Source organism: Diadema setosum, chromosome 8 (assembly GCF_964275005.1).
Source record: "Diadema setosum chromosome 8, eeDiaSeto1, whole genome shotgun sequence".
Taxonomy (NCBI): domain Eukaryota; kingdom Metazoa; phylum Echinodermata; class Echinoidea; order Diadematoida; family Diadematidae; genus Diadema; species Diadema setosum.
This window is the reverse complement of record NC_092692.1, coordinates 31977973-32047388: the sequence shown is the minus strand read 5'-3', so window position 1 is coordinate 32047388 and position 69416 is coordinate 31977973. Positions and strand designations below refer to the sequence as shown.

The 69416-nt window shown below is 39.2% G+C and overlaps 1 protein-coding gene across 1 annotated transcript; it reads left to right on the top strand.

Moving 5' to 3' along the window:
• The first annotated feature begins 15824 nt into the window (after nucleotides 1-15824).
• On the top strand, nucleotides 15825-44611 carry LOC140232205 (uncharacterized). Its single transcript, XM_072312342.1, has 9 exons — nucleotides 15825-16241; nucleotides 20958-21071; nucleotides 23433-23552; nucleotides 24687-24814; nucleotides 25314-25536; nucleotides 36626-36769; nucleotides 38034-38326; nucleotides 39115-39275; nucleotides 44268-44611. The coding sequence occupies exons 1-8, from the start codon at nucleotides 15836-15838 to the stop codon at nucleotides 39241-39243; spliced, it is 1557 nt and encodes a 518-aa protein (XP_072168443.1). The 5' UTR covers nucleotides 15825-15835; the 3' UTR covers nucleotides 39244-39275; nucleotides 44268-44611.
• The last annotated feature ends 24805 nt before the right edge of the window (nucleotides 44612-69416 follow it).

The window sequence follows — 69416 nt, the reverse complement described above, 5'->3', positions numbered from 1 at the left end:
CGTGTGCGCTTGTTCATCAGGAATGGCGTAGGCCTCAACAAACTTAGTGTAGTAATCTGCTACCACCAAAATATACCCATTGCCATCATAGGTCAACGGAAGGGGCCCTAAAATATCTAATGCAATCCGCTCCATCGGACTGCCAGATTGTCTCTGTTGCAACGGTGCTCTTCGCTTCTTCCCATAAGTTTTCCGCCTACTACATGCGGCACATTGTCGAATGAAAGATCTAACATCTGCTTTCATCCCGACCCAATAATAACGAAGCTGAGTGTTCTTTAATGTTTTGGTAGACCCGAGATGTCCACCAAAAGTTCCGGAGTGAAGTTCCTGTAAAACTTCATGTACCATAGATTTCGGCAAAACTAGTCTATCTCTAGTAGTCCTACTATCTTCCGATTCCCATTTCCGGAAAAGAACTCCATTACACATATGTAACTGTCCCCAGTGACCTAACAACACTTTGGTCCTAAACGAGAGAGGAGACATTTCCTCCTTTGTCGGCTTAATTCCGCGTTCTAAAGCCTCTATGACTGGCCTTAGACTTGGATCATCTAGTTGAGCCTTCCTTATCTCAACTGCACTACCATCATCCGACAACTGAATAACACAAGTTCGACCGAAGTTTAGTTCGTTAGTTTCAAGTTCACATTCAGTTTCTCTACCACATTGTGTACAAGGTCGTCTCGAAAGTGCATCTGCATTGGCATGGCTGCGACCAGCCCTATGAACTGTCTCAATGTCATACTCCGATATAACCTCAAGCCATCGGGCTAGTTGGCCCTCAGGTTGTTTGAAGTTGGTGAGCCATCGCAAGGCTCCGTGGTCAGTTCTCACTTGGACATGTCTACCGTAAAGGTACAATTTGAAATGCTTCAAGTAAGTGACTACTGCTAGTAATTCCCTACGCGTGACGCAGTAGTTACGTTCGGCTTTACTCAGGACTTTGCTTCCGTAAGCGATAACCCGTTCTTGTCCATCCAAGACTACAGAAAGTACCCCACCGATACCATCTTTACTCGCATCAGTGTCAAGGATCAATTCTCCTTCTAAAGTAGGGTACGCAAGGATGGGAGTAGTGGTTAGTCTATTCTTCAGTTCATCGAATGCATTCTGACAAGCGGGACTCCATTCGAACCGCCCGGCACGTTTCTTTTCGGTTAACTGGTGAAGAGGTTTCGCAATAGAGGCGAAGTCCTTAACAAAGCGTCTGTAATACGAGGCTAGCCCAAGAAAGCTTCTGACTTCTTTGACTTTGTTTTTGATTGCCTCGGTTTTCTCTGTCTGAGTCGATATTCCTAAGTTCGATACTTCGTGGCCAAGATAAGACACCTTAGTTTTGAACAAGTGACATTTCTTTGGTTTCAGTTTCAGGTTTGCTTGTCTCAATCTGTGAAATACTTGTTTCAGTCTCGCGAGTTCCTCTGGTACTGAACTAACGAAAACGATTACATCATCTAAGTACACTAAGAGTGTTTCCCAGTGGAGTCCTCTCAAGACTTTCTCCATTAGTCGTTCAAAAGTGGCAGGGGCGTTACATAACCCGAAAGGCATGACGTTCCAAGCATAGAGCCCACCATCGGCTATGAAAGCTGATTTCTGTTTTGCATCATCATCGAGCCCTACCTGCCAATACCCACTGGCTAAGTCTAAGGTTGAAAACCGAGAAGCGCCCGATAAGGCATCAAGTGTTTCGTCAATGCGTGGTAACGGATAAGCATCTTTGATAGTGGCAGCATTGAGTTGCCGATAGTCCACGCAAAATCTCTGCGTTCCGTCTTTCTGACATACAAGAACTATGTTCGACGACCAGGGACTATCTGTTGTTTCAATTAGCCCTTTATCTAAAAGTTCTGATACTTGTCGTTTGATCTCAGTCCTTTGACCGAGTGGATGCTTTCTAGGTCTTTGTCTAATGGGATGCTGTCTTCCCGTGTCAATACTGTGTTTGACAAGATTGGTTCTGCCAATGTCATTGTCTCCTTGCGAGAAACCATCTTGAAATTCACTAAGCAGATTTGCTACATCATGGTGATCCTGGTGAGGAAGTTCCTCAGTGCTTCTGTCTAATAGATCTCGCAAGTGTTCTGGTACTTCATTAGAGTTTGCTACTTCAGAGTGTGGAGTGGTTTCAATGTCACTCTCATCAACCACTGTTATCGTACCTAAGTAAGTTCCTTTCTTGATTACTTTGTTTGAAGGTGACGTATTGAAGATTCTCATCGGGACATTTTCATTCCCTGTTCTGACCAAAGTGCGAGCTACGATCAATCCTGATTTTGTTAGATGGTTCTGCGCATCGCCTACTTCTACAATTCCAAACTTATTCGGCTTGACTTTGTCTTTGACAGTTCCCTTGATGTAAAGAACCTCATGTCCCGCTGGGACGGTAACAGTTTCTGTTGTACTAATACGACAGAAAAGTAATCCATCACACTCTCTTTCACATTCAATGCTTCCCCATTTAGTCGAGAGCTCAAAAGTGCTAAAGTCTAACTTAGCTCCCATTCTACACAAGTTGTCATCGAGGGGAAGAGGAGAGTTATCTGCTAACTTAGCATTTCTGTTTGGTTTCTGCAGCATTGGCCTGTCATTCAATTCGATATTCTCATACACCTGTCTGGATATGTAGGAGTCCGAGGCTCCAGTGTCTACAAGAAATTTGTATTCCCTGTCATGAATACATACTCTAACAAACAAACCGTCACAATTTGCCGTATTAGGGGGAGAGTCAGTTTTCGGGGTTTCATTGTCACTTTGTTTTGGTTGGCGGGCCGAATCTACTTTGTTATTGGCCGCGCCGTGGCCCTCGTGGGCGGCCCAAATTGGTTTGACTGACGAATTTGTTCAGAGTTTCCCATGTGATCGTGTCCAGGTCGGTAGTTAGTCTGCACTTGCTGTCTTAAATCAGACTGTTTCTTGAAACAATTCCTCTCAATGTGACCTGGTTTGTTACAGTAGTAGCACACAACGTTTCTAGCCTGTTGGTTCTGATTAAGTCTATCATTTCTGTCATCATTTTGTTGAGACATTGCGTGCCGAACCGCTTTTTCTACCGCTTGATCAATTGTTCTTTGCAAGTCCTTCTGACATGTTTGTTCTACATCTACGGTTCTGTTGTGCGTGGTCTTTTTCCACGAACGCTGAGACTCAGTCAAGAGAAATGTCTCAGTTGTTATGGCTGCCTCGATCATGTTGTCCAAAGTCTTAGGTTTTGCGTGGAAAATCCCTGTCTCGATAGCGTCAGTGAAGTGGATCTTAGCTAGACGGTCAATTCCGTCTGAGTCAAAGTCGGGATAAGCCTTTGTGGTAAGTTCCCTAATAGCTCGTCCAAGCTCTTGGAATGATTCGTTCTGTCTTCTCTTACGAGCACGAAGTTCAAGCAGGTAACTTTCAGCTTGTTTGGAGGACGAGAATCTCATTGACAGTTTGGATTTCAAGTCAAAGTATGTCCACTTAGTTTCTCTACGTTCGTTCAGCAACCTGAGAGCAGGTCCCCTAAGACTAGCAGACAAGTATTTGACAGCTTCGTCGTCAGTCCAATTGTTAATCGTTCGGCAAGATTCAAAGTGTGATTCATAGTCTGCCCAGTCCGCGCTACCATCATATTTATCAGGCATAATGTGTGGGCGAGTAGAGAGGCCATGTTCTGTTCGTGGTTCATAGTTGGTTACATTGTCTTGAATGCTGGTTGGTTGGACAGTGTGAGTGCTTGTAACTTGTTCTACAGTCTCAGCCATTGACTGATGTGTGGTAGCACTCAAGTTCTCAATTGGTTGTTGTGTGTGTTGGTCCTTGTCAAAGTTCAGCACTACTTCACTATCTAATGAAGATGCGTCAGTTAGTTCTTCAGTAGAAGAGTTTGAACCAGCACGTCTACTCCTACTTCGTTTGTTCGTACGTTTGGTCAGAGTCATCATTTGTTCCATCAGTTTCGTCAGTCTAGAGAGAATTCGAGTTTGCATGCCATGTCTCTTAGATTTAGATTTAGTCGATTTCCTAGACGCTTGTGTGGTTTCTGTGTCGGAAGAAGACTCAGCAGACTCATTCTCTATTTTTGGATATTCTGTCAATTGTTCTGTTATTTCATCTCCCTGTCCCTCCATGTTGGACTTATTTCAGAATCATCCCACTCCTGACACCAAAAATTTGTGTGGCGGACTAGATGGCTGGTTGTTGTTGTGTTGTAGCGCCCTTCTGAGTTGTTGTTCGTTGTTCGTCGAGGGCGCACTGTCGCCACCACAGAATAAAATAATATGACCGAGATGTATTAGCAGTGTAGATGTTGTGTTTTTCCAGAAAGATTGATCAACTCCGTGGGCGAGATGTTAAGCCCAAATGTCCGAGCGGTAAAAACATATACAGAGTGTAATCGACCTTTCGGATACTAATAGTCTCGGTGGGGATGAGTTCTTGGTCAAAGTATATGACCGTGATGGAGGGAAGATGGAATATACAAGGGGAGGAATATATGTGCAATGTGTATGTGTGTGTGTGTGTGTGTGTGTGTGTGTGTGTAGTAGTAGTAGTAGTAGTAGTAGATGTGTAGTTGTGTATGGGTTGTGTGGTGTGTGAAAATAGAAACTATGTCAAGTGAGTCGTACACAGAAATAAAGAAAGACACAAGGTTGTAATACTCGGATTTCAGGTTCAACAAAAACAAAAATCAAAGTTTATTCCTTTTACAAAGTTCCAAGATCGCCACTGTTACATACTCACATATATGGAACTAAACGCCTGAAGTACTTAAGCTATGTTCAAATATTCATATGCCTATTTTACCACTTAGTAAATTCTGATATAGAATCCTCTATACATTTCGTTTGATTTGTACACGTGCCTAAGTTCCTTTGTTCCGACTTAGTTAATGACTCGCCAGAATCCCTAAGATCTCCTGAAAGTAATACAAAGCATGTCTCTTATACTCTAGTAGAATTTGAATTTGCCAAAAAATCCCAAACATAAGTTGAAATTTTGCATGGGGACATTTTACATGGTGACATATATATATATATATATATATACATATATATATATATATATATATATATATATATATATATAATACGCTAAGTTGTTGTTGTTGTCGCGGCCTTTGTATTTCCGGTTTTATTCTGGTGTGGCTGGTTTGTCTATCTCCTCCGAAGCCGTCGGCTCCGGGCCGCTGCGACCGGTGCCGTCGGCCGCGGGAGAGTATCCTGCATCGAACGGCGCGGGTTTCGTCCGCGCTCTGCCTCCGTGTCGACGTCGAGGACGACAAAGAAAAATTAATTAGATAGATGCATAATGCATTTTTGTGCGTGACGAAAGAGTCGAGCGGCGCTGGACTCCTGCTTTCTCGATCGTCCATCTTTTAGCTTGCAGAGACAGTGGGATTCCAAACATGATGGGTGCAGCGAAATCTCTGACATCTCGCGGCGGGCGGGCAATATTTTTTTCCCAGGATGGGAAAGTCACTAGTGTGTGTAAAGTCTACGGCAGTCTACTGACAAAAAAGGTCTAAAACCTAAGACTATAGGGAGACAAATTGTGTTCGCATACTTCAAAATCTCAATGACCACCAACCTCGGCAGCTCCTCGCTGTGGCACGATGTGTTAGTGCTCTGATCATGGAGCTACCAGTGTTTAAAAGATGGACGGAGGTTCGAACCCCAAGCTGGATTTTGCTCAACATCTTGTTTTCATTTTTGCTGTTAATTTCTAAAGTATATTAAGTTTGTAACGGTTTATTCCGTCAGGCTTAGAGAGAGTTATAAAGTCAAAGACTTGATAGTTATTCTCTATCCAAGTCACCAAGACAAATAAATGCCTTTCCCATCCTGGGAAAAAAGATATCGCTTCCGGCGGACACGCACGCACACACACAATGTACTCTGGCCTCCGCCTGTGTATGTATTGACGATGGTTACACCGAGGAGGTTTTATACATTGGAGTTCCAACTGGCTGTGATTATTCAAACAGTTGTCAGATTTCTATTGATGTACAAAGGAATTCCACAGGTGCACTTGTGCCTTTGATGATCGATGTTCCTTGCCGCCGTCTTGCTCAGCATTCTGAAGATTAATTTTGAACGTTATCATAATTTTGGCCGTATTTTACTTATGTATCTATTTATTAAATGAAATGAAATTTCAATTAATGATAAAGCATGTAAAACAAAAGACATTTCCGTCCAGAAATTTGCGCAAAAGTGTAAATCTGAGCTGTATCATGTGAAAATGTTTAAAACTGTACCATCCTGGAAAGCTGGTTTTATCACTTTTCCGCTTAGTTTCCACAAATGAAACTAATATGGAATAATCTTCAAATATAATTCTTTATTGATAGATATATCAGATTAGTGCCCGCGTATGCCCAGTCGAGTAATTTTCATCTTCATTTCAGCATTTTTTGCTCAATTTCTATTCGCGCATCCTCATGTCTGTGCCACCTACCTTTTATAAGAAGGGATAGCGAAAGGTAATTACCATCACAAAGAGATATCTTCCTTTGAAAGTGGCTAGTGATTATGCAATGAGACACGAGTCAATTGTCTTCCTATCTGCGCGGCAGATCCTGTTTTGCACATGCTTCAAATATTTTTGAGCGGCGGCTTCGAACATCTAGCAAAGGAAATAAGACGGTTGTGACTCCATTCTCTATAGAACCTCCTTGGTTACACGAAGCACTATCTGCGTGCGCGTGATATGGACTGTCATATGGTAAATACACGGCGCGGTCATACAAGGGCAGTTACGTCCAGTTCGCCATTGGTGTGCCCAAGTGAAAAAAAAAAACAGCAACAACGAATGCTGTTATTTTATTGTATTTTGCACAACTACTTGGATACTATGCAGCTCAGGTACGTCATTTATTTTCTCTCAAGTTGGGTATCATTGTACTAAGACTGCTTAGGACGGCTAGATATCCACTCCAATTTTGTCCTTGCCCATCGTGCCCTTTCATTTCAGATTGCACGCGCCGCTGTCCATTTCGTTACTACATACCATAGCTGCTGTGAACATATTCATAAGACATAGGGGAAAACCTCGCTTTGCCGACCGCCAATTTTTGAAGTTACAAGTGGAAATAAAATGGGTGCTTCTATGGTCCATCAAACCAAGTTTTGGTGATTAAAATAAAAGAGGGAGCAAATGAAGACAAAAATATTCTTCTCTCTCCCATAAAATGTGGGAAAAGAGATGTTAAAAAATAATACAAAAACAAAAACCAAGGCCCTGAGACCCATGGATTCCCACGGGTGCCTACTTAACCTACTGACTATGATTTCCCCCTCCCCCAAATAATAATGATTATAATGATAATATGATAATAATAATAATTATTATTATTATAGTAATGGTTATGTACTGTACAATCTGAAGGAGATAAACGGGTGAGGATATGTAAACATACATAATTATTCATAAGACATGTGCGGACTTGGGGGGAAAAAGTGTGGGGGGGGGGGTTCTATGATCTATCAAACCAAGGTTTGGTGATAAAAACAAAAAGGAGAGAGCAAATGAAGACGAAAATATTTTATTTCTCTCAGCACAATAGCAACAAAAACACTAGGGGTCTATATATGAAGCAGTCCTGCTCTGCTCAGCTATACCGTTTGGCTTTTACCGTTTTTGGTTATTTTTCCCTGAATGTTTGTTTTTGTTTTTTGTTGGGGGGGGGGGGTGGAAATGTGCGTGTGTTGGGGTGGTGGTCAAGGGTAGAAGAGAGCACAAAAGGATGAGAAAACCTTTCTTTTTATTTCATCAATACAAATGCGCAAAATCGTATATATGAGAGAAAAAAAAATAAAACCCCTCAGACCGGTGGTTTTCCACGGGTGCTGCTAGTATATGATACGTGTTGGTACCAGTACAGAAAAGATGACGAAGTAGGGTGGTAATGCATATCAGTCCAACAGTGCTATTTATTCAGACCAAATTTTCGACGAATACATTCGTCTTCCTCAGGGTTGACAATGACAATTCTGAAAGTAAACAAGATTACTTTATTCTCTACATAATAATACATAAGTGGTAACCATAATATGGATGTTTATGGCAACACGCGTGTGGTATCAGAGGCATAGACAATGCGCGTCTATCAGCATGCGCACTTGCAGTCGAGGACAATTGTGTGATTATGACGTAATAATAATTACAATAAATAATGTGGCAACCACATGAATATGTATGTCTAACCAAGCAGACCATCAAAGCAAGTAAGTTATAAGTGTATCATACAAAATGTTTTTGACAACGCGCGAGTGGTATCTAAGTAGAGACCAAAGAGATTTTAATTTATAATTTATATGTTGGTCTCCCGATAGCAATATCGTATGTCGTTCCCTCTTCCAGCCCCTGTGCACTTTCAAGCACTTGCACGCACATTCACCACCACATCAGAGATTATTTTCCCCTGCTATCTTCGCAGCAGAATTTGTATTGTTACGAATTTGATACGTCCCTACCTTTTTCTCGGGCCGGCCATCTTTTCAAGCAATGCTTACAATGGCGGCCCTCTCCATTATCGCTTCTTAAAGCGATATTGTTATTGTAATCCCTGCTGCATAGACATGCATACTGTAATATTATATCATTAATTTCCTTTATATCGTTGTTTATGCAAGTCAAACGACTCTGTTTCAAATATACTTTGTATGTTTCCCATGTTCATGATTATGTAATTTATGTATATATTGATTTGCAGAAAATAAATTATCTATCAAACAAAGATTATACCACTGTGCGCGTGTTATTAAATAGCAAGCGCACTTGCAGTCGTGGTCATTATGACGAAATAATGATAACAATTAAAGTCGTAACCACATGAATATGTATGCATAACCAAGCACAGATCATCAAAACATGTAAGTGAAAGCAGGAGGCCAATACTTATGTAAGACTTAAAAATGCTAAAACGGGCGGTCTAACTACGGCATCTGTATATATAGACAGATTCTTGAGAAAAATAAAGGCCTTATCACCCTATAACGGCCATGTGACGGCATTGTTTAGGGTTGAATTGCTACCGCTTGTAAAAGTTGTATTTGTCAATTTTTCATTGATTGTGTAAAAAAAAAAAAAAAAAAAAAAAAAAAAAACCAAATTCAATGTTTCTGTCGATTAAGTGTAATACGGTATTCCTGGTTGAAAAACTTCTGAACAATGATCAGATAGATATCTATTTATCAGGATTTGAGACTGGGGCGTAATTGTGTTTGAATGAAAAACTGGACATTTCATTTTTTTTTTCTTCAAACTATATGGCAAGTTGTGAGGGGACGACATCATCTCACTTCACTATTTGTATATTCACATATAAGTGCTCCCTGAAAATTAGCGAAATTTCAAAATGCCATAACTTCCTAATTTTTCATCCGATTTTAAGCAAATCTTTATTGTTACGCAAAAGACATGAAACTCCTTCTTTCCAAACTGACTTCCAAGTGCATTGCAATTCCCCTTTAATCAAACATAGTATTCATAAATTCCTGAAACCGGTTCTGCTCTTAAAAAAAAAAAAAAAGTAGACTCTATGGATGTTAGGCCTCACCAAGTAACGGTACCTTGCCTTTCTCTTAAGTTTCGGGGAAAACCTTAACCACTGACAGACCACGGATGACTGGAGGAGAGAGTTAGAAAGAACATGGGAGAGAATTTTCAGAATTTTCATTTTCTGTTTCGAAATCATTTGATACAATCATATACGAAATATGGCAGAACTGGAAATTTGCACAGATAAACAACATTTTCAACAGTTTCAAAGGTCCTGTTTGAACCCATGTACAGTGCGTAACGCGTACGAGTGACCCACAAAAGACTCAAGTACTGCCTGGTACCTCTTGCCTTTTAAAGCAGTCAGACGGCGAATGCGTGGCATTCTGCGGAATTGTAGTCCATTCAGCTTGCACAACCAGCCGTTGCAGTTGTCTGAAGTTGGGATAGTCGCCGTTGAACACGTCTGTCCGGTTCTTCCTACAAACGCTCGATTGGGTTAAGGATCTTCAGAGGGCCATGGAAGACCATCAATGTTGTCTGCTAGGAGGCTGCGATGTGGTGATGCGCCCTGTATGAGAATGGGCATCGTCCTACGAGAAAGCAGCACTACTGTCGGCCATGCCGCGGACAACATACGAGCGCCAGATCTCGTCCACATAGGCTGCACTGTCGGGTTCCCCCTGATGTGCACGAAGCCTGTCTTGGCTTTGTGAGAGATCATCACACGTCCTCCACCAAATCTGTCCACTTCCTGTATGCAATTGGCTGCAAGACGTTCACCTCTTCTGTGGTAGACACGAGCCCCTCCATAATGTATGTGGTGCTACTGGGTGAAAATTACGTCTCCAACAGGACGTCTGGGTCGCAATCCTGCTTCTTGCTGACGATTCCGGACAGTCTGTATGGTTATATGTAGTCTCGGTATTCCGGATGCAAAGGAGGTAGCCGTGGTTGTCCTTTGGCGAAGATGGCACAACCGGATGTGGCCATCTGGGCAGGAATGAACGTGGAGGTGTGAAGGTCACGTGTTGATCCATTGCTGTTCCCGGATATAGCAAATACATAATCTTGAAATGGTGCTCGGGGCACAACTGAAAACCCTCACAACCTCTGATCTGAATACGCCTGCTTCCAATCGTCCGTTGGGGTTGTCCCTCTATGCTTCGTTCAGTCTTGGCATTTTGAAAGCCGCTATGGCAGTTTTCAACTGAGTACAGCAATATCTTGAATCCTGCATTTTATAAGGCTTCTTGTGCCAGCCCTCTTTCACGTGTGCACCGATGCTGACTGTTCAAATAGTTGAACAACAACAAATTCAGAACAAATTTTCAGTAAAAACGCATTTGGAACAAAGCCCAATAACACCATGTAGAGCCCACTAATGTCAAAATCGACCACTAATGTCATAACACGTCGACGACAAATGTCATAATTGGATAAACCACAAATGTCATAACACGTCGACGACAAATGTCGAAATCGGATTAACCACAAATGTCATAACACGTCGACCTCAAATGTCAAAATTTCCAAATTACTATACTGCAGATGTCATAACGCATCAAAGGGGTGGATCCAGGAATTCCGTAAAGGGTAGGCGCCTTTGCAAAATCAAAGGCTGGCGCGACCCCCCCCCCCCCCCCATTTTCTTCTTTTTATTTCTGTTGTTTCAATAAAATATAGAGAGGGGCACCAGAGGGGGATGCGCCCCTCTCGATCCGCGATTGCGTCAACCACAGGTGTCATAACACGTCGACCACAAATGTCAAAATTTCCAAATTTACTGCAAATATCATAACACGTCACAGAGGCGGATCCAGGAATTCCGTTAAGGGGAGGCGCCTTTACAAAATCAAAGGCTGGCGCAACCCCCTTCCCTTTTTTTTTTCATTTTAACAAAAAATAGAGACGGGGAGGAAGCACCCTCCCCCCTCTAGATCAGCGACTGCGTCAACCACAAGTTAATGTCAAAACCCATTGCTTGCATTGCAGGGGCGGATCCAGGAATTCCGTAAAAGGGAGGCGCCTACACATAATTAAAGGCTGCCACACCCCCACTTTTTTCTTTTGATTTCTGTTGTTTTAACAAAAAAAAAGGGGGGCACCAAAGAGGGATGCGCCCCCTCTCGATCCATGATTGCGTCAACCACAAATGTCAAAACTCATTGCTTGCATAACAGGGGCGGATTCAGGAATTCCGTAAAGGGGAAGCGCCTTTACAAAATTAAAGCTACCGCAGCCCCCCCCCCCCCCCCCGCGCCCTATTTTTAAAATTTCATTTATGTTGTTTAAAAAAAAAATAAGAGAGGGGGCAACAGAGGGGGTCCCCCCCCCTCTCGATCTGCGATTGCGTCAACCACAAATGTCAAAACTCATTGCTTGCCTTACAGGGGCGGATTCAGGAATTCCGTAAAGGGGAGTCGCCTTTACAAAAGTAAAGCTGCCGGAAACCTATACCCATTTTGTTGTTGTTGTTGTTGTTGTTGTTTTTTTTTTACAAAAAATAGAGAGGGTGCACTAGAGGGGGTGCACTCCCACCCCTCGATCCGCGATTGCGTCGACCACAAATGTCAAAACTCATTGCTTGCCTTACAGGAGCGGATCCAGGAATTCCGTAAAGAGGAGGCCCTTTTAAAAAATTAAAGGCTGGCGCATCCCCCCCCCCCCATTTTTTCCTTTATATTATTGTCTTAACAAAAAAAAAAAAAATAGAAGAGGAGGGGGCACCAGAGAGGGATGTGCCCCCTCTCGATCCGCAATTGCGTCAACCACAAAGTAATGTCAAAACTCATTGCTTTCATCATTACAGGGGCGGATCCAGGAATTCCGCAAAGGGGAGGCGCCTTTACAAAATTATATTTATTATTAAATTTACGTAAAGGCTGCCACACCCCCCCCCCATTTTTTCATTTCTATTTCTGTTGTTTTAACAAAACAAAAAATAGAATGGGGGCACCAGAGAGGGATGCGCCCACTCTCAATCCATGATTGCGTCAACCACAAAATTAATGTGAAAACTCATTGCTTGCACTACAGGGGCGGATCAAGGAATTCCTTAAAGGGAGGCCCTTTACAAAATTAAAGATGCCGCAACCCTACACCATTTTTTTCTTTTTATATCTGTTGTTTTAACAAAAAATAGAGTGGGGTCATTAGACGGGGTGCGCCCCCCCCCCACCTCGATCCGCGGTTGCGCCAGCCTTTGATTTTGTAAAGGCGCCTCCCCTTTAAGGAATTCCAGGATACGCCCCTGTGACGCGTTATGACATTTGCAGTAAATGTGGACATTTTGACATTTGTGGTCGACGTGTAATGGTATTTGTTGTTAATCCGATTTTGACATTTGTGGTTAACACAATCGCGGATCGAGAGGGGGCGCATCCCCTTCTGATGCCCCCTCTTTATATTTTTGTTAAAACAACAGAAATAAAAAGAAAAGAATGGGGGGGGGGGGGTCGCGCCAGCCCTTGATTTTGTAAAGGCGCCTCACCTTTACGGAACTCCTGGATCCGCCCTTGTGTCTCGCTATATCATTTGCAGTAACTTTGGAAATTCTGACATTTGTCGCCGACCTGTTATGACATTCGTGGTTAATTCGATTTTGACATTTGTCGTCGACGTGTTATGACATTTGCGGTAAAAATGGAAATTTTGACATTTGTCGTCGACGTGTTGTGACATTTGCAGTAAAAATGGAAATTTTGACACTTGCGCCGACGTGTTATGACATTAGTGGTCATTATTACATTTTTCGTCGACGTGTTATGACATTAGTGGTCGTTGTGACATTTGTTGTCGACGTGTTATGACATTAGTGGTTGTTATGACATTAGTGGACAGGTCAATTTTGACATTAGTGGGCTATACACACCACCATGACCATATACTTTACAGTGTTTGGAACACAATGTTTCTGTACATGCATGTTTATTAGGAAAATATCTGTTTCGCGTTTCTTTTTTTGGAGAGTATTATAGCTAAACAAACATTAATATTGTGTTCCATATAAATGGTTGAGGGGGGGGGGGGGCTGTGGCATAGTGGATAAGACTCCCGACTCCCGATCGGAGGACTCGAGATTGATTCCTGCTCAGCGCATACGTCCTTGGACAATTTTTTTTTTTTTTTACCTACAATGTCCCTCTCGGACTTGAACACGTTAACTAGGGGAGAGGATCTGAATAGGGGCCGAATTTTCACATTTTCAGATTCTTCTTGGAAACGTATAGAGAAGAAGACTAATCACTTTTCTAAGTTTTCCCCATTTTTTTTTTTTAAGTTGGGGGCTTTTAGTTGCCCTGCCACCCCCCTCCCCCTTCCACGATTGGCATGACGCCATTAAAAAAAAATGAGATCCTATTACAACAGAGATGCTATCTGCCAAGTTTGATGAAAATTTGTCATGGGGTTTTGAAGAAGGAGCTAGAAATACAAATTCGGCCCCATTCCCCCCCCCCCCTTTCGACCCCTAAGGGACATACACTGATCCGACATAAGTAAATGTTCTTTTGATTCAAGACTTCCATTTTCTTCTTCCACAGAACATGACGAAATATTAAAAAAATGACAAGTTATTTTGAGTACACAATAGTTGACTATTAGATTAAGTTAGACAACGTTAGAGGTAATTTACAAATCAAAAGCATGTATCCATAGCTTCAAACCAAACTTGTTATATTATCCATGCTTTGAGAAACTTGAAACAGTTATCAATGTACTTACTCAATGCATTACATTCGCTCTATCATTTCTGGTTCTAGATAAGAATTTCTTTTTCTATTGTTTTGAGACTTTGGGGCCCGGTGCCCCTTCCCGTGTCCCAGTTTGGGCTTGATGCCCATTTGTCTGAAATGAGATTTTATTCCTGATAGATGCAACCTGCCAGGTACATCAGTTTTGAAGAAGAAGCTTAAAAAGTGAAAACTCGGCCCCGTTCAGGGACACCCGGATTCACCATAGGCAAACTTGATATGCTTGAAGCTACAGTCATCAATGTCATTCTTCATAGCACTATCTATGCTGCGTTTACACCATGTTCCTGGCGGCCACGTTTCAGGCCACCGTGGACAAAATGGGATGGACCTGAGATAACGCGGGGGACGGGATTGGCAAACGTGACAGGCAGTGATTGCCGTGTATGCCGTGTCAGAGTTTTGAACTGTCAAAAAAATTGGCACGTCACTTCCGATGTTAATGACAAACCTTGTAGGCCGTAATAAAAAGGGTGAACGCAACAAACCGTTACGGCCGTGCAATAGGGAGTAACAAAACTTGGCGGCGGCTTCGAACATAGATCAAAGGGAATGAGTCTGTTGTTACTCCATCTCGTCAACCTCCTTGGTACGCCTAAACGTATAGCATTAACTACAGGGCGCCGAGATGACTCCGTCGGCCAATATATGGTACCAAATTTATCACGTGAACTAAACTCGCACGTCATGCGAAGCAAGGCAACCTTAACTGCACACAATTCAGGGTTTTTTTATCCCTTCATTATGGTTGTAATGGAGTTTTACTTCCTGATTTTTGTTCTATTCACTGCACAGAGCCCAGCGTTGTGCAAGATTAGGCATTTGAATAGACCCTAAACTTCAGAGCCTCTTTTCTCAGTAAACTCTTCTCCAGAGCGTGTACTTTTGTTCTATTATTTGGATAGGTTTAAAGGAAAACCCAGTTGTACTGAATTATACATAATTTAAGGCATAGACTCTGCTCTTTCAAAATCTACCCTTCATCTTAAAATCCATTTCTGGCGACCTTTTGTTGGTTCTTGTGATGCAGGGTCACATACAGTATATATAAAACTCTTCTGAAATACACTGGAAACATTCGACTTTTTCTTTATATTCATTACCCAGATAATGTTATCGTCACTATACCTATTGGATCATCCAACGTAACCGTGACAGCATCTTCGACAGTTGACCTGGGTGAGTCATTTAACACGTATTCCTTTTAATTTCGGAAGGATTAACGTAGATATACGAGCACCCGCATTCTGTTACATTGTTTTGACATTATTTTCTTTCAGGACATACGTTAACTTTCACTCTTTTGTCATTTTCCCACAGGACTTCAACACAATGGAAACTTTGTAACTGGACATAGGCTGCCCTTTGGGAGTCGGCCCATCCCGGGAATATACAATTTGGGTGGTACGGAGGTGGTCTACGAAAGAACGGAGACGACCTCCTTCATGAAAACACTAACCGAACCAACAAGCGATGAAATCGACATTCTCCTCTACAGTGAATTCGAAAATGTCAGTGTCGTTTATAACTACTGTACAGCCGTAAACGACAGTCATGGATCGAGCTCCACTATTAGTCCTAATGTATCACCTTCAACATCCATGGTGATGTCGTCTGCAGCATCTATTCCCTTGGCTCAATCTTCAAGCGTTGGTGTAAGTTTCTTTGTGGCCACCACGCGAGCTCTTTCAGATATCCAAATGACATCAGCCCACCAATTACCTGGCTCATCACTGACTCCAATACTGTCTCCGACATCGACAGCACAACCACCATCCACATTTCACTCTTCAAGTTCTCCTGTTGTAGTTTCATCTCACTCCTCCCAAACTGTCCTTGCCCCGTCAACCGATGAAATATCGATCCTCATCACTTCAACAACACCAACAACGCTGCTTAATTCAACTGCGCAAGTCATTTCAAGCGACGAAAATTCCCAAATCTCTTTCTCTACCACTGCTGCCCCTCAGCCACCAACACTCCCAGGAAGCACTGGAGCTGCAACAGGTGAGTCCCCTTAATGCCGCTTAAAGTTTAAATCAACAATGGTGTTCGAGTTCACCATGAAATTGCAATAACTTGAATGATTTCGGCTAGTCTTTACTATTGGAGACATGACGTTTAAAAGGACAAGTTGCATTACATGTTTACATCGGTACTAGCATTTACGAAATGATGAGTTTGATTGCAAAACGACTCAACTCCATTCTTGTTAAGTTGTGTTATTTGTGTTTAAAGCTGCTAAAACGCAAGAAAGTAATGAGAGAATGACGGATATTTTTTAATATAAATTCGAAAATATCCCTTTCATGTTACAGGTGAGGTATCACTGGAAAGGTTTTCTTTACTCTCTTATGAAGGGACTTATTTTAAATATAAAAAAAAAATGGCGATAAACCCATTTTGCAATCATACTCTTCCAAAAGTCTCTGTGTGGTATAGTAATCAGTGCTGTTACGATTTACACATCCACTTTAAAGGAGGAATTCCTTCCTGATTATAATGTTGCTTTCTTTTATCATATAAAAAAAGTATTGTGTTCCAAGTTCAACTTGTCAATGCCGACAACCAGGGATATCGTGGTGGTTGCGTAGCTGCCTGAAAAGCACTATAGATGACAGGTTCGAATACTGCTGGTTCATTTTTCATACATGTTTGGTGAAATGTAGATCAGCTAGCAGTTGCGATCGTACAAATACATTTGCACAGAGGATGACAATTGTTTTAAAGAAAATATAAAATCCGTCATAGAATAGTGATATTAATTGTTACAACTCTGCTAACTGAGCTGCCGATGTTTTACTACGCGGAAATGTGGTGTAGGAAAAATTGTGTGCGAAATTGGACGGCTGTATTACGAAGATGGCTACAGTGGTTGTCTGATTTGTCGGAATTGTAATTTGAATAGCATTTTCATTGATAAACAGTTATTTGAAATCGAAAATTAAGAAGAGGCCATAGTTCAACGTCTCTAGAGTTTAGACGTGATTCCTTCTTGGAATATCGTTTTTCAGCTATCTACGTACAATGCATCAATTTATTTTTTGCTCTACTTTGTAGTTGACTTTAAAAGAGATATTATTGCCGTATGCCGCCGATCCCTTTCAAAATGGGTGTACCAGGTGTTACACACTTTTGATCGTTAATAGTTCAAAAACTACACATATCAGATAACACTGACATTGATATGAGCAATAGCTGAATAGTGTACAATTTTTTGGACGTGATTTAGAAATGATAGCATAAATCAGTTTCATCAAATTCGAGATTTATTTTTAAGTTTTATTTCTAAATTTCAGATTCTGCTCTGTTTTCAACCCTCTGTACAAAATTTTAATTTTGCACAGTGGTCAGTTGGTGTGTATGGGAGTGTGTGGTTAACAGCCTGACAATGATCCTGAACAATGGCCATGACTGGAATGCTCTATTACATACTCATGAGAAATTCCACTATCACAGCTAGTATTTATTCATCCTGAAATGTAGTGTATGCAGGCACATGAAAACACGTGCTTATTGTTTTCATGTGCATGCATTTTACCCTTTAAGCCCCGTTTACACTTTCACGGTTCGCATCACAAATGACCACGGATCGTCGATCCGGAATCATCCGTACTGTCTCCGGCATGACCGTGTTGACTCCGTGAAGTCATTCGGCATTATCCTTGATCATCCGGCATGTCCGCGGAAAAAAAAAATAAGCTTGCTTAATTTTTCATCCCAGACATCACGGATGAATATCAATACGAACACTTCCTTGTTGGCACCGTCTTCTCCGTATTGCCTCAGTATTCCTTCCTTGTGGGCACCAGCTACTCCGTGTTGCCTCCGTACTCATTCCGGGACAATCCATGAAGACATCGGGACGTCCGTATTAGCCTCGGCTCCATCCGAGATGAAAAATGTATTTTGCCAATACAAGCTCATAAGGTCCATGAAATTTGCTCACCTCTTCCCCCATCAATACAGCCATCAACCCCTCATGTTAGTATAGTGGTCGCTTGAAAAGCTTTAAGGGGATGGCTAGTAACTGATCAGTGGGAATGCTGGGGGATGATTGTTCCAATCCTTGTGGGATTCATTTAAAAGTACATTATATAGCTGTTGTTGTGTGAAAATTATTTGCTTCAGAATGGTCTCATATTCAAGTAATGTGCAGTTTAATGTTTCCAGGTTAGCGTGCCTGTACAGTGACGGGGCGATCGTTAACGGCCCGTTATGTTATGAGGAAAATCGGGGATTATGAACCACTGTTGGACACAATGAAGAGAAGGAAGCTGAAATGGTTTGGACATGTCACTCGACGGCCAGGTACACTAGCGTATACAGTAATGCAAGGTCGGGTGGATGGGCGGCGAGCTCAAGGAAGTCCAAGGAGGAATTGGGTGGATGATGTGAGGAGATGGGTGGAGAAGCCGGTGGAAATCTGTATGAGAATGGCACAGGATAAGGAAACCTGGAGGAGTACATCTCAGTGCCCCAACGGCAGAAATGCTACGGGTGTGACCTGACCTGACCTGACCTGACCTGACCTATGTCATGATTTTCCAGAAAAAAAAAATGAGAGTTTGCACCAAAGAAATTTGCCTTTATGGTGTCGACAAGCAGAGAAGTATGTACGCTGCTGCAGATTTTCTGGTGTGCTTGTTCCCTACTTAGCTCTGGAGGCATGCCGCCAGAGAATGATTAAGTATCAAAAGCAAAAGCAAAAGTTATCTGTCAACATTTTGGGGATATCCGTGCAAGGGCCGTGAAGGGACCCATTTACATCCGTGACGTTCCTTGATATCCGTGTTAGCTCCGTAGCATTTCCGCTGTGGTCCGCGTTCATTCCTTGTCTGTCAGTTTAGGCACCGTACTTGTCCGTGTAGCCTCCGTATACTTGTCCGTGTAGACACCCAGTTAAGCCCCCTTCCCACATACAGTTATACTACGGCGTATCGACGGCGGATGCCTATCCCTGCTCATCCGGGAGACATCCCTGAGGATCCCCAGTACACCCCTGGGCATCCCTAGTAGCCGTGGCGGATACGGCGAAGCCGTGGCCACGCCTCGAAAATTTCAAACATGTTTGAAATATCCGGGAGTCTGCTCCCGGTAAGACACACCCGTAGCACAACCGGCGGACATCCGACGGACATACGCCTACACCCGGCGGCTAATCCGGCGCATACGTGAACAGTCGTGGCAGACACGTGGCGTGTGAAGTCGTCGGATCCACCACGGCTCCATGCCGGGTGTGCAGGGATGCGTCACGGATGGGTTCACGGCTGTGACGGGTGTACCAGGTATGAGGTACGTATGTGACGGATAGCGCCGGCTGATTGGCGGATACCACGTATGATCCAACGAGTGCACTACGGCTTGAGGACAGGTCCACCACGGTTTGGAGGTAGAACCACTACAAGGGCAGTCGTACAAAGGACCTGGGCACTGGCAAGGTAGACATCTTCATCTGTTGTATCCTGGGACATGTTGCCTCTCTGAAGTCTTGTGAACGAATGACCACAGAGGCTGTGCGGCAGGTCCTTTATATATGCGACTGGCCACAGTCGTGTTGTATCCTTCGGACCAGCCGTCATAGTCGGCGGACAGTCGGCGGACAGTCCCCGTATTAGCTGTCCTTGCCGACGAGTCCCTAGAGGCATCCCTACTGTACCCCTTGTATCCGCCAACTGATCCGTACAACCCGACGGATCGTCCGTCACCGCCGGGCCTAACCCCTGCTCGTCTGCACCGAATTCGGCGTATCACCTGCCTGACAGCCGCCGGGCAGTTGGCGGACATCCTGCACACCCGGCGACTCACCCATGCACTGCATTTCCCGTCGCATCCGCCAGCAATCCGCCAAATTACGTTCCACCCCGCATCCGCCGTATTATACCTGTATGTGGGAAGGCCGCATTAGGATCGTATTCACACCGGCATTGAGAGGAAAATCGATGTTTTGCATGCCGGAACATCACGGATGACGATCCTTGGTCATCCGTGTAGCAATCCGTGAAAGTGTAAAAGGGGCTTTACCATGAATTCAGACTAGCAGTGTCTAGGACAATCCATCATGAATTATTAATAAAGCATTCATGTGCCTTGAAGCAAGAATCCAGAAGCCTAGTCAGCTGAACTCTGAAAAGTGGTATTCGTGGCATTCATGCGTATAATTGAGGGTCATTTTAAGCACACACTCATATATACATCATTCTTGAGTAAAGTTCAATTTTGTACAGAGGGTTCTAATTTGACGAAAATCTGGAACTTAACGTTAAAATCAATCATGGATTTAACGAATGGATTTAACGGAACTGATTCATGCTTTAACATTCAGAACAACTCCAACTAAATTGTACATAGCAGCTATTGTTCATTATTCAATGACAGTGTTATCTGATGCATAGTTTTCGAACGATTGAGGATCAAAAGTGGGAAATGTTTTCTTGTAACACCTAGTACCTATTTGGTAGTTGGCATTAGTTGCGCTTGTGAATGTTCGGATTCCTATGTTGACACGAATTGTGATATTGGGGAGACAGTGTTTCTCTTTATTATCTTGTGCAACAACAAAAAGAAAAATCAACAAACGTTACTAAAGTCTGTCTTAGCAACCTGAATTATCTATTAACTTGGAAAGTTTATCGATTTGACATTCAAACATAAAAAGAAAGGGTGAAAGACTATAAATTATACCACGAGTTTAAACATAGCTCATCTGTAACTACTTTGCAGAAATTGATGCATGCCTCTCATCGCCTTGTCAAAATGGCGGCGCGTGTAGCTCAAGTCGGGGTGTTCACATCTGTGAATGTCCTGAGACATACGATGGACGTAACTGTGAGACAGGTGAGTGCAATCATGTGCAGACGTTCAGTTTTAACGGAAAATGTGCAAACGGATCCGGCAAATGTGTAGGTCATTTACTTACAATATCACGTATAGATGGTAGATAAACACTGTTTCAAAACTGAGCATGAACCTTTACCATTTTCATTTTCTTGAAAACCCCTTCGCAGATTTGTAGCATCCTTAAGGTAATAGAATCTAAACTTATCTTATTGAACACACCCTCTCCTTCACCCCCATCCCCGTGAAAAAGGGGCTCGACTCTAATGTCCCCAAAGTATGCATGTATTTTTTTTTCCAATCTTTTTCTCTAGCAGCAGAAGATATATGATATTATAGGAGCTAAGTTAGTGCTGTGAAGATATTAATGACTGTAGTTTCAAGTTCAAGGATGGGGCAGGATTTGTACATTTTCAGCTCCTCCTTGAAAACCTTATGATGGCATCCCTCGCATAATACGATCTCAATTCGTTCAGTGGGCGGTTTGGGGCCCAAAAACACCAAACGTAATTAGTTTGTAAAAAAAAAAAAGAAAAGAAAAAAAAATCCTCTGTACAACAAGCAGTGATGGGAGTAATACTGTGCTACGCCCTATTCAAATTAATTGGAAATTGATGACTGCAGTTTCAAGATTGCTTATGACGGACCCAGGCAAATGGCAAAGGTTCATAAGTAGTTTTGACATATATTGTTTATCTACCATCTGTACCTAATATTGTTGAAGTAAAATAATGATTAGCATATTTGCCAGATGCTTTTGCACATTTCCCCGTTCCCCGTTGACGCAGTTTTAGAGATTTGCACATTTCCCAATCGAGACGTTTGCACATTTCCCGTTGTTTGCGCATTTCACGGCTCCAAACCAAAGCCCCTACCCCCCCCCCATGCACCTACACATCTAGTATTAGTTTGCAAGTAAACTTTGTTTTTGTTTATAACTTCACAAGTAAATACAGTTCAAATATTTCTTTCAGGGATGTCACGCTTTCAAGCTCTGGTTTGTGTATGTGTTTGCGTGTATTCATTGTGTGCGTGTATGTCTCAACCCCTTCAACATAAGAAAAACATTAGAAAGCAGTACTTATATTGCTTACTGATTTTCACAAGCCTGCATGTGTTAAGTTATATCACGAAGGTCAAAATATGCCCTCATACTTTCACATGTATTTTTTTAAGGTAATGATGTGTTCATGATAAAAATGCAAACCAGTTAATGAAATCAACTGAAATGAAATGTGAAAAGTGACAATCATGAACTACTGCTGAAATACGCAACAGCACGTCACAAAGAAAAGCTTTGTTACATCAGATAAAGAGCCTACATTTCAGCTGCATTGGGTGAAGACGTTTCTTTTTGAGTTGACTACGGGAAAGTAGTGACAGGCAAACAGTTAAACTTTTGAAAAGTCGTGGTATTGCTCAGTGCCGACTTATCTTCACCATATCTGGTATCCTTTTTTTAATGATCAAATGTCGGAAAAACAATAATTTGCGTCTTTACATACGTACACACGAAATGATGTGTGTGTACTCATGTAAAAAAAAAAAAAAAGTTGATTGCCTAATTATGTGTGTGATTCTTTTCCCTTATATTGTCTTCCACTGTCTTCATTCACTACACTATAGTGCTCATACTTTGAACTCGTTATGAAACTGATCGTAGATAGGTCATGCTCGTATACTATTGTATTTTTTATGCTATCTTTTATCAATTAGTACTTATTCTCTTCCTTTTCTCTTTTTTTTCCTCTTCTTTCGCTTTTCTTTTACTTCTTCTGCTCTTTGTATATCTTGCTGTTTTAGCTTTCAAAATAATTCCGTCATTAGTACTTTGTGTCCTACCTCCATTGCATTTACATTCATACATTTTTCCTGGAACACGCGGTTACAAGGTTTGCTTATGCGGTCCCTTCCTATTTCACATGTTATAGAGAAATGCCTTTTATGTACATGTGCTGACACACTTTCTTGTAATGACCAATCTTATGTCACTGATATTTTGCATTTTGCTTATTGCTTGTTAGTAATTTTTTATTTTATTAAGTACATGTACAGATGTAATGTGAAATATGAAAACAAGCAGCTGGAACTGTTCACTGTGTCTCAAGTATATTAAGACCAATAGGCCCGAATTCACAAAGGTGGTTTCGTCGCTCGAAACCACCTTTGAGAATTCGGGCCGTAAAGTTTCAGTAATTCAATTCAATTCAATTCAATTCAATTTAATTTAATTTAATTTAATTTAATTTAATTCAATTCAATTCAATTCAGTTCAATTCATTCAATTCAATTCAATTCATTTCAATTCAATTCAATTCAATTCAATTCAATTCATTTCAATTCAATTCAATTCCTCCGCAGCTAGAGAGACATGCAGCACAGGCCTAACGCGCTGTCCAGTGCGGGAGACGTGTAACACAGATACCAACCGCTGTGAATGTATCGGCAACAGAGTCCGCAACGAGAACGGGATTTGCCAAAGTAGGTTACCGTCTGCATGTGGTTTCTATCTTGCATTACATTACATTACAACCATAACCACAAAAATGGCTTTGATATAATCATGGGGCTCCATGGTAGTACAACAAAATGAAGTTTGAGAATATCCTTGTATAATTAATTCTTTATGTGAGTGGTCGAAACTCACAGGGTTTTCAAATCGACTACGTAAATGAACATAACACGTAATATTCACGAGATGATTTCAAGAAGAAGTCCACCCCCCCAAAAAAAAAAAAAAAAAATCAGAATGAAAAAAATATTCCCTACAGAATGATACAAAAATTACAAATATCGGATGAGAATTAAGGAAGATATGACATTTTCAAATTTCCTATTTTTTCGGAAAACATTTCTTGACCAGTCCTTATGAATATTCAAATGAGCGAGTTGACGATGTCATACTCTCACAATTTTCATGTATGTGATAGATGAAATTCTGAAATTTGTTATTTTTAGCTAATGCAAGTAAAAGCATGTTCCTATACCAAGATATATCAGAGTTAACATTTGTTCTTTTTTATTTTGTGTGGTTTTAAGATAAGTTTTATATTCATACAGCTGAAATATGAGATTTCTGTCATTTCTGTATATGATATGAATAAAAAATTGTGAGAGCATGACATCGTCAACTTGCTGATTTGAATATTCATAAGGACTGCTTAAGAAATGTTTTCTGAAAAAAAAAATATAAAATTCAGCATTCGGCTTAAGTTATCATACCTTTGTAACTTCGGGCCAATGTGTTCTCCATCTTGACATGATGAGTAAACAGCATAGATTCGAAGTCAGATGTTTGTATTACTCTGTACGTGCATGCATCTGTGAGTGCGTATGTGAATGTGCGTGTGTGTTGTGCACATTTTGCTTACATAAATTCATTTGAACATACATGTATTATACAATTTTTTTTTCCAAGTTCAGCAGTACTTTTGATTAATATCGTCTCAACCAACAATTTGTGGTGACCGAATTATGGGATAAGGATAACGGCTCCATTATTGCATGTTTTTGTTCTATAGTGTGTGGATTAGGGGATGCCTTCTTGTCCCAATTTTCAACGCTGACACTGATTAACATGCCTGTCATTAGAATATGATGGCGTTCATTTTATAGGGTCGGGTGTGCTACAATTGAGAATCACGATACTTCTGATCGACGGCGATGATTCCTCTTTCTTCACCATCGTCAAAAATCCATCGTCATCGACGTCGGTGGACTTCAGGCGACGCATAATACTGGCGGTAAGGCGATCCCGATAGTCTGTGTAGGTTACACCCCAATTAGTGTCTAGTCCTCTTAATAGAACTTTATTACAGGCAATGCTCTTGCAATTCAGACCAGTAACTAACAGGGCAGTGATACTTTAGCGTAATGTTACACGTCTCCGAAGAATTTCCAGGTAGGTATATAATATTTCTTTCTCTTTACGTGCCAATACAACATTTTGATCCGAGAATATGGCCATTAACTATCATAGGTACTGAAGTGTAGGTATAGGAAGAGCTCTAAAGGCTATCTAGTTTGGGCATGTCCCCATTCTCCGTAGCCTATTTTCTCTCCTAATTCATCCTTCTCACTATTTTCAATAATCTCGTAAATCTTAACCGTATCTAATTGATTGAATCCATGTTGATTGTTTAAAGTGACTGAGTAGGTCCTATATGTACATTGCATCCAAATAATCATTGAAGTCTTTCGTGTGCGCTTTAAAGCTTTTCGATTATCCTCTGTCCTACGCAGCTTTCTTCAATTTTCACCAGACGTTTTGGAAATTCGTTCTTTAGGGTCAACCTAAAGAGTTACCGACTAGGGAGTCTAGAGGTTGATGCCGAACTACACTTCGTCAACGACACCTCGGAAGCCGTGCCCGATCTTGCGAACGTTATGGAGGCATTCACTTCCTCGCTTAACAATGGTGTTGTAGAAGGATTCACTATCGATCCATCAAGGACCACGGTTACTGGTAAATCGTCGGTTACACCGGAACCGAATCACCTACGAATCCACCCGAATACACGTATTCGTGTGGATTCGGGAGCATTCTGTTCTCCTTCCCCGAATGGGCGAGAATTCAGGAGGGATTCTGGAACATTCATTGAGGGATTCGGCCCTCCAAAATGCTCCTGAATGTGGCCCCGACAAATTTCATTCGTGCCTCATTTGGCATGTATTCGGATTGAATTCGGTTGGATTCGGGGAGGCATTCGGTGCATTCTGGGCAGATTCTGGCCTATTCATATAATCAGGGGAATAAAGGCCCGAATCATCTAGCCAAACAGGCGCGAATATCACGAATAGAGCCAAATCTGCCCAGAATGCCCCGAATACCTCCTCGAATCAATCCAAATCGTTACCCAAATACAGACAAAATGCAGGCGAGTGAGCCAAATAGGCCAGAATACGGTCGAAAAGCAGCCGAATAGGTCGATTGAGCGCCAGAATGACCCAAATAGCTTCACGAATATAGCCATATTGGCGATTTTGCTCTGATTCGGTACTTTTTCAGAACCTATTCGTCTCTGATACGGGGAGCTCCCCGAATCAGAGACGAATGGGTTCCGAATCCACCGAATCCATCCGATACAGGCCATATTCCTGCAAATTTATTCGGGAAAATGCGGCTTTGGTGTAACCCTGGCTTAAGATAAGTCAATTTAACGGGAAAAAATGCAATCAAGCAAAATGAATGAAACGACGTTAATCCAATGCTGTTGTTAAAACTAATGTATTTTCCTATCATACAATTTTTCCCCACCGTCCTTTATACGGGTTAGGTGTCACATTGTTATTCTACTTAGTTTCACCCCTGACTTTAGCATCAAATTGTGAGATTAAGACAAAGTAAAAGTTTATATGGGAGAATATTGGAGAATAAGCCAGTTAAAATTAGTAGGAAACGAGATATGAAACTCGTCACACTGAAGACGAGTTAGGTGATACGCTGGGGGTCATCAGATGTCGGTCATCCGTGATCGACAAAGAAAAGAATATAGAAAAGAATATAGCACCTTGAAGTTATAATGAGATACTTAGTTGAACTTTTTTTGGCCTACATTATTCAGATCACATTTGCCGCGGCCAAGGCCAACCTCAATTGCGAGGCCGAGCCCCGCAAGTTAGTCCGTTTACACTGCCGGGCTCGGCCGCGCTTTTGATTCAAACCTTTCAATATTTTGTCGTAGTGGCGCTCTACTTGTAAACAAACACAATTTGGTATTGTCTGGTTTTCAGATCCTTTGCCAACTGAATTCCGTGGCGACAAAGTCGCCGTTCGGGCAAAGGCCTTTGCCGAAGGAGAAAATCCTTTGCAGGACAAAACCACCTTAAACTATACTAGTTTTCGACGTTGAAGTGGTTAATATCCTGAATAGCGAAATAGTACAGGCTAGGGTTTGGAAACCAGACTAAAATTGGCCGCGCATTTAGCCCAGTTTCCGTTTACACTGAGAAAAAGGCCGGGCGCGACCGCGGCTCGGCCGCGGCCGAGACCACCTCCAGAGCGTGGCCTAATGCGAGGCCAATTTTGGCCCCGCATTGGGCCTTTTGCGCGTTTACACCGAAATGAAGGTGGGCTCGGCGCGGCCGAGCCGCGGCCGAGCCTCGCACTGTTAACGGGGTCCAAGTGATCCTCGACACGTACAAATAAAACATGACAATTTAGTGTTTATAACCATCTTGGCTTTAACAGTGGCCTTTTAAAACATGACCTTTGACCATTATTTACATAACCAATATGACTCCCTCTAATCTTGCTATCATAATGATCAGTTCAGAGAGCTCTTACAGCTACGTATTATTATATACAAGCCTGTGAAATTTATCAGCAGTAAAACCAATGAAGCCTCCGATACAAAACAAGGGATATCGAGCAAGTGAGTCTGTTTACATGAGAATGTAATTTATCCTGGACGAAAGTGATGCCTCAATTAAAGAGAAAAGGGCAAAAGAAAAACGGGCCAAACGTACGGCTCCAGCGAAAGAGACATCGCCTTTAACCATGTAACTATAGGTCTCCTCCAACTAAGAGTACACTTTGAACGTAAGCTTATACGTGAATGATAATTCATGACGATCTCACGTGATCGACACACATTCAAAGGGGACAGTTAGAAGTGGAAGGAGTGCTTAATCGTGTCATTAATTCCTAATCAATGACACCCCTACTATAGGCATATCATAATTTCTCATCTAAAATCAATGGCCTATAGGACTCATGCACCATTACTTGTATCGTGCATAAACTTTGTTTTTTAAGCTTTGAGTGAAACGTGTCATAACATAATTCTGTAATTCCATCAGCAGTGATTGACATAATAAAGAAGAGAGATATATCACCGTATTGAACGCTTAGAACCTAACGGGGGGGGGGGGGGGTATTATGGCATGATACTCGGTTCTTTTCTGCCCAGATGCCAACAACACCCATCACCCACGGCCACGCATAGAGAAACAGCCATGGCGAAAATAAAACTTTGCTTTCTCATAGGCAGAATGACACAGAACCCCGTCAAACACACTTCACTTTTATTGGCAGGGATGGACATGAAAAAATTCATTACTAATACTAAACAGCGTATGCATTCCATTCATGTGGCGCGAGATACCTCTATAGCAACATAAAACCTGTCTTCAACTCCGTTGATCGAACAATGACAACCTGAAATTTCAAAGAGATGAGCGAGACGCTATATACACCTGGCCTAGAGTTAATCTATTCAGTTCTCATTCCTACTTCAAGTTGGGTTATGTTATTGTAATCATTCCCATCTGCAGTATAACAAAACCAAAGTGAGGGAAAAGGGGAGAGAAAAACGAAAGGTGGCGGAAGTAAAACTGCATGCACAACTGCAATCCATATCATTGCGTGTGACAAGTGAAGCAAATATATTAGTTGTTATAGCAGTGTTTTATGAGCATAAACAGGCAAATAGACAGACAATGTCAAATATAAAAACCATCAATTTAATGTCAGAGAAGATGGTAAACAAGATGCATTGAAACTGTAACTAAATCGCTGCTCGGTCACGGAACGTCCAACTTTATATTCAACCAAAAAACATGTTGGGGAAAGAAACAAATTTAGATATAACATTCTTAAATTAAAAACAAGAAAAATAAAATGTCCACGTCAGGATTTAAAAAAAACGCCGCACGAACATGCATTATATTCTAGATGGGAATACGGTCTTGATGTAAAGGTCAAATGATTGTCTCATTACTTTAAAAGCAATCTATGGTTCCCTTACCATCACCAGTACCACACCACAATGACGTCTCTAAAATCAATGGTAGCACATTTATCATTGCATCGTGCATTAACTCCCTTTTCCTAAACTACCAATGGAACGTGTCATATTATATTGTGTATTTCGATCAGTAGTGATTGACTTTAAAGAAGAAAGATAATGCAAAAAATTGAACGCTTACCACATTGCTTATAGGGCTATTCCAGTTTGGTACTGATCTGTTCTATTCTCCCAGATGCCAACAACATCCCACCTATGGCTAAACTAGTGAAACAGCCATGACGAAAATAAACGACAGAGAACCCCGTCATAATCACTACACTTGGAAAGGTGTTGCCCGAAATTCCTCATTATGAAGCAATATCAAGTCACTTCCTTCCCTGCCTGTCTTTAACTCCGTTATTTGGTCAAACAATAACAACCTGGAATTCCAAAGAGATAAGCGAGACGCCATGCACCTGGACTAGAGTTAATTAATTCAGTTCCCATTCATGTTAGTTATATAAACGAACACGTTCCTAAATATCCTGCTACAGTATAACAAGAATAAATGAAGAGAAAAGGAAAGAGAAAACGAATGGTGGCAAGCGGGGTACTGTTTCAAGGGGCAATTTACGACATAACGTGTGACAAAATCAAAGAAGCAAACCCAACCTCCAAACTCCAATACAAAACAAGGGAAATAGAGTAGCTGTGTTCATGACATCAGAGTGAAGCTGAACTGCAGAAAAAAAGAAAAGAAAAAAGAAATAAAAGGAAAAAGTCCTGCGGGACTCGATTAACTTCTCTCCTTCCGGTCGGGCATTATAAACACGCAGCGTGATAAAGCGATTCTGCCTCACGGAAGATCCGAAGATCTTCTGCGAAACTTAAATCTATCTATGTATGCTATACACAACACAAATTTACATTGATATTCAGTTTTTTGGCGATATACGTCAAGTGACTGATAGCGCTATTCAACTTCCCACGAGTGGCCGCGTAGATTCGATCAATATACAGTTGCAAAGATAAATCGGGAATCGTTTCAACCAGATTCCATTCTCATTTTCAGTGATCGACAACGAAAATAATGTTAAGTAGCGACTTGAAGTAATATTGAGAAATATTCGTGAAGTCCAAGATTGATACAGTCCTACATAATTCAGATGAAATTGTTTCTGTCATGCAACCAATTGAAAATTTCGTGTGGTGTCGGCGTGTCCAAGTAAGTTGATTGGAAAGGATATGTGAATGAGTATTTACCAATAGGTCTTTATATTGTAAAAGAAAATCAAACATGGCCATGCGGTCTTTTAAGAGTCATCTTCACTTTAACATTTGTAATTTCAAGTCCAAGTTGACAGTCAAAGCAATGTGGTCTCCAACACAAAACAAAGGGATATTGTATGTGTGTGTGTGTGTGTGTGTGTACCTCTGTGTGTGTGTACGTTTACATGAAAACGTGATTTCGACATGGACGAAGGTGAATACTCCATAAAAGAAAAAAAGCAAAAGATGTAAGCATTTTGTTTCGTACTCTTATGGGGTTCGAACCCGTACGTATGCAACCTCACGTCTCTTGTGACGTCGCCTTTATCCTCTCGGCCATGTACGTCTTGACGAGAAAATATGAGGAACGTAAGCTTATATGTGAAAGATGATTCAGGAATCGTTTGGTCCACATTCCATTCTCATTTTCAGTTTTTAGCTGCAAAATTATCAACCTGATGAGGAGATTTGAAAAAAAATAAAATGCATGATTACTGCAGCTTATTGTCTGAGCTACCACATACTTAAGTTTCAGAGGAAATGGAGCAAAATCAGCTGAAATAAAGGTGATTAAACGTTGTCAAGTCAATGCATGGTTTAAAAAAAAAATCACCTCCCATAGACATAACACGTCAACTTGTCTGATTTTGAGTCTTTACCTTTAATCATAATTTGAAGTATGATGGTAAGTCTTCTCGAACTAAGAGTGTGGAACGGAAGCTTCTACGTGAAAGATGAATCACGATGATCACCCGTGACCGACACATCTTCAAAGGGATCAGTTATCAGAAGTGGAAGCCCTCGTGCCAAGATATTGTCTCAGCAATTCCAAAGCAATGATACCCTTACATTTAGGTATACCACAATTTCCCTCTGAAATCATTGGTATTATTCATGTACAATTGCTTGCCTTGTCCATAAACTTTGCTTTACAAACTTTCAGTGAAAGGTGTCATAACATAATTCTGTAACTCCATTAGCAGTGATTGACTACATAAATAAAGATATATCAAATTGAACGCTTAGCGCGTATAACTAAGGGGGATTTTAGCCTGATGCTGTGTTATTCACTGCTCAGATACCAACGACACTCATCACCTACGGTTACGTATAGAGAAATAGCCATGAGGAAAATAAGGTTTTCCTTTTCTTTGGCAGATAGACACACAACCCCTTTGAACACACTATAATTGACATGGAGGGACATGAAAAAGTTCATTACTACTACTAAACAGTGATGCCTTCTACTCATGTGGCACAAGATACCTCTATAGCAACATAAAACCTGTCTACAATTCCGTTATTGGGTCAAACAATAACAACCTGGAATTTCAAAGAGACGAGCGAGACGCCATACACCTGGCCTAGAGTTAATTTATTCAGTTGCCATTCCTGCTCCAGTTGAGTTATGTAAATTATTTTCCGACCTGTCTTGTGCAGTGTATAACAGGAACAAACGTAGAGAAAAGGAAAGAGAAAACGAAAGGTGGCAAGCGGGGCACTGTATATATACCAAGGGCAATTTACAACATTACGTATGATAAATGAAGCAAATCCAACCTCCAGCCTCCGACAAAAAAAAAAAAAAAAAGGAACTTGAGTGACTGTGTGTCGTGGGGTAATGACATCGGAATGAAGCTGAACTGCCAAAAGAAAAACAAAGAAAGAGAGAGAAAAAAAAATAATAGCGTCCTGCGGGTCCCGAACATCTCGTCCTAAGGTAGTGCATAATGACCATGCAGCGCGCTAAGCGACTATAAAGCCACACGGCTGTCCCGAAGATTGGATGTGAAATTCATATCTTTATATCATTTACAACATGAAAAAGTTCATTACTACTACTAAACAGTGATGCCTTCCATTCATGTGGCACAAGATACCTCTATAGCAACATAAAACCTGTATACAACTCCGACATTGGGTCAAACAATAACAACCTGGAATTTCAAAGAGATGAGCGAGACGCCATACACCTGGACTAGAGCTAATCATATCAGCTCCCATTCCTGCCAGTTATCTAAACGTACATGTTCCTACCTATCCTGTTACAATATAACAAGAACCAATGAAGAGAAAAGGAACGAGCAAACGAAAGGTGGCAAGCGGGACACTGTAACAAGGGGCAATTTACAACATTAAGTGTGACAAAATTAATGAAGCAAACCCAATCTCCAAATCTCCAATACAAAACAAGGGAAATAGAGCAGCCGTGTTCACGGGTTACGTATACTTGATAAAATAATACGATAAATGACATCGGAGTAAAGCTGAACTGCCGAAAAAAAAAAGAAAAAGAAAGAAAGAAAGAGAAAACTCCTGCGGGAGTCGAACTTCTCGCCGTCCGGGTATGGAGTTATTAACACCCAGCGCGCTAAGCGATTACGCCACACGGCTATCCTGAAGATCCCATGAGAAACTTGAATATATGATAATACTATCGTGACACTGCTGATTGAGATGGCGCTATTCAACTTCCCACAAGTGGCCGCGTGGATTCGACCAATATACAGTTGCAAAGAACAATCGGGAATCGTTCCGTACAGATTGCGTTCTCATTTTCAGTCTTTAACTACAAAATTGTCGACCTGATGAGAAGATTTGAAAATATAAAATGCATGATGACTGCAGCTTATTGTCTGAGCTACAACATACTTAAGTTTCAGAGGGAATGAAGCAAAATCAGATGAGGTAAAGGTGCTTAAACGTTGTCAAGTGAATGCATGGTTCTAAAAAAAATCACCTCCCATAGACATAACACGTAAACCTGTCCAATTTTGAGTCTTTACCTTTAATCACAATTTCTAGTATGATGACGTCATCATATTTCAAAACCATCACATGGACTTGAGAGGCAAATGTTCAAAGTACAACATATCTGAATTTGGGATAATATTGAGCTTAAACAACAGAGATACGAGCAAATGAATGTCAGAAACAGTACCTCAAAAAAATCAATTCCACTTTTTTTATTTAAAATGACGATATGATGACGTCATCGCGTTTTACTGGCAATATTGATACTTGGAATGTTATTTACAATTCATATACTTTTGTAATATGCAATAGAAATATAGGGTCAACGGACGATTTACAGAGCTATGGCGAAATAAACAAAGACATGTTTTTTCACTATATTTGCAGAAAGACGCGCACGCGGAATTTCAACTTTGACGCCAGTGCATTCCTTTGTTATAGGTCGAAATCGATCGGAAATCAATGGATATTGTTACTCAAAGTATCAGGAATCCAAATCAGTAAAAAAAAAATGCATTTTCATGTTGCTTACGGGCTCTGCGCGCGAAATTGCGCGGACGGACGCGCACGCGAGAAAATGTTTGAAACGCTTAAAATTGTCTGAAACTTCGAGATTTCCCATTGGGAAGTCGTTTTGAGCCTTTTAAAATTTTGACGCGCACTTACGCGCACGTAATGATGACCTGTGTAACTAGCGTTAAAAAGTAAGATAGAGCGTGACCTGAACTTCATGTCCACCGAAAATGATACAGAAATGACATCTAGTTATGAAGTTATGATCGATCATGTGACAAGGTCCGAAAATCACAAAATGGCGCCTAGATGACGTCATAGATATGTTACCGTCATGAAAACCTTATTGTGGCTAGATTTTGTCATGAGACATGTTGACTGAAAATGTCATGTTATTTCGTAATGTCATTCTTGAGATATTGACGACACAAAATTGTCCAGAAAGAAAGAAGAATAAAAAAAAATAAAGAGAGATTTTGACAATCACAATAGGTGATACGCTGATAGCGTATCACCTAACAAGTGTTTGGTACATTTCATATGAAGAATTGGGTCGTAGAATGCCAGATGTCGAGTATTTTGATATGTCATTAAAACTGACCTGTATTCGAAGAATAGTTTTAGGAACATGATGTCAGTAATTTAATGCAGTCATTAAACATAGCTATTTGAAGTAGGGTTTGGCGATGAATATTTTTCATTTTTATCCCACGAAGGTTCAAATCCATTTTGGAAAGATGTATCTTATGCCATGTCCCTATTATGTCGTGCAAAGGGATCTGATTTCTTAACTTGTCCATTGTGGCGAAATAGTTCTATTCAAATCGGGCAGAAAACTGAATTTTTCAAATCTTGGCATGAAAAAGATATCAGGTATATTAATGATTAGGTTGATAACCAGGGAAATTCTTTGACCCGTGAAGAATGTGAACGGAAATTTTGTTTGAAACTTAATTACCTGTCATATTATTCGGTGTCGGTACAGTGGTTATTTTCAAAGATGTGAACAAAATATTGTAGATCCGTTATTGCCGTCACATAACATTGTCAGAATACTACTGCAAGAATTAAAGGATGTAGGTGTATTTATAAAGCGTTCTTCTTGGAAAAACAAAAATTTTACCTTTGTTATGTTCTAAATGGGAACCACATTTGATAGTCCCCCTGAAACTGTAAAAATGGAAAAGTATCACATTATGATATTTCGTTTCACTCTGGACATTGGGTGGAGATATTTTCAGTATAGTAAATAGGATTTTGTTATTAGATAAGCAACTGTATAAGATGAAAAAAAAGTCATAATAGTAATAAATGTTCGTTGCAACTGATTGACAAATAGCCCTACATCGACGTAAATAAGCACTGAATTGATCAGTGTTTTAGTAGTAGCCATGATAAAAAAGAAAAAGAAAAAAAAAAGCTCGGTGGTCTAGTGGAGATGACGCCTGTCCGGAGATCAGGAGGTCGTAAGTTCGAATCCTGCTCGAGTATGTACGCCCATGATTTTTTTATCATGGCTACTACTAAAACACTGATCAAGTCAGTGCTTATTTACGTCGATGTAGGGCAATTTGTCAATCAGTTGCAATGAAAACATCTCGACGGAAGAATTCCATTAAAGGAGACCTCCAGATGATTTTCAGATTTTTGCATTTGAACAACTATAAATCAGTTATATTGAGGACAGAGTTTCAGAATTTATGATAACTGGGATGAAGAATAAGAATATTTTCAAAATTTAGAACAAATTGCAATGAACAAGGATGATGACATAGCAGAGTCACCATAAGTATGCATGAGTTGGGGCTCAAGGAAGCAGAACAAAAGAAGAAGGCATGCATAGATTATACACACGTGAACTCGCAAGCAAGCGGTATTGTAATAGAATTACACTGCTGCATTTGTGAAATATGTGAACCTCCTTTGTCATCGTCCTTGTTCAGTGTAATTTGTTTAAGGTTTTTCAAAGTATTGTTTCTCTGATCAAGAACCACAATAAATTCCACAAATCTATACATGGAGTTGTCAATTTATGTACTACATGATGTGAAATTATGAAAATCGTCTGGAATGTCCCTTTAATTTGATAAATGTTCGTTTTGTAAAGAAGAGTTGGAAGATATTGTACATTTCTTTTATGAAAGTGAAAGTAGTAAGTCAATCTGGAATGAAACTGAAAAATGGATTTAATGAAGGTTCTAGAGCACAGATAAATTTTAGTCTGGAAAACTTATTTTTGGTTTTAAAGAAAAGAGAAACGACGCTCTTGCTTTTGTGTTGTGATTTTGATTAAGCAACAACTGTTTGTACAAAAGTTTAAAAAACAAAATCCCTACGTTTAACTCTATGAAGAAAAAAAATTGAATATTAAGCAGATGAGAGATATTCATTCTGTATCGGGTACTCTCAAAAAGTTCAGTTTAAAGTGGCGGTCACTCCAACATTTGTTTGTGTAAATGTTTACGAGAGAAATGTTAAGAAAAAAAAAAGATTATGATTGAATATTTTGAGTTGTACTATGATGACATGGAGATGATAAAATAGTCCATAGAGGGCTAACAAGTTTGGAAAAAAAAAAAAGTAAAAGCAGGGGAGAAAAGAGGGAAAACTCAATAATTATCCCGACCGATTTGAAGGTGGAGAAAATAGCATACATACGGCATATACAATTGCTTCAATTCTGTGAACCCTTCCAAATCACTTTTTTTCCTAATCCATGCGAGCTCATTTAGCGTGCTTCACGTTATATCCGGAACCCTAACTAAAAGCTAGAGATGCTTTTCTGTTTTTGTTTCCTTTTCATTGGCTTATACAAGCAAGCTATTGCTATAAGTCGTCGTCGGCCGTTGGTCATGTGTGTGTACACTTTACATTTTCAGTTTCTTCTTTGAAACCCATGACGGATTTTCACACACAAAAAAGTAGCACCCCTATAGAGTGATAAATCTCAATCTGTTGAAATGAGCACCATGTCCCCTCGGCCCCGGGGGCCCCCAGGCGGACCCAAAGTCCCCAAAGCAAGGAATAATATTTGAAAAATCTTCTCCAGAACCAGGTACATGTTGTATAGCTATTATTGCCGGGGTGATATTGTTCAAACGGGGCACCATTTGCCCATATGGGGGGGGGGGGGGGGGCAAAAGTCTGCAATGTTTCTGAATTATTGCAAAGTTGGTTATTTCTTACTGTCTCCGACTAACTTTTCACTATTTGCCCTCGACGATTTCTTCGGTTTTAATCCCTTTCTCGATAATCTCTCCGATTCAATCTACCACTGGCTTACCGCAGACGTCGATGAATGCATCAATGGAACGAATGACTGTGACGCCAATGCCCTGTGCAACAACACCATGGGTGGGTTTACATGCACCTGCTACGAAGGTTTCGATGATGTTAGTCCAGACGAGGAAGGCACGGGAAGAGCGTGCACCGGTAAGAAATCATGTCGAGTTAAATCCATCCTCTCTGGATCACAATTACCATTATTATGTTGTTATTGCATAGCAAACCTTTCTCACTTTTGAACAAGAACTGCCTGAACTTGATCAAAAAGATATTTCATTCTTTTCCATTTCCGTTTTCATTCCGGTATAGCTGAATTAGAATTAGACATTAACTGATAATTCAGACTGATTCTTGTGCAACATCAACTATGGAAATGGCCTATATACTGTTAGTTAGACCATTCACTTTAAAAGTCAGACTGACAGGGTAAAACAGAATCAAATGCAAGATGCAAGTATGATATGGATATAAACTGGAAGAAAATGTTAAAGGCGTGTACAGACTCTTATTTCTGATGAGGCTGGATAGTTTATCAGAGTAGCCGTAAAACACTATATAATAGAAGCACATAATACAGTTTTCTAACTATACGCGACTTCCATCCACTAGCGACATGTGAAAATACGGTCAGTGGCTACACGTGCGGCTGTCCGGACGACTATACAGCGTCTGGACCACGCTGCAAGACAAACAAGTATCCATCCGATGTTTGGTGAATAACATCAGTAATCTGAATCCAACTCCCAGTTGAACAATATTATGACGTATCTACACTTGGAATTTATCACAAATAATTAAAAACCTTAATGGACAAGTTCACCTTCATTAACATAAGGATTAAGAGAATGCAGCAATATTAGTAGAACACATCAGTGAAAGTTTGAGGAAAATTTGACAATCGATGCAAAAGTTATGAATTTTTAAAACTTTTGTGTTGGGACCGCTGGATGAGGAGACTACTAAGGCTTGTGATGTCATATGAGTACAACAGTATAAAGAAAATGTAAAGAAAATTCAAACATATTTTCACTTTTTTTCGCATAATAAAAGAGCACTTGACTTGCCTCTTTCTAAAGGCAATGGGATTAATATTACCCATAACATATGTCAGTAACGAGTCAAGGGAATGTGTACTTTTTTCAAAAGATGAAATTTTGTGAAATTCTCTTTACATTTTCCTTATATTGTTGTACGCATGTGACATCATACACTGCAGTAGTCTTCTCATCCAGCGGTGACTGCACAAAAACGTCAAAAATTCATAACTTTTGAACGGATCGTCCGATTTTCCTCAAACTTTCAATGATGTGTTCTACTAATATTGCTACATTCTCTCAATCCTTATGTTATGAAGGTGAACTTGTCCTTTAAGTGTAGTCGCTCTTTTTCACACTTTTCTGCTGACTTGAAGACGACACCTTCAGCAATTTTGAGGTAATGCTTATCGCCATCGCCAGCCCAGTCGGTTTTGTCCTCCTTGTAACAATCGTCATGTGTTGCATGGTGGCCTTCAGAAGGGACAGAATTAGACGCGACAAGGTCATGTTTGACGCTCAGCAGACGGATTTCCATCCGTGGGCGAGTGAGCCACGAATTCAGCTGCACGGAAGACGTTCGCTCTATGTCGTATCTTCGCGTAGTTCCTACGAGAAGGAACCAGTCGCCTCAAACTCATCCGTTGTCCGAAACATTCCGCACTTGTTGGTAAGTTGACTAAGCCTTCTAGCAGCCATATCAAAGTCATTTCTATAAAGACGAATTAAACTACATTCTTGTCTATTAGAGTCCTTATGGCGAGAGTCTTCGCGGGATCATTCAGGTCTTCATCAATACCCATTTATCAAAATAGTTAAAAGAATCCGCACTCTCTTCTTGATCTGATTTACTTGCATAAAAGCTTTATGAGGAACGATTCCTGTTTTGCGTCATTACAGTCTAGACGGTGGTGATGCTGATTATGATGACAATTATAATGACCAGAATGATCATCGCTGTTATCATAATTATCGGCGCGAACCAGACAGTAACCATAATACAATTTGTCGGTTAACTCAATATATGAGTGCCTAGCGAATAGCCAACTGACATAGAAGACTAACTATACTATTAACAGACCTGCGATTTCAACTTTATTGCGCAAATTAATTGACACTAAATTGGAGTGCAGTGATCACATATATTTATTTATGTATATATATATATATATATATATATATATATATATATAATATTTTCGTTGCCTACAAACTCTTGTTTTGAGTATTAAAATCTATTCATCAGTTCCTCTATAGCCATAAAATGAGGAATTGAACGTGCTTTAGAGTTTAGACACTCTTATATACCTTACTTCATTTTACTTGAAGTCATGTGACTATGTCAAAATATAATGTTGCTTGGGATCGATTATCTGGAGAATATTGTCTGCACCCCTCACTTCTTCTCTTCTCATCTTTTTTCTTTTCTTTTTCTTTTCTTTTCTTTTTTTTTTTTAGACACAGAGCGGCAAACCCAACAGAAGCAGTAAAAGGTCCGCCGGCGAGCAGTGGTACGACAACCCCAGCTTCTCTCAAGCCTATCTGGTGACTGGTGACGAGTTCCGACATGAACGGCCTACACCCTGAGCGTTTCCGAGATTACGAGCGAGTACCCCCAGGTACCTTAGTCCCATGTTGTCCATGTTGCAAGGCATCATGGGATTAGGGACGTGACTCTGATGTTAGTGGGCTGATGGTAGAATAGAATGGTGACTCCTACAATATGTCACGAGGTTTTAATTATTTCAAATCTAGACATTCTTGTATAAATTTCATGGTTATTTGGTGTTCCGGGGCTTCATCCCTTAATATACCTCAGAAGAATAACTTGTGCATATACCAGGTGTATACAATGATATTGGTAATCACAGAGGCGGATCCAGGAATTCCGTGAAGGGGAGGCGCCTTTACAAAATTAAAGGGGGCGCTCGTGCCCCATTTTTTTTTTTTTTTTTTTTTTGGGGGGGGGGGGGGGTTGTTTCAACAAAATATAAAGGGAGAGCGCGTCCGATGCGAACCCTTCTGGATTCGCCACTGTAATTAGATATACAATATACAATATATATACAATATACAATATATATACGATACATACATATATACATATATATACAATATACAATATACAATCATTAGTTAAAGACATGCAGGAATTAGGGAGGAAGTTGTTATGTCTCTCAAAGAAAGTGTATTGAGCATTGACACTTCTAGGCAACACCATTTCAGACTGAGTCTTGAAAGAAATATCATGGCCTCAAGTTATGATTCTTTTTATATACTCGATCATAACTCAGAGAGAACACTTCTAGCATGTTGAATAAAGTGAGATTTTGTTGTATCTTCCAAAGACCTAAAAAAAAAAAAACGAATCTCCCTTGATCGTGTTTGTACTATGGTCTCTTCAGTTATACTTCTGAAGTTATGAATAGATTTACTCCTCCCAACCTTGAGTGTCTTTTTTTTTTCTTTTCTAATGGAAGAGTACACTCATTATGTGAGTTTATCTCCGAGATGAACAACTCATACGTAAAGGATCGTATAGTTTCGGTTGAGACCTAATTTCAGGTTTCTAACATTTTTGGTGAGATAATGAGAAACCTCTTGTGAAATATGAAAGAGCATGTAATTCCATGAGGAAATCAACGTTTATTTGATGAAAACTTGTTTTGAAATGGCTGAGATATCCAAAACAGAGCATTCTAATAAAGTGTGGGACCAACATTTTATTACAATCGCTTTGTTTTACTTTGGTTTTGAATGTTTCCGTCATTCCAAACCCGATTTTCATCAAATAAACTTTGAGTTCCTCTTATAATGGTATACTATTTCATAAGTGTTTTCTTGGTATATCGCAAAAACTTAAAAGCCCAATTCTCATCTCCACCAACACTGTACCATCCCTTCAAGATAGAATCCTGTTACCTTTATCGAAGCTCACGAAATACGATACATTCAAGCTCAAACCATATGTTTATTCAAAGTTTTCTTTAAGCATCAAACGTCGAATTTGTTTGATTTTTCTTTCAACAAAATTCATAACAGCTCTGAATGGTCGCAATTATTATCATTACTTTGTTTTAAGTGCATTAGTTTCGCGTTAACTGGTGCTAGGATTTTGGTGCTTGTTTTTCTTGAATATTTGGTACATCAAATTACCAGCAAAAAAAAAAAGAGAAGTTCTACTTTGTTGGTTTTTCCTGAACTTCCTTTTTTGTGAGCATGTCACTCAACATTTATGCAATCACGATAAAAATCGTATAAGATCAACTGGGGAAATTATCTAATAAGTAATGTAGAAAGAGAAGACGAAAAAGCAGCGACAGCTGAGACAGGGAAGAAAATTCTATCATGCTCATTAGCTAGCAACGAAATACTTTTTTTTTCTCTTTTTCTCTTACTGAAACCGTTTATTTCACAATTCATCACATTCACTGAAGGAAACGAGACATCTTAAACATCGTATCGTCTTATCTATCCCTGTGATAGCAGTACGTGGTATAGTTCCTAGAGTATGTGTGTGGGGTTTTGGTTTTTTTTTCCTGTCTAGGGAATATTTTGGTATTTTTTCGGTCAGCAATTTGCACTCCGGAAAATATAATCTCTTGGGGAAAAATATAACCCGCGAGGATGCCAACTGTTACACCACACCTCATAAAGGCAAAATCTCAGAGAAATTATTTTAATCTGTGTAGTGTATCTTAAAGAACCATTCCGTATCATTCTTAATGTCTATATCTAATGCATATCCAAAATGTACATTCAAGCATATTATGCGAATATTCTCTTATATACATGTATATTATTATATATATATATATATATATATATATATATATATGTGTGTGTGTGTGTGTGTGTGTGTGTGTGTTCGGAAACACAATCTCTTGAAGAAAATGATATCAAAAACTGCCGCGGGGATGTCAAATGTAATGTATCACACCTCTGAAAATTGAGTATTTGTATAACTATGTAATATAATTTGAAACGAATAATTTCTACATTTTCATATCGTTTATGGTCCCAAAATGCATTCATGCATAATATGATATTATTAAATTATGATATATATTTGTGTGTGTATATGTTTTTGGAAAATATAATATCTTGGGGAAAATTGAATTTTCGCTGAGACGTCATGTGTTGTACAACACTTCTGGAAAAGGGAATATCAGTATAATGTATCTTATAAAACATATCGCTTTTATATTTATAAAATATAATAATGTCCAAAAATACTTTCATCCATATCAAACGAATATAATTCTTATGTATTTATTTTAATGTGTATATGCTTTCGGGAAAAATAACCTCTGGGGGGAAATAAAACTCCCGCGGAAAAACTATCTCTGATATTACGTCTCTGACAAGGCAATATCTGTATAATGTGTCGTGTAAAACGTATCATTCATATTTTTCTTGTACTTTATAAGGCCAATATATAAATCCATACATTATAATTGCACTCTGCTCTGTGTGTGTATATGCATTCATTATTATACAAATGATGCACAGGATAGAGTGCATTAGTGTAGGCGTAGTGCACTCGAGGGTATTTACAATTGTGAAACATGCACGAGGCGAAGCCGAGTGCATGTTGCACTACATTGTAAATACCCGAGAGTGAGCTACGCCTACACTAACGCCACGAAATAATCCTGTGCATCATTTGTTTTATAAAATGGGTCGAAAATTCGAAAACTAACATCATTTTTCAGCGTTTTTCACGTACCTTTGTGGGTCAAGACGTCCGAAGATGTTCGTCCCAAACTTTTACGCACGTCGCACTCGCGGAAGTCCCGCACATACAGTATAAGTATAATGGGGGGTTGGGTTTCCGGACACCCGCATGAAAACTTACTTATTTTACATAGACTATGCACCCTTTACCTTAAAGACTTGATATAGACTCCTCATATAGGCCTACTAGACAACATACTCTGAAAACGGCGTGAGAATTAACCTGCTAAATCGTTGGATTTGCTCTTCAAAGTGACTCCATGTACGCGTCCGGTCCCATAACGCTTGGTCTACTGTACTGTACAAAGTGTACGTATATGTATGGTATAGTACAGTATACGTACGTACGCCACATATGTTATGCACAAGGGAAGACAGGCCGGCAGCCCGAACTAGAAGTTGTTTACAGGATTGACAGCGCGTACGCGTATGCATGCAATTCATCAAAGGAGCCGCCGCGCGCACAGACGATCGGCAATCTACCATAGGATTACAGGCAGTGCAATAGTACTGAAGTAAAGGAAGGAGGTGTGTCTCATTTCAGAGCTTCCTATTGGCTACATTCTTGAACCCATTTTATAATATATTGTAGCAATGTTCTTATTGTGACCTACTTCTTAGCCACAGTCTATGTACATGTCCTTATTGTGACCTACTTCTTAGCCACAGTCTATGTACATTTAATGTAGCATGTTCTTATTGTGACCTACTTCTTAGCCACAGTCTATGCACATTTAATGTATTGACTATTACTTATGTGATGTGCCTGTAAATAAGTGCGTATTCTATTATTATTGAGTGATAACGAGCGCTGCGCTATTTGAGGTGCGCCTCTTTGTGCGTTTTCTGAGCGCGTCGCGCTCAATTTTTTAGCATTAGTGAGGTTCACACCTAGGTCCCTTTACCTTAAGGTTTTCTAAACCTCGAGGTTTTGTAAACTACGAGGCACTAAACTCCAAGTTAGCGTAGATGTAGACGCATGTAGTTTAGAAAACCACGACAAAACCTTAAGGCGAAGACACCACGACAACACCACAAGATTTCTTAGGGTGTTGTCGTGGTTTAAGCGCGTAGTTTAAGCGCGCTGTGGCAGCGCGCTTAAACTATGACAGATGTGAACGGAGTTTTGTTAACCACGACGCTCAGTTTTTTCCACAATAGTGTGCAACCCTATGTGCAAACTAGGCGCCCTTTATTTTCTATCGTAGTTATCTTTACCTCGAGGTTTTGCTAACTGCATGTAGGTGTGAACGGCATCGAAGTTTTGTCGTGGTTAGGGGAACGCATTTTTGCGCTCGTAGTTAGTATAACTACAAGTTTTTGGATAGGTGTAGACATGGCTATTGTTATCTCGTTGCTAAGACGTGGGATTCTACCAACGCAACTTGTCTTGCAGACATTTTTGAAAGATATATTTGGTAGATAGATACTTACTCACTCACTTGCCGACTTACTTACTAGACAATTCACAAGTCAGGAGATGATCCTATTATTTCCCGATATTTTTATTTATTACGAAGAGAGCTTGCCACCGATTTTTCCTTCAGAGACACTTTCATTTCGGACTTTGTTGTTCATCATCACGCGATTTCTTTGATCTGTCTGGCAACATCTCATCTCTTCTGCAACATCTCATCTCATCTCATCTCTTCTGCAACATCTCATCTCATCTCTTCTGCAACATCTCATCGCATCTCATCTCATCTCTTCTGCAACATCTCATTGCATCTCATCTCATCTCTTCTGCGACATCTCATCTCACCTCATCTCATATCATCTCATCTCATCTCATCGTTTCTCATCTCATCGTTTCCTGACTCTTTCTGAGGGCTCCCTCATCACTACCTTGTTTTCCTTGGCTTCTCATCTCCTAGAACTGTTACATCGCTATCGCTATTTCTACTGTTACATCGCTACCTGTTGCATCGTTGCCGGATCGCTACCGTTTATCACTGTGCACTGTCTCCTACCTGCAACGTAGTTATTCCAAGGACACTAATTTCTCATCAAAGCCTGATCTCTCCTGACCACCCGTTCGTATATAGATCTATTTAATAATATTTTCCATTGTAAAATATTAACATTTAATTGCCTTATTTTTAGGGGTTATTATTAGAGCATTCCTACAGTGTAAAGTGATCTCCGTTAGATTTTAATTAGATGAGTGTATATTGAAGTTCTCAGAGAGTGTAAAACGTGGTCTCTTAGATATTTTTGAATCTCAAGTACTCATTTTTGTCATTGTTTACAAACATATATAATTTCAAGTTTAGGTTTAGAAATCCACAGGAGAATCTGATATTTTATTCTTTTAATAATAAAAGAACATAATCGATTATTTGATTAATTCCTTTGTTTACATTTGTTGATATTTGTGTTGTCCCAACCGATTACTTATAATTTTTGGAGGTTAGACACGAAAGAATATGTTTAAATATATTGGGTAGTTTCAAATCCTCCACAATATTAATGTACAAGAAAACAAATGCAGTTGCGTGAGTTTGGGTGATGGTTATCAGGCTAAAACAGGTGTGTCTGTAAGTGTACGGCAACGGTAAAGCAGAACAAAAAGCCAAACGTAGATTGGCTTGCTCTTCGATAGACTGAAAGCGATATCACAGACATGTACATAAGCACAAAAACAACACAAAAAATTATTTTACACATTTACACTTGCTACGTGTATATCATGTTCATGCATGTGTATTGTATACTCAATACTGCACACAATAATGCACACGAGCTCACGAACAAGAAGCCACGCACTGGCACCACTGCAGTTTATTCACACGAATTGTGAAAAAAAAAATGACACAAAAACTGTGTACTTTGTAGAAATTACTTTTATTATCTTCCTTTGTTATCATTCGAGTTTTCCCTGGATATAAAAGCACCTTATGATACCAATAACATTTAGCACGTTAGAGGTAGGCCTGCTCAATTGAATATTAAGCAAAATAATCAACGTTGGTGATGGTGATGGGACAAACTATCACTTCCGAAGCGATCTGGATGTAGCTATCTTTCCAAAGCGCAGCTGAGAAAAGATAGCGTACACATTCAGATCGCCGAGGAAGTGATAGTTTGTCTCATTGCCTGAAACTAAAAGTTGATTATTTGCTTTATATTCCACATCTAGGGTCCTAGAAATTGCCATTTTATTCCACATCTGAAACCGTTTTAGCTGTCTTTAGGTATCCGTAGGGCTTAGGCTACGTGTGCGCGTAGATGACAAAACAATGAATTTGCTGCGCGCACCGCGCGGCACCGAAGTGAAAGTGCGTTGCACTGTGTACTATCAAGTGACCTAGGTCACATGATAGTCCACAGTGCAACGCACATTTATTTCGCGCGTACTAGTATGGTAGGGGTCCAACCCACCGACCGGGTCCATAACGACCGGCCGCGCATTATAATGGCATTGCGCGTACAGAAAGAAAATGTACGCATGGGACTACGCGCAACGGTGTTCGATTCTTCACTGGGCTACGCTACCGAGTAAAATGTGGCGAAAACAACTAAGTATTCCCTCTAAATTACCGAAATTTAGCAAAATCGAATAAGGTTTATCGTGTAACTACATATAACTAGGCCTACCTTTGCTGACTCGTTGTTAGATGTAGAGGCGTATCCTTCCGTAATAAATTTGACGATTTTGACCGCAAAATTGTCACCGCCGCTTGTACGATCGTGCACAGTACGTTACACATACACATGACATAAACATTTTGTCGCCCGCTTGCGCTACGACCGTACGAGTTGATGCAGAAACGAGAAATGAATACCGTGAAAAAACAAACCGACTCATCTAATTTATTTCAATTACGATGAAAAGTTTCCTAATGAAAATCAAGTCAAATTCATCAAACAGTCCTTCAAAAGTAATATCGAAGGATTCAAAATATATTCAAATATTATTGGGGAAAAAATTACGACTAGAAAAAAACAGCAGCTTGTCGAAAAAACGCGTTTAAGTACGCTTTATACGTATTGTCAATAGAGGGCGGGGTGGTCGGTCGATATGAGCCGGGCAACTGAGTGCGGAAAAAATGACACCCCACGCGTTCGAAGCCGCCATCTAGAGCGCGTACCTCAGATCGCATTTTCAGTGCGCGCTTGTGAATCCGGAGTATTTTCTCCACATGTGAGTAAAATTTCAGGCAAATTGTGAGATTTTTCACGTTTCTATTGATAGAAAAACGTTAGGTGTCCGATATTATGGACACCCAACCATACTCATCTTGCGTTAGGACTGTGTGGACTGTGTGGAGATCAGCAAAACAAAAGGGACTATATAGAATGTAACGAACTTTTCTTCTCATGTGATGTGATCAGTGGATGTGATGGGCAAAACTACGCTTCATCACGTGATCAGCTCTGAACCAATCCTATTGCAACATTCTTAGTATGTGGAATATAACACACATTATCTTCCTTTGTTAATAGAGTAAGTAGTACGCATAAAGCGTGCCTTTCCGTTACGCAGGCATGCAGACCCATACTTCGCATTATGCATACCTACACCTCACTGAAAATTGTTTTCCTTTTCATACCTAACTCATACCTAATATCTAATACTCACACCTAAACCAGTCTACTAATCAACATACACGATTCAAAGTAAACATAAAGAACAACTCGTTCATGGCGAGATCTGATATGATATTGCATCTTAAGTTGCAGACCAACTGCAGTAAAAAAAAAAAAAAAAAATGCATCGGTAACGGAGAAAGATCATTGTTGATCTTTCATACAGCAAGAAGCCATGGATATTATACCATGCCCAGGTATATGTATATGATATATTCAGCGTACTACCCCATATTGTACAATATGATGATAAATCTGAGTTTCTGTTATTGGGATCAAAGCATATGTTAAGCAAAGTTGATTATCAGTCATGTCATGTCAACATCGGTAGCACTTGCATTACTCCGTCGAAAACAGCCCGTAATTTAGGTGTCATATTTGATCAGGAAATGTCATTTCGAAGTCATGTAACTCATATTCAGCCGAATGTTCGATATCAGTTGCGTAATTTAAGTTTCATAAGGAAATATTTGTCTAAATCTGCAGCTGAGATACTTATTCATGCTTTGATTTCTTCTCGGTTGGATTTTTCGAATTCATTGTTGTGTAATCTTTCAAAAAAAGATGTCACAAAACTTCAACGGTTGCAAAATTCTGCTGCCCGATTGTTAACTTTTACTAATAAGTTTGATTCCATGTCACCAGTTCTCCGTTCCTTACATTGGTTACCTGTAGAAAAAAGGATTATTTTCAAGATTCTGTTATTAGTACATCATTCAGTTCATTCTTTTTCCCCAATATACATAAGTAATTCTGTTCAAAAATACAATCCGACACGAAGGCTACGTTCATCATCAGATGCATTCTTACTCCAAACACCCAGAGTAAAACATGGGTATGGTGATCGTGCTTTTTCCGTTATGGGACCAAAATTGTGGAATCAGTTACCTCTTCAGTTAAGGGAACTGTCATCTACAGAGTCATTCAAATCCAAACTTAAAACTTATCTGTTCCTTTCATACTGAGGACTGTAATTGCTGTATGTCATTAATATTGTATTTTTTATTGATATATGTTGTATTCTTTATTTGGTATATATTTGCTTTTGTTTACCATTTTTTTTCTTTGTTGAAATGTTTGAATATGTATATGCATGTAAATATATGATATTTTTTCATTTTTGAAGCGCCATGAGCACTGAAAAGTGGACCTGTGCGCTATACAAGTAGCCACTATTATTATTATTATTATTATTATATAATCCCTACCGCGCATGTACTCACATGCAGAGTTAAAGGGTGTGTACAGTTTTGGTCGAGGTGAGGATTTAGCTTTTAATGGTTTGCGGGATATTCAGAAACCACTCTATGAGATGTCAAAGAGCATGCAGTTCTAAGGGGTATCAAACGTTTATTCGATGAAAATCGGTTTTGAAATGGCTGACATATCCAAAAACAAGGTGAAACAAAGAGATCCTAATAACGTTGTGGCATGTCGCCTTTTATTATTAGCACTTTTTTGGATATCTCAGCCATTTGAAAACCAATTTTCATCAAATAAACGTTGAATCCTTCTTAAAATTATATGCTCTTTCATATTTCATAAGAGGCTTTTCATGATCTCACTTAGGAATGATCAAAACATGAATCCCCACCTCAACCAGTACTGTACAGTCCCTTTAAAGTGTTCCCCATAAGAGGAGAATGAAACCCAAGTATGTGTGAATTGAGAAAATTAATATTCGAACACATCAGCGAGGTTTGAAGAAAATCGGACAATCCATTGAAAAGTTGTGAATCTTTTTGGTGCCGATATCGCTGGATGTGAAGACTATACAGTTCATGACGTCATGCATGTTACAACGAAATAAACAAAACATGATGTAATAGAAAAGTCCACAAAATTTCATTTTTATTGAAAAGTACGTATTATTCCTTCGACCTGTTACTGACATGTTAATAAAGGGAACCGAAACTCAAAGAGCAATGTGGATTGAGTGAAAGCAGCAACATTAGTAGAGCACATCAGTGAAAGTTTGAAGAAAATCGGACAATCGATGCAAAAGTTATGAATTGTTAAAGTTTTGGTGTTGATGAGGAGACTACTAGAGGTTATGATGTGTGTGCGGACAACTTTATAAAGAAAATATAAAGAAAGTTCCACAAAAATTCACTTTTATAGCATAATGAAAGAGCACTTGACTAACCGCTTTCAAAAAACAGGGGGAGTCATTGTACCCGTAAGATATGTCAGTATCAAGTTGATGGAATGTGTAATTTTCATGAAAAATGAATTTTTGTGGAATTCCCTTTATGTTTTCTGTATATTGTTGTCCACACATACGTCATAACCTGTAGTAGACTCCTCATCCAGCGGATCCAACACTAAAATTTTAAAAATTCATAACTTTTGCATCGATTGTCCGAGTTTCCTCAAACTTTCACTGATGTGCTCTACTAATGTTGCTGCTGTCACTCAATCCACATTGCTCTTTGGGTTTGGGTTCCCTTAAAGGCAATATTTCCGTTACTCTTTGACAGACCTAAGTAAAGTACTCTTTCATTATGCTTAAAAAATAGAAACTATGTTGAATATTCTTCATATTATCTTGATATCGTTGTTTAATAAAAAGAATGGTCCTTGGCAGAAAAAAAAAAGTTTATGGACCGGCTGAGAGAAGTATAAATGGCCTCCGCCGGACGTACGGAGCATTTGGCAACATATGGACCATTTTTTTTTTTTTTAAAACTGCAACGTGCAATATTTTGCTAACACTCCTTTTCACTAAAGTTATTCCACTGTCCAGCACATTGTTTAAGTATGCAGGAAGTTCTTTGTACTCTGGTGTATCTATCAGTATAATCCAGCATAACACGGGTGACAAACTGGCACCTTAACGTCAAAGTGGCTAGTCAAATTTTGCTAGTTGCGCTCCCCCCCCCCCCCACCATTTCAATCTGTACCCATTGTTCGGTGGTCCAAGAATGGAACATGTTTACTCCGCTATGTGATGACCGTCGGGCAACCTGTTCGCAGAAATTGTCAATGACAGTCAATAATCAGTAGACAATGCTATTGTCTTTTTTATGTGTCCGTATCAGAGCCTTCTATCCGATTCCATACTGAATTCTGAAATTCCCATAGGCTTAGTACGCAGGCCAGCAGGTTCCTGTGTGGAACGGGCTATGTCCGTATCCTTTTATGTCGCCCTCTTGTGTTCACTATCCACATAAGCCTATGAAGCTGTCCCTTTCCGTTATTGAACTAATTGGGAGGGCTATCAAATCACATGTGTTAGTCTGTGGATGTGTGCCTCGTCTACGGAGCGTCCTTTCCCGTTTCTGACCCCTGAATACGTGTCGTACTCCTGGTTTTTTTTTTTTTTTTTCTTCCTCGTTTTCTCGTTTTGCCTGTATATTCATGGTGGTGGGAGGGAGGACGGAAATCAAGGAAAACAATCGTTTAACAACAAGACAATAACGGCAGATAATTGTGGAAGCCTATAATCATTCTTAACCTGGAATTGGGACCATAACTTTGGCAAGCTCTAGCAGACAAAATCCCGCACCGGCAAAGAAATACGTGTGGTTGTAAAGAGCAGGGTTAATTCCCCGTTAAGTTAGTTTATTTTCCCCACCATCTTGAATGAGCGTTCTTTGCCTTAATTCAACCAACGTCTTTTGAATCTTTATGTCATAGCATCTTCATTGTAGAAAGACTACAGAAATGATGCACAGGGAATAATCCAGTTCGGAGTTACATTCTCCACATGAGGAGATAAAGGTCAAAAGAGAAAAACAACACTATGGGACACACAGTAACTTGATTTTAGCATCGTCATGGACAGCCCTTAAGTGTTTTTTTTTTTTTTTTTTTTTTTTACATTGCAGTAACAGACCATTCTAAACGTTCACATTCATTTTTTTTTTTGCTAAAAAAAATGATTTGCATTAGCAAGTTCGACTACGCAAGTGGTTTACATCTAGCTTTACGACTGTTTTGTTACGATGGTTTGAATTCGGGGTCATTTGAACCACCGCTTAATGCGAATTGGCCTATATTAAAGACTTCATTGTATAAGCCAACACTTGCTATACCGAAATTATACGAATAAATACAATTGTACTTGATGTTGCCAGTACCATCATTCCTCATCAACCTTCCGAAGCGAAATTGCCCTCCTTACCAGATACACGATCAACATCACAGCCGCGACGATAAAACATAAGAGCGGAGGAGAAGAATGCACGCGGGAGCGCTGTAGACGGAGACACACAGGCAGGAAATCACTAGCAGGCAGGCAGACTGGCAAGATCCTCGGGGTGCTCCTCGGAGCTCAACCGCGGCGCCACCACATTCCATGTTAGAGCACATCCCTGAAAAGAGAACGAGAAAATACTTTCGTTATCGAAAAAAAAAAAAATTAAAAAGATAACTAATCCATAGGATGTATCGTTCGTTTTTCATGGTTGAGTGCTAATGGCACAACACTACGACTGTGTAAAAGATACAGTCACGTTTTATCTTTCACAAAGCATTATCATGTGACGATCATTATTCTGAACATCTGTGGGCTTCAACAGACTCTTGCCATCCAGATTATGTTTCAGGTAATTATTGAGGTTCATGCATACAGACGATTTGATTAACCCTAACTAGGACGAGGGGGGGGGGGGGAGGGGGGGGGGGGGCTCGAGCCCCCCCCCCCCCCCCCCTACATTCCGCGCGATGTATCGGCATCGCAAAAAGCTAGCGCCGCGATGTAACATGACTTTTTTTAATCCGATTCTCCCGCAACTTTTGACACCAAATTGCCAATTGCGACGCCCGGGCACGCCAATATTATGTACATGCATGTCAGACCAAAAATTGCTCAAAAACGTGAATTCTTGCACAATTTCAATGCAAACTGCTTACAGTCAAATTTCATAAAAGCCGCATGATTATTTGGGGGTTTTATTGATGAAAATCAATTAATAACACATTTACATGTTCAGAACATTGACGCGGACAAATTAAAGCGAAAAAACATTAATAAACAAAAAGTCGGAAAAACAAGAAAATACATAAGAAATACAAAAAACAATAAAATACTTAAAGAAATTTTTCTGATGCCACAATTTTTCATCTACATTCGCAGAAGACCCTAAAAAGAATATTTACACCCCCCCCCCAAAAAAAATGCCTTTTTCGAGCTTATTCAGGGATTTATAGCGAAAAGTCTGATATTCATGCATCATTATGCATAAGTTAGCATAAATGATAATTGTTTGAAAAATCAACTTTACAGTCTTTTAGACTCCATCACAGGCATCGTGCGTGCTAATTTTCGTCGCGATCGCGCGGTGGACGGCCGGAGGGGGGGCCTTGGAGGCTCCCCCGCCCGGCTTTATCATCTACCGAAATAGCCCGGCCTTGTTAAGGTTAAAACATGTAACTTAACCGTGAGATAGTTTCACCAAGGGCAAGTTCTGCGTTACCAGTGCACAGATGAATATCTACAAAATAGCGTTCCCAGGAATGGAGATTGCTTTCCTTTGTCTCATTCAAGGTTTAGTATATTTATACAATATAATTTTCTGTGGCTAATAAGTGGAGAGCAGAACAGCTACACGACCCACCGTGTAGGATCTGCTATGAACTGCCATGAACCCTGCCGGGCTCCGGCCGGAGGACAAGAGCGTCGGCAAGGAAGCAGATGAGATATCCAGCCGTCCCGGCGATCACGAGGAGTTCGTGGCTGCGGCTCTTGAAAAGGCCGCCGAGACGAAAGGCGAACGAGAGCTCCGAGATCCCGCTGATGATTCGAGACGCCTTTCCCCAACGTTGCGGCGCACCTGCAACAAACGGAAGATTGAGGTTCATTTTAACGACGTCAACAATAAGGATATTTACAAGAAGATCAGTCTGGTAGTGTTGTAGTTGATGTGTAACAAACACACAATTAAATTCGCTGCTTGATTGGCACTTAGGCATTATAATTATGGAAGAGTTTCTCCAATAAATGAAGTTTAACTCTGATCTGGTGTTTTTTATCTTAGTCTCCATCTCTTTTCGTCTTACGTATACATCCAGTAATAATCATTTCAACACGAGGAGGATAGTGCGGCCGTAAGAGACATCTGATTAGTGATCGTATCTTTCTCTAGAATATCTGTCAAGACAAGTGGGTATTCTGTAATTAATTGGCAGCTTTTGACAAGGGTCTTGTATCTTCAGTAATTGCAAGAGAAGTCTTCAACTACGATATCCACGGTGCAACGCGACCACTTCGTTGAGGACAGGTTGATGAAGGTGGTCTCGGGAATGATTCTGGAACGGATAGGAAACGGATAGTTGTATTACTTCTTTTCTTTCCTCTTGAATTACAATAATAGTATACTAAATATACATTTTTAGGTATGCAACATTACGCAATTTGCTTTAAGCGAGAAAATGGAAACGGTCGAAAGCAAGAGAATTGAACGATGTAGAAGCACGTTTAAAGTAAGCAATAGATTTTATTGTGTGTGTGTGCGCGCACGGGTGTGCGATATGTATGTTCGTACAATATCCGTAAAGGAATATTTCAGTCAATATGTTTATCATACATGTCTGATTGCAAGAGCAGGAAGTCATTGTTTTTATTTCTTTCACTTCTGTTTATTGTCTTCGTTGACTTGATATGTTACGTTCATCATGTTTGTTTGTACATTTCTACCTCCAAGTGTAATGCACATCAATAAACGAAATGGAACTTCAAAAAAAAAAAATACAGGGGAAAAATATTGATTTAAACACCCTCACTAGACATGCTAAATGGCGTAAGGCGTTGCCAAATGCGCGCTGCCACGGCCACCCATATGGCCATACTCACGGCTCCGCCCGGGGACTAACGCGTGAATGGTGGCGGTGTTGGTCAACGACATCGCAACTGCATCACGTCGGCCACGGTGATGAGGGCAAGGATGGCGTAGAAAGACCGGATGACAGTCTCGTACTCGTACATCCAACCCTGGAAAGTCGCACTTGGGCCTGTTGGGTAGATAGATATAAAGGGGATTGCACGTGATACTAATATAGTGGCAGCTAGGTGGGAAGAAAGACATTTGGTTTAGCTCAAAAGACAAGTTCACCTTCATAATATTACATGTGGACTGAGATAATGCAGCAGTATACATGGACCACATCAGTGGACGTTTGAGGAAAATTGAACATTCCGTTCAAAAGTAATGAATTTTTAAAGTGTCTGTGCAGTCACTGCTGCATAAGAAGACTACTACAGTTGATGGTGTCACATGCGTAGAACGATATAAAGAAAATATACGGAGAATTCCACAAAATCTAATTTGAAACTAGAGATTGTAATTTGTCATCACTGACAAATTAAGGTGATCCGATTTTTTTTTTTTATCAATGATTCGAGTCCTGATCGCAATAGGCATGACCATACAAGTTTCATATGTGTTTAGAGACATTGGCCGTGTGATGTCTGGATTCTCATTTAGAAAAGGGGGTCATATCTGCCATGTTTGGTACCAAATTCTGTATACACTGAATAACGAAGATACAGCAACGAATACATATGACCTTTGACCCCCACCTTTACACTCCCAAGATGGCATCTGAGGAAAAAGTGGTTATTTTGTGAAATGATTCTTGCGACATCGTCTATATACGTGTGCAAAATATGGCAAAGATAGGACAGGTATTCATCAAGATGCAAAATGCAACATTTATGACCTTTGACCCTTATTTACATACCCAAGATATTGTCCAATCAAGTAGTTGTTATTTCATGAAATAATGTACGTGACATGAACTAAACATGTGCAAAATATGGGAGTGATAGGGGGTGTTTTTCTTGAGTTATTGCAAAGAAAGTTGCAGAAAGAAAGAAATATCTGAATACATCGAAGATAAGCTTTAATTACAACCAAGATTTTTAATCAATTCAAATTCAAATTCAAATTTATTTCACATGCTAAAAAGAAAACATCACGTTCACAATAAAACAAAAGAGAAAAATGTATACAAACATAGCACGTGAGGGATCAGTAAAGGCCGTATAAAGCCTATCGTGGCCGATTCCCTTACAACAATAAATAGGACCCAATTTACATCAAAGGAACAAAAACAACAAAGAAACATCACAACAGTAAGAAAGGGGAAAATGGCAAAATTATTTCAATAATTACTCAATTGCACTTTGGATTAAAAACATTTTGTATTTACGTTTAAAAGATGACAGTGTTGGACTCTCTTTAATAATAATTGGCAACTCATTCCAGCATTTTGCTCCAGTGTATCTAATTGTAGTCTTTGAGAACTTATATCTGTAAAAAGGTAAACATATCTCGTTGGCACGTCTAGTGTTGTAGGCATGGATTGCACTATTTGGGGTAAACGAATTATGGAACGTGACAGGTAAGACACCTTTAAAGTATGAAAACATAAATGTAGCCACTTGTAATTGCACAATTTGATCAATTTTCAAAATTTTCAATTTCTTAAACAGTACTGCAGTACATGAACTAAACATGTTCGTATGAAAAAACGAAGGGTACGTTACGATAGCGCAAAGTCTCAGCTACAACATATTAAAATCTGAGAGAAATTCACCGAAGGGTAAGTGAGCTAGTGCTCGATAAAGACAATCATGTCAATTTTCACATCTAGAAAAATTCCCTCCCATAGAGATAACACGTCATAACGAAGATACAGAAAGAAGTACATATGACCTTTGACCCCGATCTGCACAGACAAGATGGCATCTGAGCAAAAAGTGGTTATTTTGTGAAATGATCCTTGTAACATGATTTTTACGTGTGCAAAATACGGTCAAGATAGGACATGTATAATTCACCAAGATACAGGATAAAATTTTTTTTGACCTTTGACCCTAATTTACATGCCCAAGATGGTGTCCGATCAAGTAGTTGTTAGTTTATGAAATAATGTACGTGACATGAACTATACATGCGCAAAATATAGGGCTGATAGGGCTTGTTTTTCTTGAGTTATTGCAAAGAAAGTTGCAAAAAGAAAGGAATATGGAAATACATCAAAGATGAGCTTTAATTTCAACCAAGTTTTTGGACGTGATCCCGATAACGCACGAAAAAATAAAGGGCACATTTACGATAGCCCAAATTCTCAGCTACAACATATTAAAATCTGGGAGAAATTCACCGAAATATAAGTGAGCTAGTGCTCGAAAAAGAAAATCATGTCAATTTTCATTTCCAGAAAAACTGCACTCCCATAGAGATAACACGGAAACTGGTCAAATTTGACAAGACTACTTTCAATCAATTTTTACGAGGTGATGCAGACATCCAATCAAACTTTTGCAAATTTACGTTTGAAAGAACATTAAATAAGCTACAACATACTGAAATCTGGGTGACAATCGACAAAGGAAAAATGAGATACGCTCGAGTGAACTTGAAATTTGATGACGTTATTTTGAAAATTTACTTTTTTAAACTTAATAAATATGATATCTTTTAATCATTTTGCCAGCATGGCCACCCCATGAAATGACATGTACAACTAATCAACTTTCAAAATATGTAAAGAAAATGGGGGGTCACCGTCCATTCTGACGAGTAAAATCGGATTTAAAATTGGCGGTTTTTTGGCATAGTTGCACTGTATATCGCCATTGACGCGCGCGCGGAATTTCAACTTTGATTGGCCCGTATGACGTCATATTGAGTTGGATCGACTTGAAACTTGGTAGAAATATTCCTTGGGATTTCAGACATTCGATCCGTGCGATAAAACGGGAAATTTCTATTGCATATGAGCTATGCGTGCGTATATGCGCGCGCGCGTACGTACTGTAAATACTGTAAATGGTCTGAAACGTGTGCAAAACAATTTTGAGGTTGATTAGAGCATGTTTAAATTTCAACGCGCTCGTACGCGCTCGTTTACTATGAACGTGACTAAATTTTATGAAATATATCAATAGACCTTGACTTGAACTATATGATATCTTAATTTCATTCAAAAATTCTGTTCCATTAATGAGATATTGATGCAAACGTGATTTCAGATAATGACGTCATAATGACGTCACGGTTAACTGATCACATTGATACACTAGATCTGTCGTCCTTAAGACATGATACATATATGGTATAAGTTTGAAAGTGATAGGTAGAGGACTTTTTTAGTTAACCGCTGCACAATATTTGAGGAGAAAGAAATAAAGAAGAAGAAGAAAGAATCCGTACAGATACAATAGGTGATCCGAGAGGATACTCGGATCACCTAAAAAAAAATGCATATTCCCTCAACTTGTGATTCCCCCTGCCTTTTGAAAGAGGCAAGTTGAATGCTTTTTTATTATGCAAGAAAAGTGAAAATGTGTTGAATTTTCTTCATATTTTCTTTATACCCTTCTACACCTATGACTTCACAAGCTCTGGTAGTCTTCTCATCCTTATCCAGCTATAACGGCATTGAAACTTCAAAAATGCATAACTTTCAAACGGATTGTTTGATTTTCCTCAAACTTTCACTGATATGCTCTACTGGAATTGCTGTTTTCTCTCAATTGTCATGTATGTAATGTTGAACTTGTCCTTTAATGAATGTGGGAAGGAGAACAAAGAAACGACGTTTGAACAGCAACATGAGATGAGAACTGAGGAGAACAATCTGTATCTTCATTCCAGAAAGGTAGTTAGAGACAGCACTGAAAAAAAGGAGGGATAGTAGAACGAAGACATATTAAGGTAATCAACGTAGCATGCAGAGTTTCCGATGTAAAAAACGCATCTATACAATCACACAACGAGAGAGAGAGAGGGGGGGGGGGGGTAGGAAGGGAAAGGGAGAGTATACTGCTAAAAATTAGCAGCACTATGTCTGAAAGGATTGCAATGGCAATGACTGATAAAAGCTGACGAGTTGTGAAAATTGCAGGTAATTATGCATGATAGTACACTATCATTATGAGAAAGAGACCCTACCTTGTATTCAATACTGTCGCACCCATTCTATCATGGTAAGGTCTGTAGTTATGCACGAAACTATGCACAAAAATCCCTAGCATTACCTTGGGGAAAAAAAAACGATTGCATAAATATCACTTAACTGTCTTCACATTTATGTATCAATTAAACTCAGGTGGTCTCCCTGATGTGTTTTCTTCGATGTTTGTCAAAAATACTGAAGTTCATTCTTACTCTACAAGACAAAAATATTCTTTTCATCTTTCTCGTGTCCATCTTCTTCAAAAACAATAACCACTACAGGACATAAATTTTGGAATGAGTTGGATAGAGAAATAATCCAATCTCAGTCTCTTAATTCATTTAAGCATAAACTTAGTTTTTCTGAATTCATATCTATAGTTATTCTTCAATCATCCTAGACATTCTCTGTTTATACTTCACATTACTGACAATATCGATTATGTAACAATACGTCATGTGCCTCACTCGTGATTTCTGTATCATCTCCTGAACTTCCTTTGTACACATTTGGTATCTCTGCTATTGTACACTGCATCTGACTTGTACCTCGCTCGGGTGATCACGCAACTCTCAAGAAGTCTTGTGCCGCGGACATTGTTTTCTTTGTTTTTTGGTTTTTTTTTTCCTTTTTTACTTTTCAGCGTTTACATTTCTCCAATTCACAAATTGTCATTCCTTTAATTACAAGTACATATACCAAGTAAGAAATAATCTCACATCCGCATCTGGGAATCTACACCCTTCAAGCAATGCTTCTATGTAGATTCCTCATATTTCACATGTTTTATTGTTTTATAAGCTGTAGTTGACAATTTATCCCTGCTTTTGTATTGTGATGTTTATGTTTTATGTATTTGTTGAAATTTGGAATATGGAACAATAAAAAACAAACAAACAAACAAACATTTTCTATAAAAGAGGTTAGATAGACCGACTGTATATTATTTTAAACGCATGTGCCCTCGATTTGGTTGTGAGGTAATTTCGCCCGTAGTGGTCTATAAGGAGAAATGTACCACAATGCTGGAGAACTGTTTCAAATCAAATAAACAGTTAAAGTTTACAAATAGAACTAATTTGTCAGGAGACTGAAAGCAGATATCGCAGACTGAAATCATACTGAGTTGATATGTTCTTCATAATTGACGGGGTGAAAAAAAAAATCATGTCCGATAATTCGGCATTCGGCTACAAATTTCCATCTTGTCATTTAGTCTAGCGTCCTCTATGTATGGTCTCAAGTATCACAATAATTGCGCAATCACGCCCATTCCATGTGTGCAACACGATACCAACCGGGCTTGAGATCGACTGCTCCGGCACTTCACCGAGAACTGAAGTTACTTTTGAACACGTACGTGCTTTCCCCTTCCTCTCCCTATCTCTCAAGTTTGCGTGAGTATAAGCTATCAATTTTGTCATATTTTCATGTAAATCATGTGTGAACAGCAAATGGTGCAATGGTCCTGCAACTGTTGCCTGTAGTTTCGCGGTGCCGCCACGATCAGAGAAGAAAAAACAGAAAACTTGGACACTGCGCAAACGTTTTGCCACCGGGCTTGCGAGTCAGCGGGTATCTAACCGTGTTAGGGCGTTACTTGTCGCCGCTAAGCTTTTGTCTGTACTCGTATTATACGTATATCAATATCAGTTAGAGGAGAGAGAAGGAGAGAAGTGCCTCCAAATCGTTCCCTTGAATGACGCCCGATGGAACAATGGCTGTACATCCTCCGCCTGTAATATTTTCGTACATCACTGGAATGGCAGTCTTTAGTAAATTGATATAATGATACTGTATCTTCTGAATAGCAACCGAATTGCATGTTTATAGCGCATCATTGAGTGAATATAAAGTCGCGCAATCACGTAGTCATATAACTCTCTCATCGATTCCTATTTGAAAAAAAAAATGGAATGAAAAGATTAAACTTTCAATATGCAATTGTGATTATGGCGTCGCAGATATTATTGGGTCGCTATTAAGTTTTTGTTTTTGCTTATTATAATTCTGCGATTACGTGTAGCTCCCATATTATTTTTGTCCGACAAACACTCTTTATTCTTGTATTGAAGTTGTCCTTTTTAGAATTAATTATAGCCATGGTAAATTCTACAGTTTCTTCGTTCAAAAGAAATACTTTTATGATCTCTATCACTTCTTAACCATTATTGGTGAGTTTTAAGTATGCCAGAATAGTATCAAGACTTTGTCATCCCTTGATTTTAAAGTAGTGTGTTGTTGTTGCTGTTGATCTCTTTTACTTTTCTGAAGATTTGTTCTACATTCTCTGTGACATGTATATAACAATCTGTTCCATGTATGTTTCCCCAAAGAAATTCTGTTATCCCAAATTTTAATTGTTATCCCATATTCAATTTCAAATATGCTTAGATTGATGAAGTATATTCATGTTCAATTTCAGATGTTTATCCGCTTCCAGACATGACTTCAGGTACTATGGCCATGTTCTCTGTGATAGCCACGGTGTTGCTTGTGACCGCTGTTCACGTAAGAAATGTATTTAATGCCCTTTTGCTTGTGACGTTAAGCATAGATTTAAGAGGAAAAATCAGATATATCGGCAATATTCTCATAATTATGTTCATGTTTCTATTTATTTGGAACAGAATACGTGAAATGAATATGCGGTTTAATCCCTTGTAGACATGTTTCTGTTAAAAACTTGAAATATTTGATATTGACTAGAGTAGAATTCTTATTTACTCTACGTGGCTGCAAGGAGGCAATGAATGATTGCAAGCGATCATGGAATAAGGATAACGTGTTCTCTCTTCGGCACAACCGCAATAGCCACGAGGTTAAAACCAGTGACCCCGTGATTTTTAGTTCTTTGTCTTGTCCACTGAGCCACGACACCTCCTGAATATATATACAATGTACATTTTAATAATGCATGTTTGTTTGTTTTTTTAATTCTGGCATTTTGTGCTCTTTCTATTACTGCTCAGGCCCTGGATTTCATTGATTGCCCTTCAAGAGTCGATAAGTTTGGACAGTGTATCGATGGTAAGTACACCAAAACATGGAAGAAAATGTGACCGTCGATGTTATGAGGGATTGTTTAACCTCCGAATTCTATTTTGAAATACCTAAAATCATCCCCTGTTTGGTATCATGCAGATGCAGCTCTTTTTAGTCATTCCCTATCAAAATCATCGTTACATTTCTCTTTTTCGAAATCAACAGCCATATCTTCACGTACTCAAATGCAGTAGGAAAAGTTTACGTGGCAAGTAATTGGTTAGCAAAGCCAGCTGTATACACATGGTATACAGTATCGATTCACTATCCAACTTGTAAGAAATATCCCTATAGAGATGTGTGTTCAAATTGAGAAATATATGTAACATCATATGAAGACAATCACCGATATTATTTGTGTAGTATTAGGCATTGTTCGTTTTTAATCAAATAGAAATTTTAATTCTACCTTGATAATTATTTTCCAGCAAACACAACGGACAGAAATGTAACTTCCAACACAACCCTGACTGAACAGAAAGAGTCCTCTACCTCAGCATCAACTCCCTTTGAGCTAATGACAGGTAAATTCATAAGAAAATGGTGCCCAATGTTTGACATACCGTCCCATATCACACCTTAGTTCTGAAGAGTTTTCATGAGCCATCGTAATATAGCATGCATTAACCCTATAAAGCCCAAGCTATTTTGACCCCTCCCAGGCCCAAGGGGGGGCACATTGTGCCCCCCCTATATTACTTCTTTATTATATGATGTATGACCGTCATATTTGACACATGGGTAGAGCAACTCATACTCTACATGACCCAACATTTGAAAATTCTCAAGGTCATCCACTGAGGGCGCTATTTACCAAAATATAAAGAAATACATAGGAAATATGCTAAAATCATGTTTTTTCTTTTTATTTCTTTATCCCCAGTATACATGTTTTTATTTCATATCAATCATTTTCATATTTGCCACAAAGGAAAAGCAAGTCAACCTTCACTATTTGTTAAAGTTGAAATTTCTCTAGGTCAACACGTGGGGGCGCTACTCATTACAATATAAAGAAATATATGAAACCTATGACGTATTGCTTGGAATGGGTACATTATATTGGTATCACATTTCATATTTCCAAATATTGAAATTTTGAGTTTGCAGATTGATAATATGATAAAAAAATGATATTACAGGCAAAGCTTGTGTCAAGATAACACAAAATAGAAGGGTAGTCTTTGGAAAATGCTGTATTTTCTATTATTTCTATTATATCTATTGTTTGATGCCTATGTCATATAAAAATAAAGGAAATAATAAGAAGACCATTTCAGGGTAATTCACAACCATAATTGCTTCACATTTTGGTCCTTCAGCAAATTACAGCCAAGAAAACCCCCATTTCATCCATTATTATATTGCTAATTGAAATTGGAACAGAAAATCATGCAAAATCTGACGAACATGGTTGTCAGTTTACGGTTGCCATGGCAACCAGCAATATTGGACATAGCTAAATTATATATCAAAATGTTCGCAATAAGATTTTAGGAAAAGTCACCAAATTTGGTTGAAATCGAGTAAAGGGTGTAGGAGTCGCAAACGAAAATATGGTGGGGGGGCACAATGTGCCCCCCCTTGGGCTTTATAGGGTTAAGAAACAATTTTGAGAATACGGTACCAAGAGATCAGAGAAAAAAAATTAGCTGCTTGTCCAGTATTTACTTCTGGAAATAATATTAGAAACTTGGTTAAAAGTATCGTGTGAACGAAGCATGCATGAAATGTTCACGGGCAGTCAAATTGAATCTGCGATTGATAATGATCTTTTTTGCCTCTAAGGCAACTATCATAATGGATCTTGACAACCAAAAGTTGCAGTTTATCCTTTTAGATTTGAAGACCTTCAAACATGATTGCGTATGGTTTGAAAAAAAAAAATTGCTCTTCGTCACTTTATTGTAGCTGCGTCAGTTCAATTTTATAAGTAGACATGCTACATAGATTCCTTACAGCTTGAACTGAAAGGAGGTGCTGCGTGTTGTTTGATTGAATAAACTCCTTTACACCATTTCTCGGTTCTAGGTCTGGAATAAGATCGGGAGTAATATTGTAAAGGCGATAAAGACAAAACAAAATACGAGTACATGTATATGGACGCTGCAGGCAAAGTTAGCAATCCTGGGAATTATGTGTTTGATTGTTTTATGATATCTCACGCAGAGTAGGCCTACAATATGTAGTGTTCCTATGGTATCGTCAAATTTTTGATAAAGATACACATGAATTTTCCTTCATGCATTGCTAATCTTCTCGTTTACATATAACGTGGTTTGTGTGAACTAATTTGTGGTATGTCTTTGTCTTACAGGAATTGTGGCAACGCCTAAAGTGAACAGCACAACTGTTGAACTGAACGACACAATCATGCCCCAACAGAACCACACAACAGCTATATTTATTGCAGTGTTTTCCGTTGCAGCATTCATTTCTTTAGTTGTTTGTATCGTTTGCTGGTACAGAAAGCGCAACCCCAAATTACCAAAAGCACGCAGTCACAACGTCTCTCCGTTTGAGCAGATTGAACTAAAAGGTGCCGCTGTTGTGCCTCTGGAGTGAATAATCTATGAAAGGCTCGTTTTCCCCGTTTTTTTTTTCTCTCCTTCAAGGCTGTTGTATCTTCAAGCTATATGCATATTATTGTTGACGACAGTCTTCTGCTTCACATTCCCAATACATGTACACCGTGTACCACAATTCAGTCAGATCATTTGTTTCACTATCCTGAGTAGCTCCCAATCAGCATGTCTTCTTTTCTCCGATCTGTTAACAGCTCATTGTACACGTGAATATCAATTATGTTCGGATGTACACACTGTATGCCTTAAAGGTAGGGGATACCTTTTACAGACCTCCCAAAATGCAGCAAAACATTAAATATGAACCTCAGGGGACTTGCTTAGGCCACTGCTTAGAAATTTGGAAGTCAACAGTTATCTAAAATTTGAATAATGCACAAAACTCAACTACTCAGTAGTTCTGTGTGTCAGCCACACTTAAGCCTTTTTGTTGCATTCTTCTGTATTTGTGATCTATAAACACAAATCTAAAAGTACAACAGCTGATGTATTAACATATAGAGTGTGTGGCAAGAATGTATATAGAAATGTTTGTAAGTGTTGATGAACTTTCTTCACAAAATATACATGATGGACACACATGCAGTACATGGGTCTGCAAAGGTAGCCTAGTAATGTACTGGAATTTACGGTGAGCCCCGAAAACAATTCAATTCAAAATCTAACGGTCAAAAAAATGTACTAAATGTTACCTTCCACTTTCAATACTTTATGGGAGTTTCTAAAATGATACTCTCTTCAACATACCACTGTATTTATACAACTCTTCATTTAAGGCGTGCAAATGGGATTCCCTACCTTTAAGGTGTTGAAAGAAGAAGAGCTGTCTGTATTTCATTTGTGTTATATACATATATATATATATATATATATATATATATATATATATATTCAATGCAGACAATTCTTAATAAATTCATTTGAATTTGAATTTGAAAAGAGCTGTATAGGGCGTGCCTGTCTTAAAACTTATTTACATGTTTATGATGCTGTATATTTCTGATAAATGAGTGTGGATGTATAAACCTTTCATGATTGTGGCATTATCATCGAGCGTCCAGTTGACTATGCATTTATACATGTACTGAGTACGTACAGAGTCATTATGAAAACCACATGAAAGTAGCGAATAATGCCAATTACCGTCATGTTCGTAGTTACACACGTAGGTGATAATTCAAATAAGAATAACTGTCATCTTAATTTTTACACATATATTATGTGGGGCCAATTTTGAACTGTCAATTCCGCTTTCCTCTTTTAAACCCAGAAGAGACTCGAGATGAATAGGAATCATTCTCTACCTGGTCGGTTTTGTTTTGTTTTTTATGTCAGTAACATGACTCTCCGACACTTCCATTCACAGATTCTTCCCATAAAATTTTTTTGTTTATTTTTGTTATTTGTCACCATTGGAAAGTATGTATTGTTTTTATTCATTTGTTCATCTAATTTTGTATTAGATTTTATAATTTGCATGTCTTGCAAATCGTTAACGATTATGATTTATTTGATGTATGCTTTGTATTTTTACTATCCCCTTTTGTTGTTCGATGGAAAAAAAATAAATACAATTGTTTGATCGATTGAGTTAAGTGATCGATTAATTAATTTGATTGATTGATTCAATGTTCATTTATTCATTGTTTGATTGACTCATTGACTGATTGATTGATTTTAGTTCATATTTTTTTTTATACATAGGTGTAATACAAACTCAATTAAATGAACTAATCAAGTAGGCCTACAGTGTTATTTGAATCTGACAGTTGAAACAGGTAAACGAATAATTAAAACATCCGACATTATTCCATGATACAATGCAGAATAAATGCAAGGAGGGGTTATCTTATGCATACAGTACATGCAAACATAAGAATCCATTGTATCCATTGTAAAATAAACAACTATACAAGAGACCATATTTATTAAGCAAACACGTAACGAGTATAATGGCCTCATATCAGAAGTGATTGGCTAGAATTAATAGTGTAATACGACATACTCAGTACTCAAGTCACCACAGCACGGACAGAGCTACCAATTGCACCTGATCGAGCTAAAAAATTGAAAAAGCTCCCTACCGTGGGAGGCCGGGGGGGGGGGGGGGAACTTGGCATCCCTGCACTGAGGGGGGGGGGGGGGTGAAGACAATTAAGTGCAGCGATGCATTATGCAGAAATGTGAAGTATTGTGTGGAGATGAGCTGTGGGCATGTGACAATGACCGTGTTGTTTGCTGTATACGTTCAGTTCTGGACCCTTTATTAGTGATAGCAGGGACTAGAAAAAAAGACAGGTCAATATTAACATGCTCAAAATGATATCACATTGAGGTAGCATCATAAGAATCTTTTTTTTTCATACTAAATTAATACATTGTTTATGGTTGTCGGGGAAAATTCCAAACATCGGGGTCATTATGTTTTAAAAGATTTTGGGCTTTCAAAAAAAATATATAGAGATGTGGGTTTTCAAGATGAAAATCAAATGACCGGGAGTTGGGTAAGAATGAATATTGGAAGGGGGGATTAAAATCACTGAACAGGGACGAAAGTTGGTTGAACGTACGTAGTCATTAAAAAAAAAAAATGCTGTTTTAAAGGATATCGCTGACCTTTATGTTATTAACTGAGAAAACAGTGGATCGGAGAGAGATAAATAGTGGGAGTTTGTAATCAACCGCATTGCTCGTTTTTGTAAATGTAACATTGAGTTTGTTTTAGTTGAGCCACAATTTTCCCACACAATGTTACAGTATACGTTGAATTGAAGTAATTGAATTGATCAAATTAAATTGAACTGAACTGAACACATTGCCTTTACGTTACTAAGTGTGATTAAAAATATAGAGTATCTGCATGTGTACAAAAAAAGTCACTCGTATACAAACAAAGATAAGTTAATTCAAGTACTCGACGTTATGAATGTGAAGTGAAGCGAAGAAGTGTAAAGCTATCCTATCCCAAGTATCATACCAGCAATATAATGTATGTTTTCTGTGACAATACAATATGTCCTGTTTAATGAAATTGTTTTCCTGCCCTTTGTAGTTGCTTTTATCCCAGGACAAATATGCTTTAAAAAAAAAAAAACACAGCAACAGCACCGAACAAATATTATAGCAAATATGTGGAAAAAGTTCCTCATACTACTTAAGTAATAATACTTGACTTCTGCCTATCTTAAGACTGACACAATTACTGTATCTCATCCATGCAGGAATTATTTCACAGAGAATTAGAAATTTTGTTATGTATTTCAAAAGCCTGATGCACCTCTTACTATTTCATATCATCTGTACAGAGATGTGTGATGGAGTTTCAAGAACTGCTCGGTACACAAATGACAAATATTGTGGAAAAAAATTAGCGAACAAATGAAAATATTTTGTTAAGAATATTTGACTGATTATAACATGACAAATACAAACCTCACCTTTAGATTGTAAAAGTGAAGGTGAATAAATACATTTCTGCGAATTTGTGAAAGAGCAAATTTCTGTGGTTTTCAGTTATTGAGTAATGTTTCATGAAAAAACATTGGTGAATGTCATGTACATGTATTCATGCTTGGAAAACTGTGTGTGCATGGGTGTGTTATCCTTGCTCTTTTTTTTTCCAGTGTCAATGATAATGTATGACATGCTAATGTATTGCAATTATACATGTTTTGAACGTATGTTTGACTGATGAGATGAAATTCAGATGAATTCATTTCATTTCAAATGAGTTTGTGATACACATTTTCAATGCAGATAGGTAATGTACCTTTAAGAATGGTGCCAGTGAAGCACCTTACCAGCACTGCATGTGAAACACACCAAAAATACACAGACATCAATTCACATACATACTACATTCTACGAAAAAAGAAAAAGGTTCTTTTGAGCACCATTAAATGGTTCTCAGCACTGTCACAATAGCGACACCTTTTTTGGAGCCTGTGAGAACCTTTTTTAAATGGTGCCTGTCAGCACCTTTTAACATTGGTGCCCATTAGAACCTTTTCCAATGAAATGGTTCCCATGAGCACCTTTTGAAAAGAGTCAAAAAGGTGCCCATCTTTAGTCAAAAAGGTGCCCGTGGGCACCTTTTAAATGGTACTCACGAGCACCATTTCATCGGGAAAAAGGTTCTAATGGGCACCTTTTGCAAAAGGTGCCGACAAGCACTATTTAAAAAAGGTTCTCACGAGCACCTAAAAGGGTGTCGCTATTGTGACAGTGCTGAGAACCATTTAGTGGTGTTCAAAAGAACCTTTTTTTTCTAAGAGTGTATAGTGGTACCATGTGCACCCATGGGTACGAAGATACATCGTATTGCTTGGTATATTCCCGTGGTACAATTGATACGAAGATACATCGTATTGTGTTTACGGGGATCGGTATATCAAAAATGATATATATGCATCAGACTACTATTAATGTATGACTCAAATTGTTGCGGCTTATATGAAAGGCTTCATTGTCTGCATTGAATACTATAGGTCGACTATCTTTATCAATAAATCTCACTCCAGATAAAGACTAACTTTCGACTGGTTCTTGCCCTCCCTCCATCCCTTACTCTTCCAATTGTAAGTAAGTAAGATAATAATAGTTTTGAGTCATTTTCATATTCTTTATGCGTGGACTTCTAATGGCGCGCGGTATTCTTCCCTTCGAGAATCGTAAACTTAATGTCTGATGCGGCACTGCAACAATAAACACCAGTTGTGAAGAGTAAAGCTGTCTTCATGGTGGCCAGTGCTCGGTAAACAGGAATAGAAGTAGGGGGTATAAAGAGAAAGACAGAATGCATACAATGTATGGGAAGAGGGTAAAAACGGAGGAATAGGGAATGGAGGACATGGGATAGAGAGGCAAGGAAGGGTGACAGGGGGGATGAAGGAAAAGATGAAGAAAAAAAAAGAAGAGAGAAAGATAAAGGCGACGGAAATGGCAGAATAAAAAAATGGGAGAGGGCGATTCACATTGCAATGATTTCAGTGGGGAAAAAAAAAATCAGTATTCATTTCAGTTGAAACTTACTTCGTGTTGATTCCCACCGGAAAGGAATTTTCATTTTAAAGACGCGTATTTATACAGAAAGCCGCCAGTCAATAATAGTATGATATCGGCCCTACATTGGAACTTCACACAAAGTTCAATCAGCCTCAGTTCACCGTAAAGTCTTGACCCTTTCTCCATGAAGGACACTATACATTACATAGCTCTACCAGGAAAATGAAGAGTAATATGCCTTGACGTGTCCCAATTATTGCAAGTGGTAACAGTATTTCCTTTCTCTCTTAAAAAGGTACAGGCCCTCCAGGGCTCCAGCAATGATTAGCGTTTATGAAATCCTAAGTGATTACATTCTGTTAGTTGTCATCGGAAACTGCTAAAGAGTTATTTGTTGAGTATGTATCCAAAAGCATATGGAATAAACCAAAGTCAAAAATGTTTTTTTTTTTTAAAGCAGATTATCCGGTTTTTCTCAAATTTTACCGAGTGTTTAACACATTTTGGGAAACTTTCCCTTTACAAAGGTATAGCTGATTTGCATGCAAGTATGGCCATCGCAGTGCATTATTATAAATGTAATTCATATGACGAGAGATTATCATCTTCCAATGAATAAACGCAAATGCAAGGGCTATAAATGTCTCTTCTTGACCCTGACAAGAAAGGGATGTTAGCGCCCTGTCTTAACAAAGGAACATGGCATGAGTTCACAGGAGCTGAGGAATCAGGAGGGGGTAGGGGTTTGCACCCCAATCCCAAACCCACACGAACAGAATGATATTTCTCTTTTGAAACAATCGGAAATGGTTAAAAAAAAGAAACAACAACTCACAAGAGCCATCGACTCTCCGAGAGTTTCACCTTCTTCTCATCATTCAGGGAGGACCG

Excerpts from the sequence above, each read along its gene's own strand:
- LOC140232205 (XM_072312342.1), top strand. The coding sequence starts at position 15,836 with ATGGTGATGTCGTCTGCAGCATCTATTCCCTTGGCTCAATCTTCAAGC. Across the intron at positions 21,072-23,432 it reads TGGACGTAACTGTGAGACAG|CTAGAGAGACATGCAGCACA; the intron begins GTGAGTGCAATC and ends ATTCCTCCGCAG. Across the intron at positions 24,815-25,313 it reads GGCGACGCATAATACTGGCG|CTTTCTTCAATTTTCACCAG; the intron begins GTAAGGCGATCC and ends TGTCCTACGCAG.